The 72,089-nt window shown below is 36.7% G+C and overlaps 2 protein-coding genes across 2 annotated transcripts; both read left to right on the top strand.

The window, feature by feature from the left end:
* The first annotated feature begins 4,743 nt into the window (after nt 1-4,743).
* LOC146137321 (tonsoku-like protein) lies at nt 4,744-27,685 on the top strand. Its single transcript, XM_083393861.1, has 25 exons — nt 4,744-4,871; nt 6,334-6,429; nt 6,919-7,013; nt 8,367-8,551; nt 8,721-8,939; nt 9,582-9,753; nt 10,560-10,668; nt 10,947-11,086; nt 11,542-11,694; nt 11,940-12,065; nt 12,668-12,875; nt 14,284-14,420; nt 15,167-15,239; nt 16,663-16,826; nt 17,252-17,704; nt 18,240-18,571; nt 18,955-19,184; nt 20,794-20,894; nt 21,233-21,439; nt 21,921-22,083; nt 22,599-22,643; nt 23,225-23,378; nt 24,696-24,791; nt 25,003-25,053; nt 27,549-27,685. The coding sequence occupies exons 1-24, from the start codon at nt 4,841-4,843 to the stop codon at nt 25,049-25,051; spliced, it is 3,738 nt and encodes a 1,245-aa protein (XP_083249987.1). The 5' UTR covers nt 4,744-4,840; the 3' UTR covers nt 25,052-25,053; nt 27,549-27,685.
* A 12,588-nt stretch (nt 27,686-40,273) lies between these two features.
* Nucleotides 40,274-49,815, top strand: LOC146137322 (adenosine kinase-like). Its single transcript, XM_083393186.1, has 10 exons — nt 40,274-40,533; nt 42,493-42,567; nt 42,991-43,123; nt 44,388-44,557; nt 44,986-45,091; nt 45,849-45,939; nt 46,866-46,945; nt 47,749-47,899; nt 48,252-48,341; nt 48,833-49,815. The coding sequence occupies exons 1-10, from the start codon at nt 40,343-40,345 to the stop codon at nt 48,958-48,960; spliced, it is 1,215 nt and encodes a 404-aa protein (XP_083249312.1). The 5' UTR covers nt 40,274-40,342; the 3' UTR covers nt 48,961-49,815.
* The last annotated feature ends 22,274 nt before the right edge of the window (nt 49,816-72,089 follow it).

Consider the following 72,089-nt stretch of genomic DNA (forward strand, 5'->3'; position numbering starts at 1 on the left):
TGTCCTCTGTAACATGTAATTCACACATTTTCGTACCTATAGTCAAAAGTTGCCTAATAGAAGGTATAGTTTGATTTCAGTTTTAATTCTATCGAAGTTTCGGGCATCCCTAAATATGACTATACGCACATGGATTAAAATTCAAACTGGCGTAACACAGCTTTATTTTTCACTTTGACTAACGGTATAAGCGAAAAACGTTAAACCCTTTTCGAAATGCAGAAGGCTTTTTTTAAATGATTAGCGAAAATGGATATGCTTAAGTTGTTCCGCTAACTACGTAACAATGCAACCGAGCTAAAGAGGTTAAAAGAAACCCCGTTTTAAAATAACTTAATTCGTTTACTCTTTTTTTAATGTTGTATTAAATTATACGCGAATGCTGACATTTAGCCTACAACGGGTGGTCTTCGTTACATATACGTAGTCTAACATAATACTAACACTAAGATTAAGAGCGTCACATACCAGCCAAATCCTGCATATCGCAAACCTAGCTTAACAGTATTGACAGACATACTATTGCCTTGATCTTCTATTGCAAACTAGGACGGGTAGCATTAGAAGCCTGTAAAAGAACTTTGTCTTATGCGCGTTAGTATTTCTACGGCCTCGCATCGCTCGCTTAAATCGTCCTTTAAGCGCGATCGTCGGGAAATAAAGGCGAGTTTTCCCACAGAAGTTGGTCGGCCAAGCACCAGGCGTATGAGCGGCAGTCCGTCAAACGTACGCCAACGTGTTACTTATTTTTATTTTTTGATTAAAATAGAGAAAACAAGTCTTTTTTTGCCATTTCGCCAAATAGTTACACCATGTTTTCAGAGTTAAATTTTTATATGGTGGGGATTAGGTTTAATGTTTATAAAAAGAGAAAAAAATAAAGTTGAAAGGCGGTAATTGATTTTAAAATAAGGGGGAAAATAATTGATGGTAGCCCAATTATCGACAACCTGAAAAATAGAAGGTGGGACTACAATTGTTGGGTGCTACGGTCTCATCACAATGTATGCCAACGTGCCTTGTGTGAGCCGTTCTATTTATTATTATATCTATACTTATTCTGAGATCCAGCTAAAAAAAGTCTTGGTACGTTTATCTGTGGGCATCCTCTCATGACTGTCCAGTGTATAAACGGCTAATAAAATACCCTCACTTAGGTCGTCTTGGCAGTTGAGCTCGACTCTAGCGTCGTTGAATGCAGAAAGCACTGTGCTCTGATTGGTCTGCGGATTCTTCACAGCATCCATTGAACATTGCAGATATTGAAGACACGTCTTTCCTCCGCAAGTGCTCGCCCCCGCTGATCAAACGCAAAACACTTAGTTATATGATAATCAAAAACAGATCCTCTGGTAATTGTAGTTGTTAACCAACGTTGTGAAAACCTATTCCAGGGGTCGGCAACCTACGGCCCCCCGATGAAATTCATCCGGCCCGCCGCTTCTTGGACAAATTAGACGCGAGTTCATTTCACATACTTTTTCACTATTTTAACTACGTAAGTGCGAAAAATTTTCGCGCTTAGCGCGAATAATCTTTCTTCGTCCGGTTTGTTTACGTTTTGATGGGGTCTTTTCAACGAGATCAGCGCTTCTTTACCTTTGCGCCGTGAAAGGCCGCCAAGTACCTCACGGAAAACGTATTCAAAATGTTGGACATATATTTTTTAACATTTTTTTATTTACGGCAATGTAATAAAACTTGCAAGACATTTAAAAGAAATGCCGGTATCCGAAAAAAATCGCACTCGCTTCGCTCGCAAATTGTGCCTTGTCTTTAAAAGGTTAACAAACACTAAGTTATAGATTAACTTTAAATGTTATCGCGTTTCCTCTAAAGTATTTTATTACACTTTTTATACCAAACAAACTTTCTTTTCGCACTTTATGCCAACACTTTACTGCCTCCTAAAATGTAGTTAAACACGTTTTTAATTGCAAAAAGGATCCGAGTCCCGCCTGATTCACAGTTGTTCTAACATGAAAATAACACAATTCTTAGTTATTATTTTGTGCGGCCCGCAGAGCTCTTTCTGAGTTTGGTTTTGGCCCGCGACTAGCAAAAGTTGCCGACCCCTGACCTATTCAAATCGCTTTCAAACGTTTTTTGACGCTGGCAATTTTCGTTTTGGAGAAAAGTTAGGGTTTCCTTTAGATCCGCTTTTCCCTACAAAAAAAACAAAAAACAAACAAACAATCTAACTTACCTAAATAGTTTGCTTCAAAGAATTTTAGTAAAATAAACAAAGTCGTAATTTTGTTCCCTGAAAACATTTCTTTAATTTGACAAATACAATTATGCCCTACAGAGCTTATAGTTTGTCAGCCGTTTTAAATAATGTAGTCGAGAAACAAACCGTAGGCCTATACGTATTACTACACATCTCTTATAACGAAAGACCAGCAAGCCACATCTGCTTATTTTTCCAGAAACTGTTGCATCTTACATTTAAGCGTTACATAGCAAAACTGGCTTAACAGGTAAATTAGCGTCTCTCTTGTTTAACAAGTAAATTCGCGTCTCTCTTATCGTGTTAGTATAGTGTAAGGCTAATCTGCAACACAAAATCTCAAAACAAGGCGGGATGGATACCAATAGACCTTGCTTGACGTCCATTAACACCTGTGGGACATTTCCGAGATCAGGTCCCCAGTGCTCCCTCTAAGAAAATTTTCTAATGAGCAAATATTTTTTAATGTGCGCAAGAATATTTTACGTCACAAAGCGTGTCGTCATGAAACAATGTGCAACTCGGATCTGGTTTAAATACGATCAAGAATATGGTAAAACAGCGGTAGCGCAAAAATATCGTATTATTTGGCATTAATTAAAAAAAAATAGGATACCTTAAGCACAAAATCGAGATTCGTGAAGTACCCGCCCATTGGCACTTATGCAGATGACTTTGCCAATTTGTGTGGGTCATTGACCTCACAGCTATATCTGCACAGAAATCACTTAAAAATTGCGGTTGTGTTAATATTTACATCCCTAAAAATGCATTTCGGTATCATGAGCCTGAATTATTGTCAAATACTCCACTGCTGTGTTCAGAATCCTTCTAAACTCTATTTTTTTTCTATCAGCTTTGTATTCCTGTTTAGACATTAAATTCTACGTGAGATCAAAAAAACATGCATGGATGATGAAAAACGATTAGACCAGTGATTCTCAACCGCCGGTCCGCGTCAACTTTCCTGCCGGTCCGCAAATATATTAAAATTTGATATCTCAATTGCAAAATTCAAGATGTTGAAGGCTTATCCATCAAATTTAAAACTTCGCCAGCCCCTTGATTTGCAGCATTGTGACGTGAATAGAGTTAATGGTATTCTTTGGACTTTATTGTACGTCACAATGCTACAACTCGTTTAAGTCTTAAACTTTAAGACCAGTTGTATGTGAAAGCTAAGAAGAGTTTTAGTTGCGTAATTAAATTTTGGGTTGATTTTTGATTGAAAGTCCACCGGTCCACAAAATTTGTTTTGAAATTTTACCGGTCCGTATGCTAAAAAGGTTGAGAAACACTGGATTAAACAAACCAATTTACAGCAAAACATGTATCACGTCACAATAGTCAATGCGAAATGCTCAAACAGTTGTGGGTAAAATGTAAATATCTTTTAGTTTATGATTTAAGAATGAGGTAACAGCGCATTGTCTGGTGTGGCTGCACAATTGAGCAGATGTGCACTGCCTACGAGCAGTGCTTTTCAACCTTTGTGTTGAGTGGAATCCTATGGAAACATTCCACTGGTTAGACTAAGAGGAACCCCAGTGCAATAATTTGCTTGTCTTATGCATGCATGCGAAAAAATAATTTAGAAATTGCGGAACGCCTGAACTGTACTAGTGGAACCCTGGTTGAAAACCACTGCCTTAGACGGAACTCTGCAGGTGCCTTGTACACTGCTTCCCACCCGGTGTTCTGTAAGACGACGCTAGGTGTGTGCGCGAAGTCGGTTGTCGGTTGAAAACAACTTCCGTCTTCCAATTCCGACTCTAGAATCTGACTTCAGCGTAGAAAAGGTGGGGTTTAGGGGTAGGTAAACTTTTTTAGGCTATAGCCTGATATGCTGGTCATTTAGGTCTTATTACGACAGATTTAGGCTTTATCCGATTTAGATGGTACCGTTATCACGACTATTAGATGTATTAGTCCTTTTTTTGTCCTATTCCAAAATGTGTTTTATTCCGACGTTGATGTTGTTCTTTTTTTGGCCTTATGGTTGGAGTCCGACACACTGCTGAACATAAAATTTTATGTCAAATTTATCCTGTCAAACTTTTTATTCTCCAACAACACCAATTTTGCCTCGCTTTAACATTTGGCCGCATCTATGACCGTTACTTCTTCAACCGTGGCCGGCCAACTTTTTCTCACGCAACTTACACTCTCGCTCAGACTGACGTTCTCATGGCATCATACTTGTGTCAAATTCAAATTTATGATAATTGATCCTAAAAGGGTGTGTGTTGGACTGCTCAGGTTAAGTTGTTGTTATAACTTTTAGGAGGTCTGTAAAGGTAAAGGACATAAATAATAAAATACAATTTTATAAATGGCAGTACTTTTCTACAAATAACATTCTTAAACAAAAATGTAAACCTTTTAGTGTCTACCCTTTACCAATAATAAAAATTTGCGATTGGCGGGAAAATTTAAAACCAAATAGGGTATTCCCGAAATCCTATTGAAATAATCGTCGAAATTTACAAATTTAAGTTAAATAGCAATAAGGTAACGTGTATTTGCTGTGTCTAGTGGCGGAATTAAATTATTGTTGATATTTAGGGCTTATGACTAGTTCGAATTGACTGTTCTACTCTTTTATATATAATGGAGAAAGTTCACTGGAAAGAAATTAAACGTAAGTATTAAGATTATTGACGCTCTTTTACTTATGTACGTGAAAATTAATAAAAAAAAACTTTCTTCAAATGCCGCATACCACAACGAATGTTGTTTGGGTTAGAGTGCGGGTTAGCGTTTGGTTGAGGGTGGGTCAAGTTATTATTAATAATAAACATAATATCACTTGACCCACCCTCACCCAAACGCTAACCCGCACCCTAACCCAAACAATATGCGTTGTGGTATGCGGTATTATTTTGTTTGTTTTTTTTGCATAACTTTTCACGTACATAAGTAAAAGAGCGCCAGATTATTATTTTACCTTGTAATTAATTACCTTTGATCCACTGTGGAAAGTATGGCAAGTGCACCCGCGAGATTTTTTCAACCTTTCAAAAGTGCACCCCAAAGGCCCAAATATGTAAAACGCTTGTGCGGAATAGGTTTACAGCGCAATGTATGCAATACAGAGTGCATCGGAAAATCAGAATGTGCACCCGAGGTGCACTTTTTTTTCCTTAGTTGCACCCGGTCACCCGGATATTTTTGGCCGTGCACCCGCGAGATCTTGTCGAGATCTGCCATACTTTCCAGCAGTGCCTTTGATAAATAGTTAAAAATAGCACTTTGCTTTAAACCCTATGCTTGAATGTACAGCAGATCTTAACTACATCTTACAGTTGAAATTCCCCCCAAATTGGCAGATATTTGTATAAATATTCCATGGAATCGATTTGAACTACTTTGTAAGCCGGGTAAATAGCCCCAGAAGGTGCCTATAGGCTATTTGACCAGATCACTCTTTTACGCTTGCACCCATTAGCGGTTATATGTCAATTTGAACTATTTTGGTGTTATTTAGCCTCTTCCTAATTTGGGGTGTAAGTTGATCTGCTTAAATACCCAGTTGCGAGCTGGTCTAGAATCCTACCACAACGCGTGTTATTTGGATTAGAGTGCGGGTTAGCGTTTGGGTTAGGGTGGGTCGAGTATTATTATTAAATACTGAGTATGTACACAAACGCTTTAAATCCCACCCTAACCCAAATATTGTGTGTTGATTTAATACCTGTGGTAGGATTCTAAACCAGAACCCCCAGGTGTACCAAAAATTACACTACAACCCCATGTGACACTATGGATGGCAAGTGCACTCAATATTTTTGTAACAAACTAAAACTGCACCCCTAGAAAAAATGAATTCACCCTTTTTTCCCATATGTTATAATGGCGGGGTGAACTTTTGACCTTAGTTGAACCCAGTCTACCTAATTTTTTTTTAAGATCTGCCATACTTTTCAGATGGGCCCATATGTAACATATAGGAAAATCTGGGTGCAAAAAGAACTGGTGAGTTCACTTGCCATACTTTCCACAACTTGGTTTAATCATTGACCACCAAGAGCAGTTAAATGCCACTCTCCTCGATTTTTAAGGTGTTTATTTTGATGTGGAAATACAATATATTGTTTCTGCAGGTTTATTGAAATTGCGACTCAAAGCCCAAGAAACTAAAAACCTGAAGGATGAAGCAGATCTGTGCAACGCTTTGGGAAATGAATACTTTCAAGCAGGTTCTAGATTATACATGCTGTATTTGTTTTTCTGCTCATTTATATGTTTCTATTTGGTGTATCATTTTATGCAAGTTCCAGAAAAGGCCTAATAGTTTCATTTAATGATTTACTTGCAGCCTCAGCCTCGACCAAAACCATGCACTTTGCATTCAGCCAGGAAACGTAGGGCTAACACGCAAAAGTTAAGTTGCATTAACAGGTTTTTATAGTGATATACTTACTTCTGGTAAATTTTATATAAGCAACTTTATTACAGCCAGGCAATTTCAAGCTGCTTAAACATCTCCCCAGTCAACATTCAAAATTGTTGATCGTTTAGTAAAGTAACATTTAATAAATTAATACAGTTAAATAAACACTTACCTTGAGGTTCCACAGTATTTAAGGAAAGTTTGACTCCCTGTCAATTCACCAAACTAAACCTCAACACCCAAGCCCGCATTTACTTTTGAACTGTCAGCATCAACCTACTTTAAACATTTTCAGGTGATTTTGAGGAGGCTCTAATCAAACACAAGGAAGAGTTGTCACTTTGCAAAGCACTAGGTGATAAAGTGGCTGAGGGAGTTGCTAACCGGAAGGTATTTCAAATTCTATATATTTGCTATATCTATTTATTGGCAGTGAAATGTGTAAAACAGAGAGGCCTTAATAATGTTTCATTATAAAATGATGGCTTAGCGGGGTATCGTATTGTCAGACGAGTAAAATATCTTACAAAAAATTTTGACAGTAAAACTAACAATATTGTTGCATTCATAGAAGGTTTATTGCTCATAGACATACAAGTAAAGTAGAATGAAAGAACAAATAACACGCACGGTAATATAGGGTGCAGAATGCAATCACCATTTCAACGTAACCCAATAATTACTGCGCCTTAGGGACGCTAGCCAAATAGCAACGTGAGAAACGGGTGTACAAGGCGTGCATGCTGCATGGCAGTAGATTCATAGAGTGCGACAACGAAAATACACATACTAAATTGATACAGTGGTCGAACTCCATGACAAATATTATACGTAATTGACTAGTATTTTTATTTTGACTAACCACTATTGTAGAAAATCCTAAATTATTTGCCCATCATTCTTGTTGATCCGGTTCAAATTTTCTTGCTACATATTTAGAACATTTGTTCCAAGACTTTTTGTGTCGGATTCTGACTTTGTGGTTGCTGCAATTTAATGTGTTAAATTTTTCGGATTAAGTTTATCTCAGGATGAAAGTTGTGGTAGATAGCAGAAATTTCAAATTTATTGGGTCTCTCAAAGTTGTAAAATGTATTCAATTTATATAAACCGTTTTTTTGTTTTTTTTGCATGTTTAAAAAAATGTACTTCTGTTCTATAACTGAATTACAAAGTTACTGTAAATTCTAATTTTAACTCAAATAATCCCAAAACCTTAATTCAGAAATGAGTTTGATAATTATTATTATAATATAAGTGTTTTAAGCATAATGGCAGGAAGTTGTAGTTATGTGTTAAACATTTATCATAGCCAAAACAGAAGAGGAAGCATATTTTACATGCTTCAAATAATTCTTCATTCATTTTCAACATCTGATGCTTCCTACTTCTCTATGGGCTTTGGTGTCATTCTAAGAATAACTTTATTTATGCAATTTGTGTAAAGATTGAAAATCAACATAATTTTTTTATTAGTTTGCTTTATTTTTATCGATTAGCATATTTTTTATCCGCCTATAAAGATAATTTGCAGATTCTAAATTTTTAGTTGGAAGTAAATTAAAGCAATTAATGCTCCCAACTATAGAAACTCAGAATAAAAACAATTGTGTCTGCTTTGATTTACTTTTCAGTCACATTAACTGAAGATGATACAAGTTAGTTTTAAAACGTCTTAATCAAGAAGTTGTCGATCTACTCGACCCTTTTTTTTTACAATTCATTATTCAGCTAATTTTTTAGATTGGTGATGTCTATGTCGAAATGGGCAATTTTGAGCTTGCTATTCGACACCACCGAAGACATTTGGATAATGCCGATGGTAGCACTGTTGAAATGCAACGTGCAAACACTTCACTCGGCAAAACCTACCTCGACCAAGCTGCCATGCTGCCCACTGCAAAAGAAAGACAAATTGCATTAAAAAGGTGTCATTTTCCATTCTTTTTATCTCCATGATTCAGAAAAATCTAATTGGCAACAATTGTAACAAGAAACATTTATATGTGTTGAAAGTGTAATAGCCATTATATGGCCCGAAGTAATTTTTAGAGGTAATTTTTTTTTTGTATCTGTGCTAATATAAGGCTATTTTAGATCGATTAGCTTTCTCAACTCCAGCATTGAGCTTACTGATGAGCTACAAGAGTTAGGCGAAGTGTCGGAAAAAGAAATAAATGGAATGCGCATCAGGAGTTTCATCAACCTGGGATTGTGCCATCATCAACTTTTGTCCCACCCCATAGAAAAAAACAATATGGCCGCTTCTTGTGCACAAGGCAAAGATTACTTCCAGAGAGCAATTTGTCTCGCTGAGTAAGTTTGTGTCTTTTCTGTCTTTTTTTAATAATAAGAGTGGATAAAATACCTTATGATTTAGCTCAGGGTGTCCGACTCTGACTAACGGTGGATTCATTGTGTCCAGAGTCCGGCTATGACTCTACATCCTGCATTGCACCTATTTACATATATAACTAAAATAACGTCCCAAGGATATACAGCTATCCACTCATATTCACTTGTATCATATAATTTACCCACACACAATACATGGTTGGACAATATTCCACCATTTACTATGACACATTTACAATTACAGTTTGCAGTCTAATCGGTTTTGAAATTTTGTACTGCGCATGCGCCTGTCCGACTCTCGACTCTGGCAGTTTTACATAATCTTACTCGAGTCCCGAGTCTAATTCCAGCAAAACAAACCGATTTCCTTGAGTCCAGAGTCCGACACGTTCATGAGGCCTTACACGCTAAATAAATTTACACGCCACTTCTAAATTTAATATTTCACCAATTTAAAACTATTTTATTTATCCATCTAAAAGAAGCAAACTTTATTCCATGATGTATATAAATTTAATATTTTTTTTCCTGTGAGGAAATGTATGCCTTCGATTATTACCATAGCTATTTTCTGGCTATTAACAATGAATACTCATGTTGTAGAAAAAGCAATGCAAAGGAAGAACTGTACATCACAAACCGGGCATTGTTCGACGTTAGTGTCCAGCAGGGGGAACACAGCGCTGCCCTCAGGAACGCCGAGTCTGCTTTAAGGCTTGCTGAGTCATCGGGTGACAAGGACAGGGTTTTTGAGTCGCTCAATCTTTGCTGTCAGGCAAGTGTTTTTAACCACTAGCATACAACAAACTGTTTTTCTAAAGACCAGATAACTGCAAGAATAAAAGATAAGGAGTCAGGTATATTTTGTGTCAAACTTTGATAATTTGATTATTGTTAAACAAAGAAATATAAATGACTTTTCCAAAAACATATACTACTTTTTTGTCATTATTTGACATTTTCGGACAACTAAAGTTTTTGAAGTGTTTTTGAAAGAAATAAACGCAAGCAACTAGCAGACGTGGGAAAGACTTAAAAAGTTCCACCTTCTACAGCTGGGGTCACTAAAGTTTTTTTTTTCGTAAGGACTAGATAAATATAAGAATTAATGATCAGGGGAAAATTTTTGTGCCAGACTTTGTTAAAAGAAATATAAATTACTATTCACAAAACATAAGGTATCCTTTTTTAAAATAAATGTTTTTTTAAACATTTTTGATAGAAATAAGCTCAAACCAGTTTTATAATGACTCAAAAGTGAAATATATGACTTGACTTAAGTTGACTCCCACTTTTTCCAAATGACCTGACTTGTGACTTCAGTCACTTGATCAAATGACTTACATTGATATTAAGTGTTTTAAGACATTTTTTCTTAAAAATGGTTATTTACATCAATTTTCAGATAAAACTGCTTGGTATTTGGTCTGCTTTTGGTGTTTGCTTTGCGAAATATTGCTTAATAAATTAAATTTACTAATTTTATGAGATTAACATTTGTTTTTATTGCTAATGACCAATTCTGGTTTGTTACTAACGACTTTTTTTTATTAAACATGACTTGGACTTTTGTTTTTAAAGGTTAATTTGTTGCTGGAAAATTTGGAAGCCGCCAAAAAGTGTCTCAAGAAAATGTATCGGATGAAAGTTCAGCTTGACAAGGAGCCAGTGGAACAGAAGCTTAAGACAGGTGATTTTAGAAGTTGTTGTATTTACTAGTGACAAAAATCTGTCACAGGTATGTCTGACAAAATTGTTCATTAGTCTTAAGGTATGCATCAAGTAAAATTGATTTATAGATGTTGATTTCTCTGGTTAAAAATTAAAATAAATGCTTAGTAATATTAAGTATTATTTTATGTGTCATTTCAACATTTCTAACTGGTCGGTGATGTTATTCACGCGGTTATTTTTTGAAAAGGTGGCTAATCTGTTTTGTTCGCCACGCAATGTATTTATCGATTGTAGTTTTAAAATTACTACAAATCCGCGACGAATTGGATTCTGATATTGAAGTGGATCGATGTTTCAAGTTGCATGAAGCGATGGCAGATTTATTTTGCAAGCTGGAATGCTACACTCCTGCAATTAACCATTACAAGATACAGGTTTAACTTGATGAATACTTGATTGTTTAGTTTTTTCAGAAATTTTTTCCCAATTTTTGTGTGTGTTTTTTAATTGAATGGACACACACATGTACAGGCTTAAATTTTTAATTAAAAAAAAAAATATGTTAAGTTTTTTTAATTTTAAAAGTTTATATAATTTATTTGTACTGCAATGAATACTGAGTGTATATAGTGAAAAAACGTTTAATTCAGAATCCATTCACATATGTTACTTATTGCACAACTTATATATTTAAAAAAATATTTATTTCAATTAAAGCAAACATAGGAGTGTCAGTAAGTTCCTGTTTTACTGAAATATTAAAACATTAAAGTAATTGATTCCTACTCAATGGTAAAGTTTTTTTTTACGTAAACCAAATAAAACCAACATCAAAATAAATGCTATTTTTTTTTTCTTTGAGGTTTGAGCCAAATGTTTTGAATTGAAGGAGGATCTTTTGACCAAGTTATCCCTGTGCACCCCGAAACACACAAGCACCGTGCTATTCTCGATAGCTACAACGCTTATGGATGTGAACGAGTTCGACCAGGCTGTGCAGTACTTCATGAAGGAAATGAACAACACAGACGATAAAACTGAGGTTAAATGGAGCTGTTTTCAATTTTGATACAAGATACTAGGGATGTCCGATAATATCGGATCGGACCAATACCTGATACCAAGTGATAGTATCGGTTATCGTCCGATACTATCACATTATCATAAGAATATTAGCCTGGATTTGCGTAGTTTTGGCGTCCTACTGTTAATATATGTTTTAGTGTATTTATTTGTAATCTGTCTAAATTATAGCTATTCAAAAATCAAAGGTATATGTTTTTACAGCACTGCAAAACGTGGAGCCACGTGGCAGAATGCTACGAGCGTAAAGGTGAAGGTTACGACAAGGTCATGCAGTGCTACGACAGCGCCCTCAAGTGTGCAGAAGACGCGCAAAACCTACTCATGAAAGTGATTCCCCTCTTTCATAACCTGTCCGAATCGTTACGTAAAACAAGAAAATTGCTTACCATAAAAAAATATGCCTTGGCAAGTACGACTCCAGAAGGTCTTGGTCACAGAAAACACATTGTGTATATGGACGCAGTTGTTAATCAGATCAATAATAATAGATAAACACACATATGTATTCAACAACTGTGATCTAGCCCTTATGAAGCTGCTTTTTGACAAACGATTACAGCTCACATACAATGCATTTTCATATGGTTGTTGTATGTTGCTAGTTGTTTTTCAAGTCTGTTTCACTTGCATCATTGATTGACAGACTCGGTAAGTCTCCGATGGCTATTAATTGAGCATTCAACATGTATTTTGCAAATAAATAAATTGTGTTCCAGCCAAGATTTGTTTGTTAAAGGCACCAAAAATCAATTAAAAAAAATAATTTTTTCAGAAAAATTAAATTTTATTTCTGTAAAAAAATATTCATTTAGCAAAACTAGTGCTGAAATCTCGAAATGTTAACTGGCAACTCGCATCAGGCCAGCATAAGTCGCACTGCGAGTCATAAAAACACTTTCAGTCGATTCCAAACATATTTTGCTTCTTAGCTCAAGACACTCGATTCGATCGAAGCGACGCAGCGCTCATTCGACAAAATCACCGAAGCGGATGAGACGAGGAGGCTCAAGTGCGACCTTGAACTTGACCTTGGGGTCATGGCTGACGAGGCTGAGGATTCGGAGGAAACTTGCCAGAACAGCTGTCCGCTAGATGACAGTGAAGAGCTGCTGCGGGCCGAACTGGAAATGTCCGACGGTCAGTGGGTTTTTGCTTTACAACTGTATATTACACCAGTGGCAGACTTGGACAACTAGATTTATTTTAGCTTTTTAAAATTAGATTAGAATTAGAATTAAAGCATTTCAGTTTTTCCAAATTAGGTTAGTATTAGAATTAGAATTACCGAATTTTTCAAAACCAAAATTTAAATTAGAATTTGAACTAGAATTACATTTAATTATTCACAATAAATTTAATTTAAATTGTAATTTTTCTTATAAAAATATTACTGTTAAATATTTGAGTGCTAATTTTGATACGGTACATCATAGCCTATGCTTTTAGATTGTTAAAAATCATCTACCAGTCGATCCGACCAAAGACTATTAACAAAGAGACTAAAAATAGTATAGTACGGTGGCCCTATGACGCAACAAAGAGCAAACGTAAAAAAAAACTCTTAGCAACACCATTTTAAAAATACGGTACAGTGAATGTACTGCTATCACGTGGCCTATACAACTACATGACTTTCTGGAACTGAAAATATTCAAAATAACTCGTCTCCCACTAAAATTCGCCAAAAGCCCACATTTGGGCCTCGGCCCGCAGTTTGCCGACCACTGTTCTATACGAATGATGCTTTATACTTTATTCCGTTACCCAAAAATTTGGAAAATTATCGCGATTTGATCTCAAACCAAATGAAGACATTGTGTACTACGCTCGGGGAAATTGTACCCTTCAATGTTTTTTTTTTCTGGTCATTAGGCCGAATTTGCTTGAGCCATTTTTCACTGACTATTTTCAATTATTTTACTGTTTAAATTAGAATACGCAAATTATGGCTAAGATTCCTACATTTTTTTTACCGTCTAACCTTCTATCGGGAGATATGTTTTTTTTCTTTGATTTGCTCCGGAAAAAAATTGTTTTATACTTGGAGCTTGGTTACCCGTTGGTTGAAATGAATTCACTTTATGCAGAGTCTATAAAACGTTGCTTGGTTACAGAAACCACTGCGTTACCATAACGTCATCAACGCAATAAAAAAATAAAAAAAAATATCCTTGTTGAGTGGAATTATTGGTATCGCTGATTTAAAATTTGTGATAAATAAATTCCGTAAATATTTAACATCTTAAATTTTTACCTAAAAATTTTTTTTTACAAAATTCTGACCTATTAAAAAACTTTGATTCTTAAAACAACGGTCACTTCTTTTTAATGTTTTTCTGACGACCGATGAAGCACAAATCAGGGTTTATGCAAAACTCTTCAAAATGCTTAGTTAATTATTTTTTACGACAAACCACTATGGACGAAATTTTTAACTTTTTTTGCCAAGTCAAAAAATAATCGCATTACAGGTTGCTTAGTTGGTAAAATGCGCAGTAAAATGTTCCCTTAGCCACGAAAGTTAAATTTCAATTCACTTCAGGAGACGACTCTGATTCGGGGGAAGTCCCGCGGCGGAGAAAGCGCGCTAACTTTTCGCGCAAGAACGAGAAAGGGGAAACCCCCCTACACAGGGCTTGCATCGAGGGTCAAGTCAAGAGGGTGAAGCTACTCGTCGAACAGGTGGATAACGAGCCCTTTGGGGCGATTTTACCCCTAAGGCAGGGCTTCTTAAATTTTTTTTACCGTTGACCCCTAATTTTCTTTTGCTTCGCTTGGACCACGGTTGGTGGGAAATTTACAAAAATGACGCCATAAATTGACGTCACAATACAAACAGACTTCAGAAATATGCCGATGACCGGGGGGCAGGGGGTCTAAGTGCATTTACTTCAACAACTTTTTATTTATTATTAAACTCGTTTTCTTTAAAGAATTAGTTACTTTTTAAATATACACTAATATTTCCATTAGGCCTGCATGGAACCCCTAAAATTAGTTCACGGAACCCCAAGGGGTCCATGGAGCCCAGTTTAGGAACCCCTGCCCTAAGGTGTGTACTTTGATAAACCCACGGCTGAAGTTGTCGCGCCGCCAAATGTTAAAAATGTCTGCAAGAAAGATTTTTAATAAAGAACTACATCATTTTCTACCCAACTATTTATTATAGTAAACTAATTTTCTGATTGTTACTTATTCTTTTAAAGTTTTCACGGCCACCCTTGTTAGGACATTTTAATTATATATTCTTTCAGGGCCACCAATGAGTATTTTTAGTCAGCAACGCGGAGCATTAGAAATGTCACCCCAGTGTGCCGGGTTCCCCAGTTGGAAAGCACAAATTTATAGAGTCACCCAACACATAAATTGTTTTTCAGCGACAGACTTTGTTTAATTTTGTTGAACCATCTGATTCGTAATTGTTGCAGGGTCACCCTATAAATCCACGTGACTTCAGCCAATGGACTCCTTTACACGAAGCTTGCAACTACGGACACACAGGTTAGAATAACCGCCTTAATATATGGCCTTAACGACCCTAAACTTACGTGTTCCTATGCTGAATTTCCTTGTATTCGAGGCATGTTGATCTGGCTTGAGTGTTTAAAAAGGCCTTGTCTAAAGTAAATCAAGCATTAACTTAGAATGCGTTAACACAGTGGTCGGCAACCGCCGGTCCGCGAGGAGTTCGTTACCGGTCCGTAGCAGTTTACCAGATTAAAACTTTAATTTAAACCCAAACCGTACGTAAAATGCTAAAAAACTAAGATATAAATCAAAAACAATTAAATTTAGTTTTCTATTCAAAACACATTAACTTTCGTTTAAACATACTCCATGGTTGATTGGTTTGATAAAAAAACCTCATTGATAAAAAATGTCAACTAGTATTAAGTACTCGTGAGGTTCAAAACAAACCGGTGTGCTGTTGCCATATGAGATGCATTGAAAAACGATTTATTATTTTGATGTTCAGGCAGGAAAGTTTGAGAAACAAACGTATGCATTTTAATAATTTCATTAAAAAAAAAGGTTGTAATACATTACCTTTACTGAACATTTGTTGTTTTTTAAAGCCGGTCCGCGAAAAATTATTGGTTTTAAATCGGCCGCAGGGCCGAAAAGGTTGTAGAACTCTGCGTTAACCAATAAATCTTATCTAGAATTAGATCGGTAAGAAATGTTGCGGATAAAAGTTCTATATTTTATACACAATTTTTTCCTAATTTTTAAGCCAAACTTTATGGTAATTGGACTTTTTTTACAGCATATTACTTCTTTGAATCATTGCTACTCTCACATCTTTAATATTTCTTACCATAGGCGCCCTGAGATTTGTTTTTCAAACCCGTAACTTTTTTAACTTTTTTGGGGATAATGTATTTTATGCCGGCTATCATCATATGAAAGATTCTGTCAATTGCATTGCGCCTTTTTTTATAAAGGTAACTAAGCTTTGTAAAACTAACGCAAATTTTGGCCAGATAACCTAAAACATGCAAATGTCAAAACACCATCCCAAATTGAGACCCACTTTCAAGAAAATGCAAGGATTTTGACAATGATTTGAGTTATTTACTCGCTTAATAGCAAAAGGTAGTGTATAGCCTTCAAATTGCTGAGAATCCACTACCCAATGTAAACTGTGATAGCATTCCACTGTTTAATGGTGAAAATAACGAGCCAAATAGACGTAAAAAGCGACATGCTTTATTGTTCAAACGTTTCCGAAATTATTTTCACCATTAAACTTATGAACAGATGCGTATATAGTATTCCACTGTTGTTTATTCATTACTTGATTATAATATAACTTTTGAAAACTAGTAAATTAAATCCACGTTCTTCTCAAGGATAACGATTGTTAAAATGATAAGAACAACAACTCGAAAACTTGTTCAAGAAAAAGCAACTGTATATCCAGAAATCGTCGATCTGCTTCTTACGCACGGTGCTGACGTCAACGCGTTCGGGGGCCAGCAAAGTGACGCAATAACCCCCATTCATGACGCAGCTACGAACGGGCACTTCGACATCGTCTGGTCGCTGCTGAAGCATAAGGCCGATCCAACGTTGAGGGACTCTGCGGTTTGTGGAAAAAATGTTAAAGCTGTTATTGGTGGTAAAATGTTAGGTTGGCGGGCGACAGCCAATTCTGCTGTTTCAGTTTTCTGTTAAATTTGGCAATTTTGCATAACGGTAGACTCGCATACTGACGAACTTTATTTTTTTTCGCCGTGTTAAATAGGAATATAAGGCTATCAATGTTAAGTTTGTAAAAAACAACAAAAAATTTACATTTTTTCAATGGAACTAAGTTATTTCTTCTTGAAAATATTAAAATCGTCAAAAAATGAGTTTTACTAAATTAAAAAAATATATATTAAACGTATTTGGTTAAAAATTTTAGGAAAACTTGGTAAGCCAACGGAGCCTTAGCGTAGAGAAAATACAACAAAGTGAGAAAAATAAGTTTTTTTAGTTGTTTACTGTTTTCTTTTTGTTTCACTCAGGGTCGAACGGCTCTTGACACCTTAATCGCTTACTACCACCGAGTAAAAGACGATATGGACCCTTCAACAAAACGCGAGTACAGAGAGTTATTCGCCGAGTTGAAGCGAGTAGAATCCGAGGGTCCACATCAACTCGTCAAACCGCGAAATCCAGATGATTTGGAGGACACTCTGGCCAAACTAGCGGCTGAGGACTCTTACCCTGAAGAAAGCGAGTCTTTCCCGCCCTCCAGCGGGAGTTTGATCGCCTCCCAGTCGCAGCTAGATGACTCGCTACCCGTTTTGTCGCAGAAAGCGAGTAGGAAACGAAGTAGTGTGCCGGACTCGGTAAACGAGTACAGAGACTCGATTGCTGGTTTGGGAGGAGCCAAGAGTTTGTCGGCTATCAACCAATCACAGCCGCGGAACGCTAAAAGGGCGGCGCCTAAGTCGTCGCTGATGCGTGACGACGAGGTCAGTATTGGTGGTTTTATTATATTACGAATGAATGATCATTTATCTTGAAGTATGGAAATATAATTGGGACAACTTGTTTCTCAAAAATTGGCGATTAGTTTTTCTTGTCAAATCCCGTTTTTTCATATTTTTCAACTAATTTTCTCGTTAGATAATTTGCAATTGTAGTATGTCAATATTTGTCAATCCTAGCAATTTAATTTATATTTATAGTAATAAAAATCACTGTCGTATTCTTTGTAAATCAAAAGATAATTTGTTAAACTTCCTCGTGAAGTAACTGTACTTCGTAATGTTGTACTTTTTTTGTTTGTGAAATATTTTGTTTTAATTGCACCATAACTTGTGATAAGGGAGTTGAGACTTGTGTTGTAAATTCTCGTTTATTTGTAATTTTTTTGCCTTTTATATTTTTATCATTGTTGTAAAAGCAAAATACTCCAGCGTGTTTACTCCTATGCAGCTATAACTTGACAACCACAACGCTTTGCCTTTTTTACTTGCTTTACTATGCTCCAAAAACAATTCTCAGGTCGGCGACGACTTCTTGATAATCGACGATGACGACACAGACCACGCCCCCTTCCGCCAGCCAATCAAGAGAGTGCGCAAGATGGAGGTTACCAAAGTTCAAAGCTCTTCGAGTGCCGGGAGAAAAGGCTGGAAGAAGAAATCGACAAAAATGACCGATTTTTGCCCGAAATCGACCTTGATTGCACCCGCGTTTGACCCCGTTGACCTTGAACCGTCCTTGACCCCTGCGACCCCGCCCCAGCCGACCCCGGGAAACCCCCCGGTTGGTAATTCGCTGAGAGTGAAGGTCAAACTGAAGGACACGCTATTTCTAGTAGCTGTGCCTGGAATGTGAGTTTTTACCATTTTACGAAAAACATTTTTTTTCTTTTGAATTGCTATTAACAGGTTATTGTTAATCTGCTTTTGGGGGCTCTGTTTGGGGTTAGTGTTGGGTAATGGGTTGGATTGGAATTATTAGGGGAGTTAGTGATGTATTTAGGGGTGGGTTTTGGTTAGGTAAAGTGTTGTTTAGGCCTGATTCTAGCTTTAGGTCTTATTCCGACGAATTTAGGACTTCTTCCGATTTAGATGGTACTGATACAATTAGGTATTAGTCTATTTTTATTTCGAAGTGTGTTTTATTCTGGCATTGGTGTTATTCTAATTTCGACCTTATGGCTGGAGCCCACTGTACTACCACCTTTTTTGATACCCATTTTGATATTGACCAGGGACAAGAAGGTTTCTTGGCTCACAGAAAGGGCCGCGACCCTTTACGAGAAAATGCTCCTTCTGCGGCCAAACCTTGCCCTTTTCACCCCCGACGGCGCCCGATTGCTCCCTGACGACCTGGTGTCTGACGTCATCAGCAACAATGACGTAGTGGTTGCTAGGGAAGACACAATGAACGCTCAGCCCTTCTCGCAACGCTACGCGGAGGTGTGCCGAAATAGTGGCCTCAGTAAGTAGGAGTTTGGTATAACGAAGTGAAATATTTATACACAGAGATACGTCTACAACAGCTGTGATTTGTGATCTAGCCATTCTAAAGTCGTCCTTTTGCACAACGATAAAGACTTAGATATCGTAGTTAGGGATGTTCAAAGTAGAATCCCAAGGTATTCTAGAATAATAGGTTTCGAATCTAGAATAACGAATCCAGAATAGCGAATCCTAGTATATTTTATTAAATTATTTAACCTCGATTTTTCTTGGGGGGGAGGGATTAATCCTAATATACCCTACTTGAAGCAGTTGTGTAAACTGTAACACATGTCCAAGTTGTTGAAAACTTTATATTATGCCAAATGCCAATAAGTACAATGCAAAACTGTCACTGCACAATGAACTATTTAGCAATTCGGCCCTGTTTTTTAAAACATTGTTGGGTCTTAGAGCTTCTTTTTTGACTAACATCATCTGTTATGCAGTCAAATAATGTAGGCTACTGCAAATAATACAAAGTTACTGTTGGCATAACGAATACTTGACAATTACACTGTGCATAACTGCATAACCTCGCTGAATATTGGCCTAAAGTTAACCTTGAGTAACCCTATAGCGCATTTTGTTGACGGCCAGCACGTTTTACAATGTAATGTATTTCTTTTCCAACTTAACGCATTGAGGGAAATTGCGAACTCCGCTCCTGCCATTACACGTTAGTCGCTCGCCCGATAACGCTTGATTGACACTTAATTATTAGACGAAGGTTATTGCGAGACGCGTAGGCTAATTGGTCGCCCGAAAAAACGCTGACTCTGCACTACACGGCTGCATTTAAAGCAAGCGCGTGTCGCCGCAGCGACAGGCCTTTATCGAAACTTGCCACTCGTGTGTACAATCTGGCGCAACCATCGGTAAAACATCAAAATTATATCGGTTCCAATTACCCGAAATAAACGGCAGAATTGGATTCGAATCCCATCTGGATACGAATCCATGGATTTGATATTCTACTTTGAACATCCCTAATCGTAGTATGCCGGCAGGCTTTAGAGGAAATAGTCAAAATCATTAGCTACATCCAGGTTTATCCGAGGTCACTGGGTCTTGTAGTAGTTCTGACGCACCAGAAATATAATATGCCACATTATGCCACGCATATAGCCTGTTTAAAAAAAGGAAAAATTGTGTTTAAAAAATGTCAAATTTAACATGTGCTTAAACTTGATAGGATTTTATCTTTTTTGTGAAGTTGCACATTACGCCTCGAAATTATGCAGTTTTTTAAAAATAATTTTTTTGCTGAAGCCTGACTAATTTCGGTTAGGCCCCTGGAGGCTTCCAACAAACTATAATACGTGTGTATAGTGCCGCTATGATAGGTTAAAAAACTAGTTTAGTGACTGTATCTTCGAAAATGCTACAGTGCTATTATTTTGACTCTGGTGATTTTTTTTCTTAGTTGTACTGGTTTAGATGGTGCGTCCTTTTCTGGTGCATTGATAAAACAAATTAAATTTAGAAAAAAGCAAAATATGTGTCGTAATTCTACGTGTTGTTTATACGCAGTCGTACAATAATCACAATTCTTCAGTTGCCTTTAATTATTACCTTATTTGTTTCAGGGATGAACCCAATGTTATTTTCGGCGTGCGTTGAATGCGAAAGATCAGGAATCCTCAAAATCTCCAACATGGCGTTTGATGTGGAAGCACTTCGACCGATGGTAGCCGCTCCTAAGTAGCACGGTTTTGTTTTTATTTCCAACCCAAAAACATGAACCATGTCAGTAAAGTTTTTATATCTGCACAGGAAATAGTAAAATATTTTTAAATTTAAAAGGACATGGTAAATAAATGACTTTAGCGTAAAATAATTAACCTGTAATTTTGGTGACACTGTTAAAAACAATATATTTGTAAAGTTAAACACATTTAAGTCCTTTTCACTATTAGCTTATCATTTTAAGTGAAAACCTTTTTATATTTTAATAAATTCCAAAATTTTTAAACATTTGACTCAAAACTAAAACCAAACGAAATTCTGCGTTCTGATTGGCTGCAGCTCGCCACGATCAACCAATCAGAGCTCAGCAAACTCCAGTTGCCTGGCAACCGCCTTGGCGACGACGGACTCCAGTTGCTATGCGACGCCCTTCAGCAAACGATGACGTCACAGCCGTGTGACGCAACGCTCGTCGAAATTGACGTCACTTGTAACGACATCACTGACGTGGGACTGAAGAAGCTAGCTCGCTGCGGTGCAATTAGGGTGAAACATTAGTCTCTATTTTTTATTATTTTTATTTTTTAAAACATTGACGAATTATTTTGTTACTATAAGTTTGAAAATTGTTATTTCACTGCTTTTTAAATAAAATGTTCTAAATGCAAAAATTGAATAAAAAATAAAAAATTTGTCCAGAATTGGAAAAATTACAAAACCATTGTTTGCAAAAATTGTTTTATGAAAAAAGGTAGAAAATTATAGTTGCGTCTCATATTACAAAAAACTTTCTAAATATATGTTTCTCATTAATAATAATTACACCTCGATTCTAGAAATAATGAATTGGATATTTCAAAATCGCTCTGCACCCTCATACCAAAATATTTTTTTTTTGCACCTCCAAAATCTCCCACTTTTTAAAAATATATTTATCATTAGTAATAATTACACCTTAATTATAGAAAAGTAAATATGATATTTCAAAATCGCTCTGCACCCCCCCAATTTTTTTTTGCACCCCCAGAATCTGACGCACCTGAATCTCTCCTACAACCCGATCAGGGGAGGCGGCGGGCTGCGCCACCTACTGGCCACCTGCACCAGATTGAACTCCCTCAATATGTGTCATTGTTACGTCACTGATGCGATTTTAAAGGATGCAGATTTTACTTCCGCATTGCGAGATGGTAGGTGCTGGTTGACCTTGGTAGGTGCTGGTTGACCTTGGTAGGTGCTGGTTGACCTTGGTAGGTGCTGGTTGACCTTGGTAGGTGCTGGTTGACCTTGGTAGGTGCTGGTTGACCTTGGTAGGTGCTGGTTTACCTTGGTAGGTGCTGGTTGACCTTGGTAGGTGCTGGTTGACCTTGGTAGGTGCTGGTTTACCTTGGTAGGTGCTGGGTGACCTTGGTAGGTGCTGGTTGACCTTGGTAGGTGCTGGTTGACCTTGGTAGGTGCTGATTGACCTTGGTAGGTGCTGGTTGACCTTGGTAGGTGCTGGTTGACCTTGGTAGGTGCTGGTTGACCTTGGTAGGTGCTGATTGACCTTGAATTAGATATGTTCAATGCTTGGTATTTTATTCCTATACCGATTCCCGATATTTTGCATGTAAAGTATCGCGATCCGATACCAAATGACGTCATTGTCATGGTTAAATATGCCAAATTAATCGAATTGAAAAGTGTAAAAGTAATGATTTTGCAGGTAGTTGCCGGATATTTGCATTTGCTCTAGAAAACCTTTTTGACTTGATTTAAAACAAAATTCCAAGAATTAACTTTTCAAAGAGAAAAACTCTACGTTGGGTCAACGAGCCATTTTTTAACGTATTGCAATTTAATTTGTTATCGCATCGGCAGCGATACCACCTGAGTGTCGGACGAGTACTGATACTACCATTTGACATTTCGTATAACCCGAACATCGTTAAGGAAAAAATATATTTTTGAAAGGTCCGTTCAACGCAAATGTATTATTATAGCTTTGATTTTGATTTCCTTGTAATGAAAGCGATTGTTATTTTTAAAATATTGAGTAACTAACCTACCACCTAATTTTTTTTTTTTTTGAGTAACTAACTTACCACTTTTTTTGTTTGATTAACAAACTTACCATTCCTTTTTTTTCAAGTTACTAATTAACAAACTTACCATTTCATTTTTTGAATTTATTGATTGACAAACTTACAGTTTCAATTATTTTATTTTATTAATTAACAAACTTAACATTTCAATTTTTTGAATTTATTGAATAAAAAACTTACAAGGGTCCTCTTTCCATGCTTTTCCGTTTTTCGCCTTGACGAACCTCAGTTTTAAATATCCCATTCCCAGGCCTCCGTCACCTTCGAAGTTTAGACATCTCCGAGAATGACCTTGGCTCGTCAGGCGTGACCACGTGGCTGGACGCACTCGACCGTGACGGCGTGGATGCGCTCAACCTTAGCGCGGTGGCGGGAAGTTCGAACAACGCCAACCTCGTCTGGTAACAATCGCCCATTATAACGCGTGTACCGCAAGACGGCTTTAAAATGATGAATGTCCATGTTTCGTTTTGACGACCGGAAACAGTCAACCCCCCCCCCCCCCCCAAAAAAAATGAAATACTCGTTGTCATTTTTTGGACATGTGGTGTTGAAAATTGTGGACCTGTGGTGTTTATTACTTTTTTTAATTCGTAAACCGCTACACGATTGTTTGGACAAAAAGTCCCGCGATTCGATCCGAGACGATACCTGACACTTTGATTACTTTGCTCAAACGAGCAAAATATAGAAATTCCAAGCATTTCACGTTTTTTTTCAGATTATTTGGCTCTTATTTGCTTTAGCTTAAAGGAGTGTAGTTGCATTCAGTTGGTGACCTATGCTGTTTTTTGATAAATCTACTTCAGGATTTAAATCTCTGTGAAATTAACTTGTTACCGGATGGGCACCGATACCACCCTATTGTCAAGTACCGAAATTGAAAACTTTGGTATTGTGTATCGGCTCCGACCCGATATTATGGGACATCCCTAATCATTGCACACTTTTATAGTTGAAGGTGTATTTTGTTTCTTGTTTAGTTTCATGACTTTTTTATGTCTGCTTTCCTTAGTTATTTTTAATCTAGTTTTTTCTCGAGGTAACAGCTATAAAGTAGCACATTTAACTCGCCTTATAGTTAAAACGGCAGAATATATCTAAAAATATTCACTTGCCAGACGAAATACGCGGCTTTACCCAGTCTTTATAGGGTATTTAGAAGTTTTACCGTAAAAATGTACAGCGTAAAAGGCGTGATAATTCTGCGAGGTATAGCCTTAAGTGAATGTTCCAATATACCGTTATCATTCTATATTTTAAGAGTTAAACATGTATTTATTCGTCAAACTAGGGAGCCTATACATGAAACAACATAAATACATTTGGAAGAGGGCGCCAAAGCGTTTTCTTCAATTAAACCCTTTTCGTAAAAAAAATTTCTATTAAATTTTCCACCGATATTTCAAATAGGCCTTAACTGACCTCTAGAAGTATCCCACGGACCCCAGTTTAAGAACCACGGGCCCAAACATTTAGGACGTATATTTGCAAAAAAAAAGAAACATTAGACACCATGTTGTTACAAATGAGGCCACCTGACAATATGTCTTCAAACAAATAGCACTCAATACACTAATTGATCCACATTATAACTTCAATTCAAATAATGGCACTTAAAATCCATCAGATCTTCTCATGTGTTAAGACACTACTGACAAAAATCGGGAACTGTTCCCCCACACTTAAGTTACAGTTAGGCGTGTTTTTATTTCCAGCCACGTGGAAAGATTTGTGCGCAGGGGAGAAGGAAAATTGTCTTTGGTCGATATCAGTGGAAACCATTTGCGTTCGAAACACGTGGACGCATTGAGGTAAATAGCTGGTAAGACACCATGCTTGCTTGTGCATACAAACAAAATATTGGGGGTATAACTGGAAGTAATGTGCATCTGACCACAGTGTATTACTGCGCATAATTACATTATTCACTCCCCCCCTGGACTGTAGATTGCTGAAATAAAGTGTTGTGTGTTTTATTAGGATGGTGTTTACTAACTGTTAAAATCATACTTTTGTCTACAGGCCTCTTCTGCCATTCATAAAAACGCTCAAGATATCTGATGAGTATTGAAGGTAAGGATGCTTTTTACTTGTAAATATAAGATGATTGCTATGATAGTATAAGCCGGTCAAATGTGAACCTTTAACTGTATTAAAGAAAAGCGAATGCGTTAAAGAGTGTTCTTCGTAAAAATAGTATCCCGTTAGTTTTCGTTGAGAGTTGAAAAGACACGTATTTAGTCGTCAAAATAAAATGTTCATTTGACGTTATATTGCGTCACTATAGGTTGGTAGTTACGGAGGTAAAATGTATATTCGCCAATCACCTATGTCCTAAACTACCCTTACAGCACTACAATGTGTAGAAATTCACGCGCTGTATGCAATACGATCAATCTACGTATATGCAAAACCTCTACACGCGCCATTTATGACGCTTTCCACCGGAAAGACGCGATAGGCGACACATGTGTCGCGTGTGCCTCGTAAAAATACACGAAAAAATGCACACCGCCTCAATTTACTCAATATAATTATTTCAACACTTTAAAACGTCGTTAAGCATCCCGCAAACTTTGTTTGTAAAAAAACTGTGCGGATATAGGTGCTATAGCTGTGACTGAAAGCTCTCGTATAGCGAACACTTTTTTTTCAGTTTGACAGACTTAAAGTGATATAGTGGTGGTCTACTAATCGTAAATTCACGTGTTGGTACGTGAATTAAATCTCTTGTAATTTTAGTCTTATTTAAGGTGCACTGTAATAGTTTCGCTCGTACCTAAATTAAAACGGGGTTCTGATAAAACGCGAACACAGAAATGTGCAATCCTTGTCTGGGTGGTTATAGATATATCTTTTGTCACGTTATTTTTTTATTTTCTATGTTAGAGCATATGCTGCGTTAAATTACAGCAAACAACATTAAGAAGAAATTGAGGGTATTAGCGAATTAAAAAAAATCTTATCGTCTACAATCAATTGATAATAAATATTTATCCTAATAGCAACGTAATACCGTTTTAATATAGCATATAATATTTCAATCAAACATTTCGACATTTAAAAGGATAATGTTGCTTTTTCTATCAAGCGTTTAAAGGCAGCATTTACCTGATTTCCCCTAAAAATTTCACTACAGCTGTAGAGTCACAATTACTCATTGTTACGACACAGTTGCGTATTGTTGCATATAACATGACATCGCGCGTTACACAATAACAACAAAAACGTGGCCTCCTCGTCAAAACCTCGTCTTAGTTTTGATTATTATATCGATCAAACCTGGACGCCATTGGAGTAGGAAGATTGTACGTCAGTGTTTATTTAGAATATTTACCGAGGTGCAGTTTGCTAGTAGAATTAAGGCCTACAATAACTCAACTTAAGTGTATTTTTAAGGTGTTTTAGGAAACTGAAATAGCCTGTAATTTTTTTAATCTTTGTTTCAGCGGTTTCTGATAAAATAGCTTACTTCTGTAAGTACAGCAGAGAATTACCAGTTGGTACTTAGACGGAATTTATTATTACCAGTTATCAAAGACAAATCTTTAGAAGAAAATTTTGATATGCCAAACGCAAGTTTTCGGGTTGTGTATATAATATTGCGTGTCAGAATTTTTTACGCATATAAACACATCATAAAATCATAATTGTTTCTTTAATTTTCAATGTTCGCTAGACTTTCTAAGCTAAAAATATAGATCTTAAATTAATGCTTTCAATCTAATGAAATTGTTGTAAAACACAGTTGCGTATCTCGATATCAAGTTATATCGTTAACCCGTCTTGATTATTCCACGGTCTTACTGTTTTATTCGTTTTATTGCCAATAAAGCCATCTGAGGGGTGCCAATTTTCTAATTGCCCTGGGCGGTAATTTAGCCGCGACATTTTGTTTAATATTTCTGTGTCAACAACACTTTGTAAGAACGTTGCTGTACGAAGACAATTCTTGCCGTTCAGCAGGTAACTAGAACTTTCATATTATGTAAAATGATACCTTTTTGAGCATATTCGAGGATATTTTAAATAGACGTTTTCGTAAAAAACAGGTCAGTCGGCGGCCACATAACTTCGTTTAAGACAACCGGTAATCATTTGCATTCAGTTAACTGTAAACATAAAGCGTTGTAAACAAGTCAGTTTAAAATAACTTGAGTGCAAGTCATGTCATTTGAGAAATAACTTAAGCTAAAGTCAAGTCTTTTGAAATATATAACAAGTTAATTCCCAGTCCAAGTCATCAGTTACCCCAAGTCAAGTCCCATACTAGTAAAAACACTTAATTTTTACCAAAGGTATTTGACAAAATGACGAAATAATGTCAAAGTTAAGTCATTTGTCCAATAGACTAAAGTTAAGTCAGTTAAAATGAGTAACTTAAGTAAAGTCACTTAAATGTACTTGAGTAAAGTCAAGTAATTTGGGTCAAAATACTCAATTTAAGTTGAGTCATATGATATCAGTGACTAAGTCAAGTTACTTAAGTGCACCTAAGTCAAGTCGTTGACTTAAGTCGTTAGAACACTATAAAACACACAAATGTTTTATTTGACAATCTCTCGCAGGAAATAAAGAAAGAGAGAAATATGGTTTTCAATTACCTTTTAACCCACGAGGCGAGAACCGACTGCAAGAATTTGGCACGGGACCAAGGACACTATGAGACTTGTAAGCTGAAGATCGACTTCAACCTGGGAGTGATTGAGAGCGTCCTAAGATTCCTGCCTCTCACTTCCTTCCAGGAAGTCCTCGAGTTCTGTTTCCAGGATGAATGCTGCCTCCTGCTCTTCCAGCACAGCTTTGTCTTCCGATCCGAGTACGTTCGTCGTCTTGTGCTGCTTCGCTGGATCCCGGAGGATTACAACATCCGTGTGATCCAGGAATACGAGCTCGCATCGGCGGATGTTCGGCGCGTGGTGAATCCCTTCCTAGTGGTCGACTGTAGTGTGAGCAACTTCACGGAAGAACAATTGGATGCTCTTTTGGTGGAAGAGGAACACAGGCAGCGACTCTTGTTCTCCGAAGCTGCTTGCTAGGTGTTGAGCGTTTTGTCGCAGTATTTACGTCTATTTTAAGTTTTTCCTGTTTTTTTCTTTTGGTTTTGCTGGTAATTTACGTCTTTGCTGTTTTTGTGCACGTTTTTGAACTATATTACATTATTTACGCCAATTTCAAGTTTCGTTATATATTTATTTCTGACATGAACAAACGTAACTTACAATTATCTCTTTTTGTTTTTGTTTTAAGAGATTTAGTCTGGGTACATACATCTTGCTACACTCTGGTTTTGTTTATTAACTTAATTTAAAACAACAAATCTAATCTATTACAGGCAGCGACTCTTGTTTTCCGAAGCTACTTGCTATAGGTGTTGAGCCTTTTTTGAAGTATTTACGCTTGTTCTGAAATTTGCGCTGGTTATTTACATATGTGATTGGTTTTGCTTGTAATTTACGTCTTTTCTATTATTTTGCACGTATTTGAACTATATTTACCCCAATTTCCGGTTCTCCGCGTTTTTTTATATCATTATTTCTTAAATGACCAGACGTAACTTAGAATTTTTTTTTACATTTTGCTACACTTGGTTTTCTAATTTAATTTAAAATAACAAATCAATGACGAGCACATTTTTAGCAGATGTTCTTCTCGAAACAATTTTGATAAACTCGTGTTTTTTTAAATTCAAAGTTAAAACGTTTTTTTTTTTTAGTTTCGACTTGCGATTTAAATTTCCGCGTATATCGCTGTTTCTTCAAACTTCATTCTTAAGGTATAAATTCGGCCTTACAAATTTAGTAAACTTATCGAGATCTCTTACTTTACTTTGAGATATTGGTTTGTAAATAATTTAGATTGATGATTTTTTTGCTGCAGTAATATTTTTAAACTCTTGTTGCGAACACAATATAAGACCTAGGTTACTGCAACGATATCTAAAGCGCAATCTACTATATAAATGATGAAGTTGGTCAGCCGGTTGGTCGACCGATCACACATGTTCGCCGCTCGGTCGCTGACATGAAACAAAAGAGACAGATAGGCCAGTGCTGCGGAGTCGGTTAAAACTAGCCCCAGTCCGACTCCGGTCAAAAAAATAACCCCGAGTCCGACTCCGGTCAAATGTGCGATTTCGTCGAGTCCCGAGTCCGGCGCTGACTCTACAGCCTGTATTTCACCAATTTACGTAACTAAAATAACGTTGATATTAAGTAATCCACTTATAGGGGTGTCGTGTAACTCATTCACTCACAACACATGGTTGGAAAATATTCTACCATATGCTATCGACCTTTACAATTTCCCGTTGGCGGCCATATCAGTTTTAAAATTTGGCACTGCGCACGTCGGACTCTGGTAGGTTTACGTGGTCTTACTCGAGTCCGACTCCGCAGCCCTGGATAGAGCACGACGTCGCTCATGCCTTCTTAAGCGAGATAACTTCTTTCACGAAGGCCGCATCCTACTTTAGTTATGGAAAGTATTTGCTCGACCCATTTTATATACAATACGGAACTTTACTTTCGCTTACAATTTAGATTACACATTTATTTACACTCACAAGGAAATGGTACACCATAATATGCGGTATAATACCAGTCCGCCTTCGGTCGTTATGCTATCGACGTCTGGGCGATCTAGTTTAACCGGCCGCGGTGGACCACCCCTGTTTTGGCACCGGATTATTTGCCCCTGTTTGGGGTTCGGGGTGGTTGATGGTCGGGTTTAAAATTGGGTTAGTTTTGAAATTATTAGGGAACTTATTGATTTAAGGTTAGGTAAAAGGTTGTATAGGCCCTAATCTTGCAATCTAGATATTGTTTTAAATTGGACGTTATTCTACTATATTAGGTATTTATTAGTCCTGTTTTAGTCTAATTTCGAACTGTGTTTTGTCCCGACGTTGATGATGTTCTAATTTCGGTCTTATTACTGAACTCTCTTATGTTTTTCTACCGTATTACCTTCCACATTGCAACTTCTACTTTTTTTTATCACTATATAACTGGAAAAGTGCATATTTCGTTAAACCTCTTCTTGAAAACTTATGTTCTCTTTAGAATAATTCCGTTCCAATAAAACCAATTTAATCCTTTTTCCGCCTTGCGTCTAAATTAGCCCTTTTCCGTTATAAATATTACCTATGTTCCGTTTTAATTACTTAGAAGTTATATGCTGCGAAAAAACACACACAATAACTTGGCAATAACATGCTTGTTTATTGAACAAAACTATTTCCTCGTGGCAGAGCGACAACTGGTACTTTAGAATGTAAATCAAAAGCAATACACTCGCCCAGCACTCGCTGGATTTCAATCTTTCGTTGATTTTGTTAACTTAAAGTTTTCCAACCTATAGTGTCGTAATTGATAGGTTCTACTTCTTCTGTTTCTTGGCCGCTGTTCACGTACGAATGCGGGATCTCTTTGCTGCCATTACACGGCAGGTAAGCGTAATCTGGGTTGTCGCTAGAGGTCGGTAAGATGTATTGGTCTGTCTCCAGGGGATGTGGTTCGTGATAGGTGATTATGATTTCCTTGCTACCCGAACTGAAAAGAGAAATATTTCAGTCATTTTTAAACCACAAAACCATATTTATAAAATTATACATGTATATATTTTGCCACGCTGTAGCGGCCCAAAGTACCACAAAAAGATAAAAAAAAAATATGCTCTAAAGGGCCGGTAAGTTCATTTTTAAATTGCGTATATTTAGGTGAATGTTTAAAAACATTTGACTACCATAAATCGGCCTTCGGTAAAACCAACGTTCCTATTAGTCCTGATCAAAATATTCCAACAAATTTCTAACGCAAATGTTTGCAAGACCGCAACAATGATGTGGGAATATAAATAATTCCGTTAAAAAAAAACTCGATTGTTTTAACTAATTGGTAAGAGTTAAAGTCAACCTAAAACTCACAAAGCGGTGTTCGGTTGCACGTATCCAGGTTCACCTTCATCTACAGAGCGCCGACGCCTCATGTCGGCGTAAGAACCGCCAGGAACTTTACTGGAATCAAAACCAGCCTGCTGCTGTGAGGCTAAAGCAGACTGGTGCTGCTGAGAGGCTAAATTGGCCATCAGACCACGTGGCAGTGATCCCGTTTGTAGAGGCTGCTGAGAGGTTAAAGCAGACTGGTGCTGCTGAGAGGCTAAATTGGCCATCAGACCACGTGGCAGTGATCCCGTTTGTAGAGGCTGCTGAGAGGTTAAGCCAGTGTTCTTCTGTTGTGAGGCTAAACTAGCTAGCAAATTACGCGGGAGTGAACCGGTCTGTAAAACTTGCTGCTGTTGAGAAGACACATCATGAAACATACCGCGAGGCAGTGAGCCTGTTTGCTGGCCAGACCCAATGGAGTACTGATCTTGTGGTAGAGGTTCACCCTGTTTGGGTGGGGGGGTTGTCAGGTAGGTGTAGTGGTGCTCGGGGTCTTCGTTATCCACACAACGAGTCGTATCTTTAAAGTCCTCGTATTCCACAAGAGGAAGGCTTCTTGATCCTGAGCGGGAGGGAAGAAACGTGGCTCCCCTGGAAAAATCTAAATTTACTTAAAGCCTGTGGTTTTAACTTACATATTCCTACAACAAAACAGTTCTTATATTTAACTTAATAACGTAAGGATCTCCATAGATTAAATTAAAACTTTGTTGATAAACGTTTGCCCAAAGTGTATTTTTAGCAATCTCTTAACATTTTCTTGGCATTGCAAGGTAAACAACTGTTGAAAACAAGTTAAGTTAATTTAGTGAACTCACCTTAATGTGTTTCTTTCACCCGTTGTTGATCCTACGACAGCATGCAAAAGTTATTTACGATTAATGTCGAAAATAGGATTAACAACATTTTATTGTAAATTTTACTAACGGTTGAATTTCATCCACACAATGTTTAATATCTAAACAGTTAAGCTGCATCTTAAAATCAAGAAATCAGTCCAATTTTTTAATAAAATGTTAAATTTACCTTTGTAGAAGTTTGAACCTCACATAGGCCTAACACTAAGAAGGCTTCGGATCTAATACCAAGTCTATTTTGACATCAGAGTCCTGATGTTAATCGAATGTAAAAAATGTTAGCGCCTATTAGCATTTAACCCTATAGCCTACTCACGCAAATCTCTTTCTTTCCTCAGCCTGAGTACGTAGCAAGTTAGGCAGCCAGCAATCAGGAACAAGAGTAGGGAACCCGCCAACGAAGTTCCTATTATGATCTCGTAACTTTTCAAGGTGAAGCCTTGCTGGACCAGGGCAAAGCCGATTTTGAAACTTGGAAAGTACCGGCTCTGCACGGCTACAGTATAGTTGCCGAAATTTTGCTTCGATACCTTAAAGGTTCGGTTAACAAAACATATCTCAAAAGTTTAGTTTACATTTTTACGTAGCTTGCAAAAACTAAATATATAAAGCACATAGAAAGGTAAAAGACAATTGGGTCAACCAATCAGTTGTCTTCTAAAACAGTTGTGCTTTCCTGACTTTACAAATGAACTATATAAATTGGGAAACAAAACAAAAACCGTCCACGTTTCGGAAAACGAAACGAAATGCTAACTTAAAATTTTTCATAATATTTTTATTTTGTTTATTGCTAATACCCTATCTTTATTTCAAAAACAACTTGATTATGGTTTGCCTATATAACTTTTACCACACAGACATCTGTTTATTTCAATAAACTACTCACTTTTCTGAATTGCACAACCACCACACGATGTCCATTTGCTGTATTTGTATCAAGAAAAAATGTCTTCACTTCGGTTCCTGAAGTGCAAATTACTATAGTGTGTAAACAATTAGTCACTTTGAAAAATAACTTAAGTCCAAGTCAACTCTTTCAAAAAATAACAAGTCGCAGATTAAATTGTCAGTTGTTGAAGTCAATTCCCAGTCAGTCATTAGAGAATGTAAAATCAAAGTCAAGGCATTAACATAAAAATAAAACGTTAAAGATTTAAAATATCTATATAAGCAATTGTCTTCATTAAAATATACAAGAACGGAACGCAGGCAAATTGTTTTTACCTAAAAAACTTAAGCGAAATACTTTTCTTTTTTGAAAATATTTAATGAAAACACTTAACTTCAATCCAAACTATTTGACACCATCAATTAAGTCAAGTCCAAAAGACTGAAGAAGTCAAGTCAAATAATTTTTTCAAAGTGACTTAATTAGGTCAAGTCATTTGATATCAGCAAGGTCGTTACAAGTACCAGGGCTGCGGATTAGGAGTCGGACTCGGGCCTCGACAGAGTCGGTTTGTTCTGCGGACTCGGGACTCGAGTAAGACCGCGTAAAACTACCCGAGTCCGACATGCGCATGCGCAGTATCAAATTTTAAAACTGTTAAGGCGGCAAAATGTAAGTTGTAAAAGTGTAATAGCAAATTTGAAATATTTTTAAACCCTGTAATGCGGGTGGATCAATTATGACACCAATATGAGTGGATTGCAGAAAATCGACCTTAATTTAGTTGCGTAAATGGGTAAAATACAGGCTGTAGAGTCAGAGCTGGACTCGGGACTCGACAAAATCTTACATTTGGCCGGAGTCCGACTCGGGTTGTTTTTAACCGACTCCGCAGCCCTGGTTACAACACTACAAAGATCCTAAACACTGGCTCACTCTAAACATAAATAATATTTTGAAACCACCCCTTAACACCTTTTTCCAAGCATGTCACAAAAATAAATCAAATACTTTTTCCAGTCTTTTATCTCCGTGAATCTAAATTTGTGGTCAGTCAGTATAAAACGGTTTATTTGGCGATTTAAAACTTTTTTCTTTTTTTTTTAAATGTGTTCCATTTATTACCGTTATACCCTTTATATAATTGGTCAAAAGAGTTAACAGGAATCCTTTCAAGTCATTCTCAGTGGTAGCGGCACTAAAAAGGTTAAGAACCAATATTTTATGTACAACTTGTATAACCGTCGGAGTTTGTTATTTACCAAACAACTAAATTCCTCAAAAGGTGCAAATCAAGCGGTGTCGCGCATTGCTAACCTTGATTTGGTGACATGGTCATAATTGTGACGTCATCTCTGGTCAGGTTTGGTGACGTCACGTTCAGTGGGATAACAACGGTCTTCATGGCGTCAATTTGCCCGCTGAAAGTGTAGAATGCTGACGTGGCCTTTGGTGCTGGCGATGTAACCGTGACAGCGACTGTTGTTTCTAAAAATGACAAACTCAATCAGATATGTCCGATACTTTGCAGCATATCGTCGTCCGATACCCGATATTTTTGGCATATGTACGCCGAGCCGATGCCTAATGACGTCATTGTTCCACTAATATAAGCAAATCTATTTAAACTGAAATGTTAAACGTAATGTTTTTCGGATAGTTGAGCTTAAATGCTTTAGTGCTTGGAAACTTGGGTAACCTACGGAGCATAATGGTTGGAGGTTTTAGTAAGACGTAGTAAGAATATTAAAGCCCATACAGAAGTATAAGTAGAATTTTGAACGTTTCGAATAACTCTTTATTCATTGTCAACATTGGTAACCTTCATTGATCAAAATTTAGGCATAAAAAGTAGCTTTGCACACACCATTTTATTTAGTTTTTGTGTGAGTTTTGGAATTCAAACGTACACTTTGGGCCCAAAATTTGCAGGGGTATCCGTATCGGAATAAAATACGTTTTGGAGAGCCGAGTAACGACGAACTAACATATTTTTGCCAACCTGTAACTGTGCTTTGTGTGGCAGGAGCTGTGTCCACTTTTTGTCCGACCTCGAAAATCACCGAAACACTGCTCAGCAGAACCATTCGGTCTGTTTTCGGGTCCCCTATGTTGTCTGCATCACAAACGCCATAAAGTTACGTCAATTAAGAAACGCGACGATAATGTCTTATTCTGAAAGTTATTTTAACTAGTGATGACCGATATAGTTAAATTTTATTCTGATGCTATTCCGCATGTTATACACAAAATGTATCTCGATCGGACCCGTTACACAACGGCGTCATTACTCAGTGTTGTAATGACTCGGGTGGGGTAATGGTAGGGGTGAAAATTCTTAGGGGAGTTAGTGATGTATTTAGGGTGGGGTTCGGGTAGTGTTGTAATGACTTAAGTCATTGACTTGAATTAAGTGCACTTAAGTCACTGTTTTCAAATGACTTGACTTGACTTAAGTCATTTGGGAAAAATGACTTGACTTGACTTAAGTCTTTTGGCCAGAATGACTTGACTTGACTTAAGCCATGTTATTAAATATCTCGGGATTAAATTAAGTGTTTTTTATTAAAATGTATCCCAAGTTTTGCACATTAAACATTGATATTGTTGTATATTGCCTTTGTGTTATTTTTTAGTTAAATTTTCACCCCTTATCGAATGAGTTTACCAATTTTAATGGTTTAACAATTTACTCTTATGTCAATGACATGACTTGAAATTGACTTGCTCTCATAATGACTTGACTGGGACTTGACTTGGGCAACCGATGACTTGGACTGGGATTTGACTTGTTATTCTTTGCAAAATACTTGAATTGGCTTAAGTTATTTCTCAAATGACTTGACTGGGACTCAAGTTATTTCAAAATGACTTGTTTACAACACTGTCATTACTTCGCTCAAACAGGTAAAATTAAATCATAACGTTCAGGTATTAAAAAATAGAGCTCCACCAGGCAACATATCGCTAGATAGAAATCGCTCTTCTGCTGTAAACAGAGTTATAAAGTGACGTTTCGGCAGCAGACACCAGCTGACTTCACCAGGGTTAATAATTAAAACGAGAAAGCGTTACCCAGCTTATTTACTAAGTGAATAAAATGAAAATTACTTCGTTTTTGCCGGAAGAGCGATTGCTATCTGTTCAAATGTGTTTTTAGGCCAAGCTTTTCGTTAGCGGTAGGAAGTTTAGTTACCTACAGTTGTTGCTCTTCTATGTTTCGTTAATTTTACCGTGGTAGAAATTGCTGCGATTCGTCGCAAAGCTTGGCTGAATTTTTATAAATATCGGAACAACACCGGCAACCGGCACCGATAGTTCCATATGGCAGAAGGTATCAGGTCCGATCCGATATTGTCGGGCATCCCTAGTTACAACAAACCTTATATAACCTACTATACCAACCTCCCATACAATGTCCAAGATAGCAGACATTGTCCAGCGTAAGCAAGAAAGCGATTGCAATTGAAAAGCAAACCCTGTAAGAAATACTTGCGATTTTCATTTCACCGCGATATGTTTTACACTCGTGCTGTTTAGAACCTATTTATCTTCTGTTTAGCGTTTACAGTGGCACTCAAAGTTTTTTTCAAACCGTTGTTCGCTAAAAAATCAAAAACAAGCTTTTACACAACCATTCAAATTATAATTTAATCCAAGTATCCAAATAATAGACAAGGTAATAGACCTAGCTGAACGTTATAAACTTGGGTTATCTAAAGATTAGTGTGCAATGCATTTAGGTCTTGCGTTCTTGGAAAAATATGTTTGTAATCCAAATATAGGTTATTTTTTAATATTACAAAAACGTTCTGCGGCACACTACACACAGTTTGAGACTCACTGGTAGCTTTTCTGTTTCATACAACCACTGTGTGCGACTGTGGTTACAATAAGGCGTCAGTCAAAAGTTTTGCATTGTAAACTATGAGTCTTAAAGGCAAAGCGTATACGTGCTTCCTCTTGTCTATTAAACATTTGCATTGAAATGCGCAATGTTGAGTTAAATTTATACAGTGATTGAATTTTAAGTAATAAATAAATCGCAGGTAAAGGCAAAAGTATCCCTTTCTAAAATGTCCCGTTTCAAAATTTATCCGTCACTAATCGCTTTTCAGTAATACAATCGTGCTGAAAATCAATAAAGATTTTTTCTAAATGATTACCAGCCAATTATGCCCGAGATTTGGCTTGTAAATTAGCATTTGTTCGCCAAAGACCAAAATGACGTGTTCAACACGTAAATTAAATTATGTAGGCCTAGGTCAATAACTGGTTTTATCAACATAAAAGTTCGTTACCCAAATGCAAATTATTTTACACATTACAGATTAAAGTGATACAATGGAAACGAACGTGCATTAATGTTATAAATATTTAGCCTTCGAACTTCGGGTTCTTCGGTGCTTAACTGGGTTCTTATGCCAAATCAATTTTGTGTGCAATATTACTGAGACATCGCTGTGACTTCAAGGATCTAGTATACCACAGTGTTGCCTGTATTTCAACCGAGTAGGTCAAAATTGTGCAAAGATAGTGAAAAACTGTCTTGCAAATGTCAACAGTTTTCAACAAAATTCATATGATGTGATCGACGGTCTTTGAAAATGTCTTTATACGTCTATCGTACTACGATTTAAAAAAATTGTAATAATTTACTGTTTTTTATAATATTAGTTTGGTTAACCCAGAGTTTAAAATAGCGTAATATATAGAACTGCTATCAACAATGAATTCGCAACTGTTGTAATGTATTTACTAATATCTATTTAGGGACTACAAAATTGGGTTATTTCCCTTTACGACCTATATAAACGAAAGGTTTCAATTTTTCGGTCTCAGTCGTAGGATTAGTCTTGTACTGCTGTTTGCCCACTCCACGTGCAAAATATCGTCAAAATGCCAGAGATAAGGTAAGTCCTTAGTTCCATCAATTTTACTCAATTTAAAAGGTTTTTCTCAACAAGTATAACATTAAAAATTTACAAATTGCTTTGTATTTGGTTGTTTTTTATTTCCTTGTAGAATTATACCATGAACGTACGTTTTAAATTACAAAAAATGGCAGCTAAAGTCATTTTTTAGCCATTACAGTAGAATTTCGGTATGTTTGGTTTGTTTTTTTCGTTCCACAGTTATTGCTCGTTCAAAAATGTCATACAATGCACTGTAGTCTGCAAATGTGCATCCTATTTTTTCTAATCTGCAATCTGCATCTAGCATTCTATGGCAGGTGCACAACCAATATTTTTTTTTAAAAAATTTGTGTGCGCACTTGAATTAATATATTGCTCACCTAAATTTGGAAGAAATACCAATTTTTGGTAAGATGCTAAACTCAGGTGTGTAAAAACATTATTGTACACCTGCATACCCTTGATCTTGTTGTGAATTGAAATGAAATGAAGACTGGGTCTACATTCTGTGACAGGTGCACTAAATTTATTTTTAATGCCATATGGTACATTTCGATCCATATATCGAACACTTCATATGCATATGTGTGTTAACAACTGTGATCTCACCCTTCTGAAGCTGCTTTTTGACTAACAGATACGATTATGGCTTACGTTACATTGCTACACCAAAAGCGTCCCCCGTCCAGTCCCGGTATGACTGTGGTTGTGAGTTCGAACAACTGTAGGCTGGTTGTCGTTTTTGGCCTGCCTTGCTTGTATCATTAATCGACAGTTATGGATTTGGTGTACTACAGGTTGAAATGATAGGATTCTGAGACCTAGTTGTACATAAACCTGGGGTCCCGACTGCATTCCAGTTTGTGCCCGCCAGAGATTTTCGACCATCTTTTTTGGGGTGAAATCCTACACCAAAATTTTTCTGTGTTATATTTAAACCAGAAATGTTTTTTTTCACATTTAATGCAAAATGACTTCATTGGTGTGTTTTTGGGTAAAAAATTCACACCAAAGATTTTTAGCGTTAAGGTACTGAAATGGAATTGGGCCTTTGGAACTTGTGATTCGATACAGGTCGCGTCGTGCCAAACCTAATGTCTGCCTAAATTTACTCATTTGTCACTTAAGATCTCAACAAAAAGGGCCAAAAAACTCAGGATAAGAATACAAAGATGTATTTCCTAAGTTGTGTGTCAGTTTATTTCCACACACAAACGCCAATTTCTATTTGATTTATAAAGTGGCTCTAATTCCAACAGCTTCAAAGCATTTCCTTTTGATTGTATATTAGCCACTATTATCTTTAAAAGGTGAATAAGGTTGTTGTGCATTTTTAAACACTGTTATGATTCGGAAATTATTTTAATAAATCTTCATCTAGGTATAAGTTAAATCCATTACTATGTTTTATGTGGAAAGTAGTATTAAGTTTGTATCAAAGTTCTTTTTTTGCTATTTGTGTTTTAACTATACCAGGACTAAATATGTTATTGTTTTTTCACTTTAAGCATTTTGATCTATCAAGCAGTATTCATATTATGTAACATAAAAATTAATACTAGGGACGTTATTGATTCAAGAAAAACATAACAATTTTTTTACAAATAATTAAAATTCTGCATTACTAATATATTGATTTCTGTTGTTTAGTAAAAACTTTGGCCAAGTAGACACAGTTTCATAAACTTTTATTGTTTAAACTTCTAATTGAAAATCATGAAACCAAATACATAAAATTACATATCCAGAAAATATTATTATTCATAGAGGAAAACTTCCGGTCAATGTTTATAGGACACTTTTTCATTAACTTTGAGTGTTACTTATTGAACCAGTATTATTAAATGCTTGTAATGAACACAAACAATTTTTTTGGATTAGGCAAAATATTTTTGTTTATCTATACACATGTAAAACACTTGCAATTATTGAAAGAAGTTGCCCTAGATCAGTGGTTCATAACCCTTTTTCTTGCTGCACCCCTTCCATAATTGCTTAAATAACATTACTTTTGTAATTTTATATTGATACAAGAAACTGATAACACAATGTGAGTTATTTTTACATTTAACTGAGCAAAGCATTTTTTTACAGTAATGCATTTTCTGTGTTGTTTCACAACCCCTGACCCCTTTGGAACAGTTTTGCACCCCTGGTTAAAAAACCCTGCAATAGATTATGGGATTATCTGCACTAATCTTCTCCTAATTGACTCCTTCAAACCACAAACATCTTTGGAAAGTTGACAAGCAACATCTAACGATGTGTATAGACTTAAAGTGCCTGGGGGCATTTTCTTGTGCAGCGTGTAACACTTAACAGATCTGAGACTGTCTTTGTGAGCTATATTCAGGAACAACAAGTTGCAGTTTGTAGCAAAGCAAATTTATGGCAGTGTAGTTATTTAAAATGTACTTATCTATATTTATTGAGTGGTTGTTGAGGGAATATGAACATATTCCACCAGGGGATGTGAATTCAACCACAGTTAGTGTAATTTAGGTATAAAATTCACAGTCTTAAATACTGAATTTTCAAATTATTTTAAAACATAATGCTTTTTGTCTATATAAAGTAAGCCAATGTCACTCAGTTTGTAAAAAATGTTTCAAACAAAATCATTAGTAAATGAAAGTAAAGAAAGTTACTAACAAACCAGATTTTCATAAATCTGTAGTGTGATTGTTTCAAGCAAAAAATTATGATGTAAAAAAACCAACATTGAGATAAATCTGCACCAAAAAAATCAGTCATGGGCGCGGTAATTAGTTCGTCAGACGAAGAACAATTGGAAGAAGTAGACGACAACTTTTCTTCGTCGAGCAGCGAATCCAGCAGTTCAAGTAGTGACGGGGACAACTTTTTGTTTGGTAGTAGCGATGACATCACTAGCGAAGAGGATGATGAAGATGATGTTTCGAAAGCGCCGGTTGAAATTGTATTGTAAGTTTTTTGTGGTGCAAGCAGAATGAGCTGCTTTAGCTTTTTGGCTATAGATAAGTAAAGCGCTGGCCCTTAAAACGAGGGCCGATGGCTGTCATAGAGCCGATTCCAAGAAGCCGCTAAGGTGCCTGTCCTTCACTGATATTGAGTATATTCACAAATTTCAGTACACATGATAGCGAAACACAGTGATTTCAGCCGCTAATACAAAGTAGACAACCACCTGTCGAAATTCTATTGTAAGTTTTTTCAGCATCAAAAATCCCCTGCTTTAGCGTTGGGGTTGCTATGGGTAAGTAGGCGTTAGCCGGTAGGGCGACGACCAATGGCTGCCCTAGTCTCTTCCACGTTCCTTGTCACAACTGGCTCCAAGGAGCAGGCTGCTAAAATACCTGTCCTTAAACTTCTTGAACTCTAGACAGAGTTCACTCGGCTGATATTGCTCATTGAGTATGTTTATAAATTTAAAAACACCAGATAGCAAGACTCAAATATAAAGCTATGAAACCGCTGTTTGAAATTCTATTGTAATTTTTTTCTGTTGCAAGAAAAATCCCCTGCTTTAGCGATTTGGGGTGCTATGGCTAAGTAAAGCTGGCCCTTGGACGAGAGCTGATGACTGCCTAGTCTTTTACACATTCCTTGTTATGCCTGACTCTAAGGAACAGACCAAGAAAAATACCTTTCCTGAACTTCTTGAACTCCAGGCAGAGTCACTATAGTCAGTTGATATTGCTCGTTGAGTAAATACATAACATAACAAAACACAGTGATTCAAACTGCGATTATAAAGCTGTAACAAGTAGAACAGCATGGAGCAGAATCCACTGTGAAGCGCTGATACCACTTGCTCTCTGGGTGTTGGTCACGCGTCAGTTGACACTGGTCATGTGTATTGTGCGTCAAATTGTGGCAACTCAGTAACGGTACACCTGCTTATTTTGGACCGAAAAGCCATTTATGCCAGTTAACAGAGTTTCTAATTTTGTTTTTTTAAACTTTGCAGAAAAGCTGCAGCTGGCTGAAATCATGTCCATTTTTTTAAAACCATTCAGTTTAAAATTCCTTCTATACAAGTTTCACAGTTGTACACATACATGGATAAATCGTTAATATATAAAAAAAAACTAGAGGTTTAAGGGGAAATTTCCTAGAACCAAATAGCCAATTTTTCCAGCGACAAAGAAGCTTTATTTAGGCTTGGGTTGGTTGTTGCTACAAGAGAACTTGCTTGAATAGCCAGAGGTCTGCGCTGGGAGATCACGTTTCTTGTGATAATGACCTTAGCGTTCGTTGTCCAGCCACTGACCACTGAGTGGCCACCTCATGTTGGCAATTCATTCACTTAACTTTGGTCTGAAAGATATTTCTCAAATCAATACGTATACGTAGAGCATTTAGTAGGAGTGCTGCGTTCTTTTATGGAAGCGAGCACGCCAGCAGTATTTTTTTTTAATTTTATCTTTACCTTTAGAACAGATATCAAAAGATTATTTGCTATGCAAATCTGGCTTGTAATGTTTTGTGAATTGCAATGCCGCTGAGAAGCTCAACACAGTGAATTGATAGTATCGAAACATTTAAAGAAACAACACTTGCTGGTCTCTGATGCCTAAAATGTTTTTAAATGAAAAAAATTTTAATTTTGATTATATCCAGTCTCAAATATTGGTAAAGGAGTCGTGGCTTAGTAAAGTTTGATTACCAGCATAAATAAATCCCGATTTTCTAAAAATAATTCAACTAAGCTGGCAACTGTTTTCATCCTAAATCTGTTAGCTGGATTTTAAAATAATAAACCAAAAATTGATTTTATTTTCTGCTACAACACAAATAGTCTAGTTTGCGCATATGAAACAGTCTCTTGCACAATACTTTTATCTACCTATTAAGGTATTTTGCATAAAGTTGTATATTGTCTTATAGTTTGAAATAGCAAATTTTTTTGTTTATTTGCAGTGAAGGAATTCTTTTTGGGATGGGAAACCCCCTCCTTGATATTTCTGCCACTGTCGGAAAGGGATATTTGGAAAAGTAAGTAGAACAACAATTTTTTGCAAACTGAAAAAAAAAAATTAAACCTCTTTTTACAAACTAAAAATCAACCTTAGTTGTCGGGCATGTTTGTTTTGTTTAAACGCAGTTAGCATAGCTAAGTGTAGTGTAACTTAGGTATAAATTTTACAGCTCTATTCAAATGATGAATTTTCAAATTATTTTAAATCATTTTTTTGTATATAAAGTAAGCAATGTCACTCAGTTCATAAAATATGTCACAAACAAAATTATGGGTAAATAGCGAAAATACAGAAAGTTACTAACAAACCAGATTTTGTAAATGCGTAGCGTGATTATTTCTAGGATAAAGTTAGGTTCTAAAAAACACAATCACACAACTTTGAGATAAATCTGCACAAGAAATTCAGTCATGGGCTCTGAAACTTTTTTAATGTGAAGGTACGGAATGAAGGAGAATGATGCCATCTTGGCTGAGGAAAAGCATAAGCCAATGTATGATGAGATGGTGGATATGTTTCCTGTTGATTACATTGCTGGAGGTGCCACTCAGAATTCCATCAAAGTCGCCCAGGTAAGTTCAAAGTTTATCTTGATTTAACAAGAGAAGATTTATTAACTACCATTACCCTGAGGACATCTTTTATAATCTATCTTGATTTTGCAAAGTGATAGAATGTGAGTTAAAAATCCAGATTTAAGCCAACAGAATTGTCACTGTACATTCTAAAAAGTTGTATACACTTATGGTTTCAAACATGCAGCACACAATACATTTTTAATTTTTTTTAAAGTTAACTAGTTAAAAGTTTGTCCACTGAAAAGCCCGTAAATTTTTAACACACCAATACTAATCACATTTGCATAATTTTAACACTATGTAGGTGCTATTGACAATTAACGGCCTACTAATTAATTATACCTGAAAGTTTATTACAGAACTTGGTCTATTTGTCTGTTGAAAATTGAGAATTTGGTCAAAACTAGTTCAAGGGTGTCAAACATTGTTACCCTTTACACACACTCACAAACATATGCCCTACAAAATATTTCCAATGTTTTTGCGTCCTTTTAACAAAGATGAATATCAGATTTACCCTCAATATATAAAATGGTGCCAATTTATTATGAATCAAAATTACCAAATTAAATCAGTTATATTCAATGCAACGGCTGCCCTTGCTTTTGGCAATGACAAATGAAGTAACATAGAGACAGCGATGTTGCCAATAAACTAAAAGAAGTATCAATAATAGCAAAGCATTACGTTACTTACATTAGATGATGAAGAATCAATTGGCTACTAGGCTAGCTTCAAATTAGCAGTTGATCTAAACTAAGAAAGTAGGTTACCAATATACAGCTGGCACATTTTTTCTGTCCCGTCAACTGGTGTGGACAATTTAATTGATAGCTTATTTACCCCCTAAAATGAGGAAATTTACCCCAGGTTAAGAAAGGCTGATATCGATAAGGATTTAATTTTTTTTTAGTTAAAAATAAAATCCGAAAACGTTTCAGTTTATCTACCTATATTTATTAAACTATTATTTTACATGTAACTTGGCCTGATGGGAAGCAATTTTTTTGGTAAAAAATATGAATTTTGTCTGTTTTTTTCGGAAAAAGTGCATATATATTTTCGAAGTAAAATATCGGCCAAAATATGGTCTAACTTTAATCAACCTACATATCAGCAGAAGTGAAATAATACAGATAGACTTATATATTGTTTTTTATCGGTAAATTGTTATATCAGCCTATCTCTAGTAAGATCTGACAGCTGGTACTCCTGAACTGCAAGAAAAACTATTGTTAACACTAGTTTATTTATCCAGTGGATTCTTAAAAAGCCACAAAGCACAACTTTTGTTGGTTGTATTGGTGAGGATAAGTTTGGGGAAATTCTAAAGGAAAAGGCGGAAGGGGTTGGTGTGCGGACAGCTTATTACAAGCAAAATGAGGAACCAACCGGACTCTGCTCTGTACTACTTTGCGGCCATAACAGGTTGGTTTGGTTGAAGGTTTTTAGGGGAACTATCTAGAAATTTTAAGGTGGCAAATGATTTTTTCTTATAATTTTTTTTTCTAAGTTACTTATTAAATTATCAGCAATACATTTTATATATTGTATTTTCTTTATGAACATGTTTTTAAAAAGAGATATGTTTTTTTTGTTGCTTAAATATATTGTGAAACTAACAGCAATACATTATATATATTGAATTTATAAAACATGCTTTTTATTTTTATGTTAGGCAGCAAATACTATTTGATATTTGATATTTAAGAGGGTGTTCTATGGTACATACTACAAGTAACAGCATACACATTGATGTTTTCTTTTGCCAAATTTTTTCGGATTTTTTTAAACCTTTGTGTTGCGTTGTCACTAGTACTGTTACAAAGGGTTTTCAGGAAAACGTTTTTTTGTAGATCACTTTGTGCCAACCTGGCGGCAGCTAACAAGTACAAGTTTGAACATATCAAACAACCTGAGAACTGGGCACTGGTCGAAAAAGCAAAGTATTATTATATTGCCGTAAGTGGGATTTGACAAAGTTTAAATGTACCTTACCTGAGGTACATATTATGCCCAGATCGGTAATGTAACTTAAAAAAAACTCTTATGTCGCTTAAATCAAGATGATGTCGATTTACTCAGCCTTTTTGGCTTTGCCATTCATTATGAAGCTACCTTACATGATGATTGACAATTTTTTTAATTCTTTTTTTGACAGATCTTAAGCAAAATCAGGTGTGCCTCACACCTTGAATCTATAAATGTACAAATTGATTTGTGTTTTGAAAAGAACATTCTCTATGATTTTCAAAAAGTTTTAAACTATTTTTTTAATTTATTTTTGTCGTGCTTACGGTTTTGTTTTGAAAGTGCCTTAATAAAACAACTTTTTAACATATTAGTTATTATGCTGACCATGGCTTAAAATTGTGTGTTGTTTTCGAATCATATTCCAAGCACCTTTTGTTTGTTTTTGTTGAACAATCTTTGGCTGTCTTTGATTTTTTTAAATGGTTTGGTAATCCTGCAAATACTTTACATATATTGGTTAAAACTTTTTCATTATATTTCACTAGACCACTTTTGTACAGGTTATATTTGAAACATAGCTTTATAATTTATTTTTAACTACATTACAGTTCCATGCATACTACATAGTGTACCTAAATTATTTGAAACACAGTTTAAATCGTACAGTAAATTTTTTATACAAACATATTAATTTGTGCAAAACCGCTTAATATAAACACTAATTAACTCGTATAATTTTTTGAAGGGTTTCTTTTTAACCGTCTCACCAGAAACAATTCAGGCTGTGGCAAAACACTCTTCTGAAAATGGAAAAACTTTTATGATGGGACTTGCCGGTATGTTTCTCGCGTTAATTTGTATAATATACATTACATAAGGTAAAAAAATCAGCGTGTTATAATTTGTCCAGTATAAACAACTAGTAAGTGTTGTCCTATCTGTTTAAATTTTTACGTTTGATCAAGTTGGAAAATCTCATTTAGGTCCACTAGTTTCTATTATAAATCAACTTCACACACAAGCTAGCAAATTAAAAAACAATACAGACTTGAGTGTTTTTCTGCGTATCGCTTAGAAAAGCTACTAAGCGGCTGCAGTAAAAACAAGATTTCGCCCCATGCTGTCACACCTTTACCACGTGGCGTATGAACAGAAATGCTGACGCAGCATATAAAAAAAAACTCTGCGTAAAGAATAATTAACTTCACGCCGGAAAGTTTTATCATAGGACTGCTTAAATGTCGCCTAGTCTGTACAGAGCAAACATAAGACACCGTTGTAAAGGAACGTGTTTGTCCTTGGCAAACGCAACGTTTTATCAATACACAAACGTAGGACTCTTGCGCAGCGTTCGTTAGCTACTTATCTTTCTAAATTGCTTGCTTGGCAGAAGCCTTTATTCCGTGTGATCAAGACATCTGGCACGGCCACTTTTTTATTTTAGTTGGTCGGTTCATTGCGTTTGACGGTTTCGACATTTTTGCAATTTGCCTGCATTGCCGTTTAAATTGCCAACATGTAAAACTAGCAAAAAACAAATAAATTTGACTTAACCAGGCAAGTGAACGTAATTTTAAATTAAAAACAATATGGAAAAATGTTTACAAAAACATTCGAGGTACGGTGTTGAGTATTGCTTATCGCTGAATAGTCTAAGACCAGAAACGTTCCTCATAAAATAAAAAATAAAAAAACACTTTAAACCGAATGGGCACTGTTGTCTGCGGAGTTTTTATATTTTGTTTCTTTGCGTATTTTTCAGCTCCTTTTATCAGCGAGTTCTTCATGGACCCTCTAATGGACGCCATGCCTTACGTGGACATCTTGTGTGGCAATGAGACGGTGGGTTAGCTTATCCCTGTATGTATGACGCGTACCAGAAATTTAAAAGCAGCATTGTTTTTCAAACGTTTACAACGTGCGCAGCGCTGCGGAGTTGGTTTCAAATAGTTGATACTCGGCCGACATATGCCGAGTCCTGCTCGAGCCAAATCAAAGACTTCGTCGCGTCCCGAATCCGGAGCCCTGCCCGTGCGCTATTAAATTCACGATTCAATTTTTCAAGATTTTTTTCAATCCTTGAATGCTGTAATAAAGAACGACCGGGGTTTATTTTTCCAAATTATATACAGACTTTCTAGCAGATCTTGACTAATGCGTTGTTAACGTTTTTAACTTGTGCCATCGTAACGTGTTTTAAGTGTAACCATTAAAACTGTATTGTATCCAAGTAAAATACTTTGACATAGGTGGAATTGTTGGATAAGTTATTACTCATAAACAAGGCGATTTTTTGACCTTAAAATGAAGATTTCAACCTATAAAATTAAAATTTTCAAATTATTTTTGCCAAGTCCCAAAAAAATTCCCCTACTATAAGTAAGAGTCGTCTATTGACTTATTTCCCACAAGAACCCACACAATCGTTTAGTATCATGTCTTGTATTTAAAATTGTACTCACAAAAAATGTGTTACTTATTGCTACTGTACCTACAAAATGTGTTATACACTTGCTACTTTACCTTCAGATTGAGGTACCCACTTGTTACTGTACCTTCGAAATATGGCGCGCACTTGCTACTTAACCTACAATATTGTGGAAATCAAGACCAAAGACCCAACATTGCTTATTTTTTTTTCTCAGGAAGCTGCCGTTTTCGCAAAGAAAAAGGAGTTTGGCACCGAAAAGGTCGAAGAGATTGCCAAGAAACTCGCTGGCCTTCCCAAAGTGAACAGCAACAAGCCAAGAATTGTTGTGATCACCCAGGGAGACCAATGTACTGTGGTCGCAAACGGTTAGTTGCTTAAATAGGGCGTGTTTCTGTTTCCCCAGTCCAATGTTTCTTAAGCGCGATTTTTAGTATACCGGTATTTCAATTGCTGGCATATTTTCACTATATAGGCTTCGTAGTTGCATATTATCTTGAATAGTACTGTGAAATCGATGAGCTAAGCCGAATAAAAAAGTGATACATATATATTTGTTTTATATATTAATTTTTTTCTTTTCTCACGGCGCACCTGGCAACCTTCCATGGCTCATCGGTTAAAAAGCGCTGCTCCAGTCAATTGGGTGCTTTAATTAATAGTTTTTTTTTAATTATTTTTTGATAATATCTTGTGGCTAAACTTTTGTCCCTCTTTAAGGACCCCACGATGTAACAACCTATCCAGTCATTAAGCTGGAACAAAGCAAGATTATCGACACAAACGGAGCTGGAGACGCTTTTGTTGGAGGTTTGGCCGAAAAAAAATTGTTAAATGTAGTCTTATATCCAGTACAATTGTACTTATACTCAGACAATTAGATAATTCTAGTTTTCTAATTAAATGAATTAGAGCAAAATGCGGCTAATTCTAATTCTAATCTAATTTGTGAATTGTCTGTGTGCTCTAATTCTAATTCTAATCTAATTCATATTTTACCATAAATGCTACTTTATCCAACGGCATTTTTTGTCCCTCATTTAAAACAAAGGATTTCAAACTCTTCGGTGGGAACAACTCGTATGTAATTTTTACGATATTTACCATTCACGTTCTTATTAGAACAATTTGCGATTTAAATTAAATTGATTGTGAATATAGTTGACATTTGATTTTTTTAGAAATTGGGTAATTCCAATTCTAATCTAATTAAAAAAAAACTAAAATGCTCTAATTTAAATTGGCTAAAATAAATCTAGTTGTCCAAGTCTGCCCATACTAACCAGTCAAACTGTACTTAGGTTTCTTGTCGCAACTAGTCCAAGGAAAATCTATCGAGGAATCCGTGAATTGCGGGCACTTCGCAGCAAACGTCATCATCCAACGTTCAGGGTGCACCTTTCCAGAAGAATGCAGCTACCAGCAATAAACGATTGCTATGGTCGGCCCTGACATGACAACTTGCTACCATTAGTTAAGATTCAACTCTGGAAATCGAAGCTGTGCGCTATTTTTATAAAACTAGTTTACATCTCCATTTTTTTAATTATTTGCATGCGAATCCGTTTGTATACAGATGCGCTTTCTCTTGTTTTCGAGATTTGCTTTTCTCAAATTTATTTGTTTGCCTGTATTTGTTTCTTTCGGTTCTGTTCTAAGTTGTTTTCCCAACAGAATGCGCGATTGTATCTTTCCACTCAAATCGTTTTTCAAGTTTAACAAAGTGAACGTCCTTTTGCGCAGCAATATTTAACATTCAAAAAGACAAATCGTGACTGGTTTTCCGATGGTCGTTTCAACTTATGCAAAAAAATTATATTTTGTTTAGATTTCATTAACCAGTCGCATCTTTCGTGTTACTCTATTTTTTAGCATCGGTGTCTCGTTTTGTCGGCGAAACTGCATTCATTTTCTAGGCTTGCTGAAACCGAATGTTTTCAAGTTGTTTTCTTGTGCCTTTTCAGAACTCTAAATGTGTTTCAATTGAATTGCTAAAAAATGACATGAAAAGTGAAAGCTCGTCGTAAAAATTTTAATAATAGAAAATAAATGTTTAAGGTTGCAGGGTTGCCACAAAGTGTGCAAACGATTAAAACATTTTTGTTGTTTGCAGCAGTGATTCTCAACCTGGCTTACGGCACTGACTGGGATTTTCGTGTATTTTACTGAAATGTCACTATAAATGGAAAAGGAACAATTAACACAATCAATTAAAACGTGTAGGAAAATGTCGTTTGGTATAATGGTCTCTAATCGTACACAAATAGTTGCTTACCAATTAAGAGCAAAAATCAGATGTCTTAGTCAGTTGAATGTGAATATTGGAAAGCAAGTACACCTTGTTTCTCCTGTTTAATTAAACGAAATGCACAAGTTGATTTGATTTGTTGCACCAAATAAAAGTTTAACGAATCAGCAAGTCAGTTTTACGACATTGACTAACTTGAACCAGCAGGAAGTTGAAGTTTTTCTGTTTTAAAGTGGATTAAAACAAGATTTAAAAATAAAAGGCGGTTTCCGATAAAAATTCTGTTTTTTGTAGAAGTCATCAAAAAACGCCAACTTTTTATTTATACTGGACAAGCTTTTTGCTACCTAATTCTTGATTAAGGAGGTTCTAACCGGTTTTTGTTCAAAATTCCCCCCAAAAATTGGATTTTCTAAAAATTGTTAAAAACCGGAAAACACACCAAGGCTATAGCCTTGACAATTTTTCAAATATTGCAGAAAAACTTTTTTGCTTCTAATCGCCCCAAATTCTTTATTAAACCAGTTTAAAGCGGTTCTAACCGGTTTTTGTAAAAAATTCCTTTAAATTCTCCATAAAAATTAGATTTTCTAAAAATCGAAAAATTACCATAGTAGGCTTGCCCATTTTTCAAATATTACCGAAAAACATTTTTGCTCCAAATTGCCTCAAATTCTTGATTAAACCAGTTTAAGGCGGTTCTAACCGGTTTTTGTTAAAAAAATCCTGTAAATTCCCCATAAAAATTAGATTTTCTAAAAACCGAAAAAACATCAAGGCTATAGCCTTGCCAATTTTTCAAATATTGCAGAAAAACATTTTTGCTTCTAAATACCCCAAATTCTTGATTAAACCAGTTTAAGGCGGTTCTAACCGGGTTTGTAAAAAATTCCTCTAAATTCTCCATAAAAATTAGATTTTCTAAAAATGGAATAAACATCAAGGCTATACCCTTGCCAAGTTTTCCAATTTTACCGAAAAACTTTTTTGCTCCAAATTGCCCCAAATTCTTAATTAAACCAGTTTAAGGCGGTTCTAACCGGTTTTTGTAAAAACTTCCTGTAAATTCTCCATAAAAATTGGATTTTCTAAAAATGGAAAAAACATCAAGGCTATACCTTGCCAAATTTTCCAATTTTACCGAAAAACATTTTTGCTCCAAATTGCCCCAAATTCTTAATTAAACCAGTTTAAGGCGGTTCTAACCGGTTTTTGTAAAAACTTCCTGTAAATTCTCCATAAAAATTGGCTTTTCTAAAAATGGAAAAAACATCAAGGCTATGGCCTTGCCAATTTTTCAAATATTGCAGAAAACCATTTTTGCTTCTAAATACCCCAAATTCTAGATTAAACCAGTTTAAGGCAGTTCTAACCGGTTTTTGTAAAAAATTCCTGTAAATTCCCCATAGAAATTAGATTTTCTAAAAACCGAAAAAACATCAAGGCTATAGCCTTGCCAATTTTTCAAATATTACAGAAAACCATTTTTGCTTCTAAATGCCTCAAACTCTTGATTGAACCAGTTTAAGGCGGTTCTAACCGGTTTTTGTTAAAAATTCCTGTATATTCCCCATAAAAATTAGATTTTCTAAAAATCGAAAAACATCAAGGCTATGGCCTTGCCAATTTTTCAAATATTGCAGAAAACCATTTTTGCTCCAAATTGCCTCAAATTCTTAATTAAACCAGTTTAAGGCAGTTCTAACCGGTTTTTGTAAAAAATTCCTGTATATTCCCCATAGAAATTAGATTTTCTAAAAACCGAAAAAACAGTAAGGCCATAGCCTTGCCAATTTTTCAAATATTACAGAAAACCATTTTTGCTTCTAAATACCCTAAATTCTAGATTAAACCAGTTTAAGGCGGTTCTAACCGGGTTTTGTAAAAAAATCCTGCAAATTCCCCATAAAAATTAGATTTTCTAAAAAACGAAAAAACTTCAAGGCCATATAGCCTTGCCAATTTTTCAAATATTACAGAAAACCATTTTTGCTTCTAAATGCCTCAAACTCTTGATTGAACCAGTTTAAGGCGGTTCTAACCGGTTTTTGTTAAAAATTCCTGTATATTCCCCATAAAAAGTAGATTTTCTAAAAACCGAAAAAACATCAAGGCTATAGCCTTGCCAAATTTTCCAATTTTACCGAAAAACATTTTTGCTCCAAATTGCCCCAAATTCCTAATTAAACCAGTTTAAGGCGGTTCTAACCGGTTTTTGTAAAAACTTCCTGTAAATTCCCCATAAAAATTATACTTTCTAAAAATGGAAAAAACATCAAGGCTATGGACTTGCCAAGTTTTCCAATTTTACCGAAAAACTTTTTTGCTCCAAATTGCCCCAAATTCTTGATTAAACCAGTTTAAGGCGGTTCTAACCGGGTTTGTAAAAAAATCCTCTAAATTCTCCATAAAAATTAGATTTTCTAAAAATCGTCAAAAATCGAAAAATACCAAGGCTATAGTAGGCTTGCCCATTTTTCAAATATTACCGAAAAACATTTTTGCTCCAAATTGCCTCAAATTCTTAATTAAACCAGTTTAAGGCGGTTTTAAGCGTTTTTTGTAAAAAAATCCTGTAAATTCCCCATAAAAATTAGATTTTCTAAAAACCGAAAAAACATCAAGGCCATAGCCTTGCCAATTTTTCAAATATTGCAGAAAACCATTTTTGCTTCTAAATACCCAAAATTCTTGATTAAACCAGTTTAAGGCAGTTCTAACCGGTTTTTGTAAAAAATTCTTGTAAATTCTCCATAAAAATTAGATTTTCTAAAAATGGAATAAACATCAAGGCTATAGCCTTGCCAAACTTTCCAATTTTACCGAAAAACATTTTTGCTTCTAATCGCCTCAAATTCTTGATTAAACCAGTTTAAGGCGGTTCTAATCGGTTTTTGTTAAAAATTCCTGTATATTCCCCATAAAAATTATACTTTCTAAAAATCGTTGTTTTTTAAACTAAAAAGTTTTTTGCTTCTAACTGCCAACATTTTACCAACAAAATATTACTGTTAGTTGAGGAAGGTACTCCTTAAATTATCAAAAAATGGTTTTAACTCATCAAGTATTTCCATAATAGTGTCGCTTTGTAAAAAGTACACGAAGGAGTGTAGAATTACAGTTTTTTTGTAAAATTTTCTTTGAAATCCTTTGTTTTAGACTGTCAAACATTGGTAAAGTCGTCAAAACAATTGCATTTCTAATTATATCATTGCGATGAGTTAAAAAAAAAAAAAAAAAAATTTAGTAAGTTTTAAATAGAACATACATCTCAAAAGCTACAATACAAAAAAGATAACTAAACTCATTTACTTGCTGAATGTTAGTTATTGTAAATGATCTGTATTTCATTTGAATTGTGCAAATTTTGCAGTTTCATCACATACCAAATAAACATAGGGATTTAAAGTATCTTTAGGTTGGAAATAAGGTTATTGCGATGATCGTGAACAAATCCCCCTTCCCATAAGAGGGTCTATAGGTGCTGTTACCCATGGGGCTTTAGGGAGTAGGAGTATTTTTGGGCCAACCAAAATGGATAGGGTTAGGGCCTTAAGGCTTAAAGATAGGTACATTAAACTCTCAAGCCATGAATTATAGACGATGATATTTTAACTCTTTTTTCTGGATTTTCAGGAAACACCACGGAGTACGATGATGACCACGTGACCGGTGGGCATTATAACGAACAAACCATCCGATTCCCCGCACGTTTGCGAGCCCACCTGTTGCATTATGACGTCATAAGTGACGAAGCATCTCCTGGAGACCCCATCGATGCGCACTTCGCGACTTTTACCAATGATCCACAATACCGCCAATCTTCTTGGCTCCGATGATGCCCTATACCAGTGGTTCTCAACCGGGGGTGCCGCGGCGCCCTGGTGTGCCATTTCTAATTCTCAAGGGTGCCGATAGGCATTTGAGAATTTTTAAGAATCTGATTTTTGTTTAATTGGTAAGCTTCTTATACAACTATTTGTGTACGATTAGAGACCATTATATCAAATGACATTTTTTTACATGTTTTTAGTTGATTGTGTTGCTCCAGTTCCATTTATAGTAACATTTGAGTAAAATACTTAACGAAAATTCCAGTCGGGGTGCCGCAAATCTATTTATTATTTTGGAGGGGTGGCGAAAGTCCTTAATTTTGGCCGCTATTTTTCTAGTGTGAGTAGTTTCGAAAACAAATTGTCAGTTTTTTTTTCTGCTAGCCTTGCTTTTAAACATGTTAGTAAGTAGGGGTAAATTACTTTCAAATTTCGTTTACTTAAAATTGGCCCATTTAAGACAGTTCTAAATAAGTTGCTGATGATATTTAAAAATAATATTCTTGCCAAACTTTTAGATTTTATTTAATCTTTTTTGCTCTAAATTGGCCCCAATGCCAGCTAAAATAAGTTAAAGACAGATATAACAATTTGCTTCCAAAAAATCCGGTAAATTTCACGTCAAAAACAAATTTTTAAAATAAAATAGCCTTGCCAAATTTTTAAATTTTACTCGCAAAATAAATTTTACTAAGCAAAATATCTTAAGGCAGATATTTTGAAAAATAAACATTAAATTTTAAGTTATTTCTGCCCTAATTAAATTCAATTTCAGGTTTTATTAGCCAGTTTAAGGTGGCTCAAACAGGTTTCCGGTAAATTTAAAGTGTTTTTTTTTTCAAAATATCTGCTTTAAGATACCGGATTTTTCGTTTTGGGCCAATATAAAAATTTAGATTAAAGATCGATAAAAGGCCAGGCCATTTTAAAATTTAGCTTTAAATTAATATTACAAACCTCCCAAATATTAATTTAAAAACAGTTCCCGTGTAACCTTTGTCAAATTTACTGCGGTTACAAAAGTAGTCAGTTCGCTCAACATTAACGGCCTTGTGTACATGTTAACGTCTTCTTGTGAAGTGTGTACCCTGCTCTTGTTTTGCAGTGACTTCATGGATTCTTTAATCGTGGTGGAAATCACGCTTTACTACATTTTCCCAAACTCTAAGTTGTACGTTTATGTGTAAGTTTGTTAAATTACTTGAGTTATTTAGGCGTTAGCGTTAGATATGTAATTGCCGCTAATAGCTCCACACAGTTTTTTTTAAGGTTTGGTTTGGGTGACCGCTAAGTAGTTTTAAGGGACCGCAAGTGTTTCATTTAAATACCAAAAAGTTGCAAGTCCAAAATGTGAGAAACCGCTGGAGAAATGTTGGGGACCGTTTCGGTCCCCCAAAACACCTTAAAATAAACACTGGCTCCACATTCTCCCGGTTCCCCAAATAGTTGGTACGCAAAATATTTGAAATCGTACCACGAGTTAATTGTATTTCACTCATTGTCTTTTGTGTATAGAAACTGTCTCCTTCGTGTATTGTGCCAAAGTTTTTAAAAACTGCGTGTGATTGTTTTGTGGCTGAAATAGGAGAAGCGTTTAACTTCTGGAATTTCGCATCAAATAGCGTTCTTCGCATAACCGGGGCGCGTCCAACAAACATTAGGCTTGCACAAAACAACAAGGTTAATCTTTTGTCTTTTTTAAGTTTCTATTCAAGTTTGGTTCTTATATTTTTTTCCCTATTCAAATGATATAACGTTTTGGAGATTTTATAGTAGCCGCTGCTAAATTCGTGTTTTTGCAAAATCAAAGCAGAAATTCACAAGACCATGAAACTCAGTTATTTAATGCAACTGTACAAATAGAAAGAACGAAAAATAAAAAGTAAAACGTTTGAACCTCATGGGCTACTGGGCCGAACTAATTAGGAAGTGGCCACCGCGGCAATTTCAATTTCGTTGGAAGGTTTGGCCGAGTTGGCGGCAACGCGGTTCTTGCATCTGGCGCACAATTTGTCAAAAACACTTGAGTAAAGCAAAGGGTTCATGGCGCTGTTAATGGGAAGCAAAATGCCGGCACTGACAATGTAAACGTCGTTTGAAAGTTTCACCCCGCCCACGGCCAAGAAGCCGCAAATACACAAGGGAATCCAGCATAGAAAGTCGGTGATGAGCAAGCGAGAAATTCGCCTTTGTAAGTCGGTGTTGATCTGATGCCATCTGCGTTTCGTCATTTTTTTGCTTTCGGAATAAATGACGACGTAAGAAGCGAGCATGAAAACGAACAGTACAAAGTTTACGGTTACGAGAAAAATCGAGTATTCCCAAGACGAGTCGGTTACAGACGCGAAAAGTCTAGGCATGCAAACGCTGGTCTCGCCGTAATAACCGAACGTGCCGGAAATTGGCAGAGCGGGAAAGGCGCTGTGTATGAGTTGCGTCACTTCGTGCCAAGTGGGCTTCGTCAGGTTTCTTTGAATCCTGCGAGCCAACTGGAACATTTGGCCGGTGGAAACTTTGTCGGAACGAAAAAAACGCGACGAAAACCAAACGTGCGAAACAAAGTAACCCGAACGAAAATAAAACGTGGGAATGGCGGCCAGCAGAAAACTTAAAACCCAGATAGCGATGCAAATCGAATAAACCTCTTTCAATTTAAGGGATCTGGCGTCGACCGGGTTTCGCAACGATTTGAGCCGAAACGCGGTCATTGCAGTCATTGTGAAGGCGCTGATTTGGGAGGCCGCCACCAGTATCACCCCCAGCCCGGAGCAAGTCGAACTGGTTCGCCAAGCAGCGTCAACACTGCAATAATCACCCGAAAGCTGGAGGCCTTTGACGGCGATGCCGAGCAAGTAGCAGCCCATCATGAAATCTGCCGCCGAAAGGCTCATGATGAAGACGTTTGTGTTTTGCTTGAGCGCGGTTATATTGCGCTGCGAGGCGAGCATTTCTCGTAGAGTGGTCGCAAAGACCAAGAGGTTAAACACGCACGCTACCACTCCCATTACCCAAAAGCAAGCCCGAAAAAATACGTTTGCAATCATTTCCTTTTGGCTCGAGAATATCGAGCTGCGCTTGCTGACGTCCGGGCATTCGTCGCTCCCGTCCGAGCACTGCTTGAAGCCGTCTTCTACAAACTTACTGGCGACCGAGATGGGCTTTTTGCTGCGACAGTAAAACCGCCCAGAGCAGCGAAGTTGGTCTTCGTCGGATGCGTCTTGGCAGTCGATTATTCCGTCACAAAGCTGAGTGACGTCGATGCTTGTGAGGTCGCCCTGTGAGCACGTGTAGCGTTTCGGGCAGAGCGCTGTCTCATTTATGCCGCATACAAACGGTCCCGGTAGTTCAGGAGCTCCGAGACAAACCGGCCCATATCGAGATTTGACGAGCACACAGGTGTCAGTGCAGAATGCTGGGGGATTTTTGCAACCCGAACACTCGTCAGATAAATCCCAGCATTCAGGTCTTTCGTCGCATTTAGTTGCCGTCACCAACCGGCGGGTGTCGTTAAACGCCGAGTTGTAGCAAGTCATTGTTTCCCTATGTTCAGTTACAGTTACCAAATCACTGCAATATTTAACGTTGTTGTTGACTTGGCACGTACTACTCGTGTTGCACAACACTTTCTCGATGTCCAAGCAGTCAGTTTTATCGTGGCAATGCATTCGACCCGGGGGGCAATTGTGTCTAGCTTCGCCCAAGATGGCCTCGCACACAGTTTGGTCTCCGCACAAGCATTCGTCGGAAAGGTCGTAGCAGTCAGCCACGCCGTCGCAGACTTGCCCTTGCGAAATCACCAGTCGTTTGTCCAGGCACAAAAAGCATTTCAACTCTCCCCCGACGAAGCAAAGGTCCGACTTGTCGGCGCACTGCGCAAAGTCATCGTAGAGATTGATCTGCGGCAAAACGCACAAACCCGTGCTGCTCAATCCGGAGCACTTGAAGCCGAACTCGCTTTTCGAATCGCTGCATTCCGATGTGTAGCGATCGTTGCAGAACTGCCACAAGGGCTGAACGGTCTCGGCGTTGCAGAAGTAGTGAGATTGGCAGGTGCCGCTTAGGACGCACAACCACTCGTCATCGCCCAAAACCAGGTGTTTCTGATCCGCCCAATGGTCGATCATTTTACAGCAGTTGTAGTGCTGGAAAGATAGCAGCGTGTTCTTACTGCTGTCATCCGAGCAGCGAAATATGCCCGGACCGTTTCGCACGCACGCCTCGTCTTGCCCGCCCAGGCAGTCCTTATTTCCGTCGCCTAGCTGGTTATCCTTTATGCATTGTTCTTGATCCGCGCTGCCACTGAAAGTCGGGCACTCGAGCTCGGCGTATTTGCAAGTCGTGCAGTTGGACTCGTCGCTGCGGTCGCTGCAGTGCTTGTGCCCGTCGCAAACCCACGCCCGTGAAATGCACTTGCTCCCGTCCTTGCACAGCCACTGGTCTTTGCGGCACGAAGACACGCAGTTCCACTCGTCGCTGTTATCAACGCAAGAAGCTCGCCCGTCGCAGAGCGAAGTTGTGTTGAGGCATTTACTGCCGTCCTTGCACCGCCATTCGCTTTCAAGGCACGATCCGACGCAGTCCAGCTCGTCGCTTCTATCGTCGCAGTTCGCCGCGCCGTTACACACAAGCGTCTGCAGTATGCACCGGCTTCCGTCGCCGCACAGCCACGAGTTGTTTTTGCAACTTGTGCAGTTCAACTCGTCGCTGTAGTCGACGCAGTAAGCGCGTCCGTCGCACAACCAGTTCGTTCCGATGCAAGTGTCGCCAGTCGCGCACTTCCAACGCCGATCGTCGCACTTTGCCGAACAGTTCGCCTCGTCGCTTTTATCGTCGCAGTCTTCCCTTCCGTTACAGTGCAGATTGAGGTCGATGCATTCGCTCCTGTCCTTGCAAAGCCACTGGTCTGCGCCGCAAGTGGTCACGCAGTTCAGCTCGTCGCTGGCGTCGTCGCAGTCGCTCGCATTGTCGCAAACGGAGCCCTTCGTGATGCACCGGCCGCCATCGTTACAGAGCCACTGCCCGTCCGGACATGACGTTTTGCAGTAGCTCTCGTCACTTCCGTCGTTGCAGTCGTTTCGTCCGGCGCAAACCCAGCTCTTCGGGATGCACTTTGCTCCGTCCTTGCACAGCCACTCGTCGTCCCGACACGATTTGACGCAGTCCAGCTCGTCGCTGTTGTCCTGGCAGTCCTTGCGCCCGTCGCAGAGCCATTGACGCGGGATGCAGCGGCTTCGATCCCCGCACATCCACGCTCCGGCTCTACACTGGTGGCAGTTAGTCTCGTCCTCCCCGTCGGCGCAGTCCCAGCTTCCGTCGCAGACGTGCCCCTCCGGCAGGCAGCCCTCGCGCCGATTCCACATGCCGTTGCTGCACTCTAGCGGACACTGTGACGTCACCTCTGGGCAGCAGCGCAGCGCCGCGAGAAGAACAAGCAGCGACGCGATTTTCATGCTTGTATTACTCTATACCTATTTAATTACTATGTGGGGGAATATTTACGAATATTACAAAAAGACAATTTATCTACATGAGTGTTTAACTTTTCAGAAAATACACAATCGTAGTTGTTCAGAAAAACAATAATGTACAAAAGATTAATTTGATGCACAATGAATGTAAAAGCCTATATACGAAAGTTTTAAGGTGGCATTTATAAACGTTGAGAATGAATTTGGAATTGATGACTGTAGGTTATAGTTAAACGTAAATTGAATTTTAAAGCCAATAGAGAAGTGAGTCGCATTTTGTGATCGTTTTAAATTGACGTGTTTTATCAATTGCTATCCATTGATACATGGGCTTTGATATTCATTCGACGTCCAACTATAACGTCCAGCCATTGCCTATGTAAAAGCACCTAAAAATAAAATGTACTCCACTACAACATACCAATAGACAGAAATCGTTCAATAAAGATAGACACACATATTTGTTCAACAACTGTGATCTAGCCCTTCTAACGCTGCCTTTTGACTATGATTACGGCTTACGTATCATTAGTACACCGATAGCCATCGCAGACCAACTGAATCTTTCAATGATGCAAGCAAGGATATCTAGAAAACAACTAGCTTGTGGTGAGGTTTTAACTCACGACCTCCGGTACATAGTCCCATAGGCTTAGAGAGGAGCATGTCGAAAAACAACAAATGACTTATTAGGACTTACGTCATTTTTAAATTTACAACACTAAAATTTTGCTATTTATTTAGGGGATTTCGCACACACACTTACATTAGTTGATATGTGGCAACGGTCCCCTTTAAAAAAATCTTCTGAACAAAACCAAGGCTTGAACTTAATTAAGTGTTTTTGGTTGAAATTTATCTTAAATTTCGCATATTAAACAATTTAATTGCTGTATATTGCGTTTGTGCTATTTTTTAGTTGAGTTGTATGATCATATTCTGAAAAATCTACCATTTTTAATAGTTTACTGTTACGTCAATGACATGACTTGAAATGTGGCCCTCATATTGACTGGGACTTGACTTGGTTTTTCTTAAATGACTTGACTCTGACTTAATTCATTTTAAGATGACTTGTTTACAACACTGTCTAAAACTCTTTATCATATCTTTGCTTCACCAGGGTCGGCATAAAAATGTTTAAATATGACATCATAAATTGACGTCTTAAAACGGGTATTTTTCGCTCAAATGAACATAAAATAGAAATAAAGTCTAAATACGAGAAAAAAGGTGTCAACGCGCTTTTGTTTTTACTGAACTCAGTTTATTAAACAAATTGTTGCATTCTGAAATAACATACGATTTAACTAGGGTTTCGTGGACCCAATAAAAACTAGGCTACGAACCCCGCCGTTTAATAACTCCTGCTTAGGCGGTAATTTGACTGCGTAAATGATACGTTGGTGCTGCGTCTGAGCAATTGCGAACCTCAGAGGAAAGACTGGCTTTGGCTAAAGGCAATTTGAGACGCTTGCGTGCTTAAGCGTAATTAGCGATATTTTAAGCGACTAATAGCTGGAATCTAACTGTGGCATTTTCTCACGTGGACTTCTTATATCCGAAGGTGGCCATTAGAGCAAGTGCGTCCGGCTTATATTGCCACTTTGCCAATCTGAGCTTAAAACCAGTTACATAACACTTCATAACGATTGACTGTAACCCTAACTGGTAAATTTTAGATCTTGAAGTCAATAATTGCTGTAATACTGGATAATTTTTGTTTATATGTTTATTGTTGCATAAGAACTAATTAAATGAGATAACTTTAAACTCTTACTGGTAAAATTAACATACTTTAATATTGGTAGAAATGCAAGATAGCTTTTTTGAGTTTTATGTATCTACAAAACCGTGCTGTAATGACTGAAGTAAATGATTTGACTTATTGCTCATAATCGTACGAGTTAAATTTTTTCATAGTTAAACGTTTTCCTTTCATGACAAGAAATAACTTGAAAGTTACTTTCTCTAGGTATGATTCGGACTGACACTTACTTTTTATTTATTCAAAAAAGACTTGACTGGGACTTAATCCATTTCAAAATTACTTGTTTACAACACGGCTACAAAATCAGAAGCAGCTTTCGCTTAAACATCGGTTTTATTACGTTGTATAACTACTTTAACTGACAGAAACGTAGCTCGAGTGAAAAAATCTGATTTGTTTCTGATAACAAGAAATATTGCCAATATATATTGAGAAATCTGGCAGGTGACCTGACTGTTTACAAGCAAGTTTAATTCAAATGAGTGAAACCGCGCAGGCAAATTGCCCAAAAGCAGCATTTTCTTTAGTTATTATAACACCTTCCCAGTAAAGACTAACTGTAACATTTTATGTGACGTCATAATCAGGAACTATTCTTTATTTTATTTTTTAGTCCTATGTTTGATATTTTGGCTAGAAATTCGCCGAACAGATACCGTTATTTTATTACAAAGATGAATGAAGAAAGTTATAGACATGGCTGAGATTCCTTATTAAATACAATTGCAGCCTACCAAAGTGTGTTTACACTTCCGTTTTCACTTAGTCATCCCCTTTTGACACAAACATTTTTAAACACAAGTAGTTACCAATCTAGTGAAAACAAAAGAACGATTGAGCTAAAGTAATTGAATTATGTCTAAAATACCCCTATATATTTCTCATTTTGACATAATTTTAACAATTTTTTTAACTTTTGTGACAATTGATGTTTAATAGTTAACTATCCTAACGAAATATAGCCCGGTTCAGGTTTTATAATGTATTTTCAGGCTGTAGGTCCGCCGAAATTCGCTTAATAATGAAAACCAAACACAGCATCTGGGTGACATGATATTACATTTACTGTGTACAAGCTCTCTCTAAAATGCAAAATACCACTTTAAAACACACATTCGTCCTGACCCAAATAGCGAAAATAATAAATTAAATCTGTGGTACCTAAAGTCGAATATAGAACAAACTGGAATACAATGCAAATTTCCATTAGGGACATTCCCTAAAACCCGCTAGGAAACCTGTACAGCACCCTAAACATCGCAACATACAACCTCGAACACAAACTAGCCAAGAATATGTGTAAAGTATGGTATCTTAAACCAGATTTCGACTAAACCGATCTCTTTACTAAACCTACATAGAATCACCCAAAAATGCAAATTACTACGTCAGAACACAACTTATTCTGAACAAAATCATTCCAGTTTCACTGTAATATTCGGTGCTTAAAGCTAAGTCATAGTACTTTCTGAATTAAATTAATTCCCGTAGCCAACACACATAGGCGTAGCCAGGGAGGGCTGGGGGCCATAGCCCCCCCAAAATTTATAAACATTTTACTCTTAATAACTTGTTTTCTTTAGCATTTATGTTTTTGCTCTTTGACTGTTTTTTGAATATTGCGTTAACACCCAGTCAGTTGCTGCTCGAAACGGTTTGCTAGCATTGTTATTTGTTACGGCAGTTAGTACAATGACAAAAGCTAAACAAAAAATTCCAACTTTTTAGCCCCCCCAAAAAAAACTTTTCGGCTGGCTACGCCACTGCCAACACAGTATCCCATCGAAAATGTAAGAAATACCTCGAAAGACAAATCCGACCTGATCAAATTGCTCGAGTGTGTTTCAAGCGTGTTCTGGTGAACGAAGGTACGTTTGTCGTTTTGTGTTTGACAACAGCGCCTCGGGACAGAGCTGGAACTGATAAGAAGAAGTGAGATCAGCTAAAACGTTAAACGCCTAAACACGAAGATTAAAACTTTTTTTAAACAAACTACTTCACCTTAAGGTAATCGCGTTTCAAGGTTTTCAACCATTTAGCATTCTTAAAACAAACCCAACCATTTCGCTCCTTAATAAATTCCTCAAAGGTCCGTTCAACACATTTTAGCTTTTTTGGAGTAAAATAAATGTTTTTTTATTTCTTGTCAAGGTTGTCTCGTATAATTTAAGAATTAAAAAAAAAATAACTTCGACAATTGCAAGGAAAGCGAATTTTATACAACTTGTGATTTGCGATTAAACTTAACCCTCTGTTAATATAAAAGCTTATTAGGATACTCCTTTTCGGTGTTCTTACCAAAACCGAAATCTTCAATATAAAAAGAGGGACCTAACTGAATGACGGCATTTATCATATTGTATAACTTCGAACAATTGTGTACGATCTTACATTACCGTACTGGGGATGTTATAAGCACTTAGCTGGTCGTTTATTTGACGTTGTTTTCCACAGTGAAGGCTACGATTCTGGTAACTTTTCGTATACAATAGCGCTATCGTTCAGTAAGTATAAAACTAACTTTATATCGGTGTCATAAACAACTAAAAATTGTAATTATAAAAACGAGAGAAAAAACAATTACTTTCATGCCGTTTAACCAATATTACTGCACTAAGAATGAAACGATTTTGTTTATTTACATGGGCCTGATATCTATGGTGGAGATTTTAATTCAACCCTGTGTAGTATTTTAAAAATCAAAATCGAAATCGAAAATGCCGGGCGGCAGTAACCCCCCTTAAGGCCTCTATAAAGCTGAATAGCGGCCCTTTGTTGTAGTCGCATCATTAATAATTTCGCAATCTATTGTTGGTAGCATTGTCCTTCAGATCCCCGTGGTTTCGACGTACTCTATCAAAGGCGAGTAACAAACATTTCAATTTCATTTTTTTTTCGAATTATACGTAGGACCAATGTTTTATAGCCACTTTTGGGTGTTTAAGTGTTGATAAACACGTAACAGTATAGGTAAAAAGTCTAAAGTCATGGTCCGAAAACAATTTTCTTAACACTTTAATAGTTGTATAATTTGCATTCCAATAATCAAAAAACATATACAATCGAATGGCTGATGTTACTTCTATTAGCAGTTAGAGGTAGTATATCAGGGGTGTTTAAATGATTTCTGCCATGATCCGCCACAGCCAAACCTGACAACATGATGATCCACCAAATACGAATAGTAAACATGTTGGTCACGCTTTAATTTTTATGATGCTTTATTTATGTAAATGTACTCTACAACATATTGAAAATTTTCGCACTTGCGTATAGTTAAAATAGTCAAAAAGTAAGTATTTTATTTTTTCAAGGCTACATTAGAAGATCCGCACAAAACGTTGAAAAGATCCGGAACCGGATCGCGATCAGCCATTCGAGCATGACCGTAGTATATCATTGTTGTCCGAAATGATCTCCTTAAAATTTTCCAATGCCTACTAAGGATATATGCACCCACTGGTTAAGAACAACTGCTTAATAAACAATCAAGTAGCGTAAATGCCTCTTTGTCCATAATAATATATAGAACATCGTGGTCCGACTATTTTTTTTCGCAGACCTTCAGAAGCAGTCAGTTTTATATGGCGGGCCAATGTATAGCAAGGGAGAATTTTTAGGGGGCATAAAAAATCGTAAATCGTCAATAGTTACGTCATAATGTAATGTCATCACAAGTTAAATTACGAAACATGCTGTTCTCGTGAGAAGTGGTGGACGCGTATGAAAACAAAAACTCGTCTAATTTGTTTTAGTTGGCAAAATGTTTACACGGATTGTGTACATATTACTGTACCACTGTCCACTATGTTATTCCCCACTTATTAATTCCAGCACCAAAATCATGTAAAACGTTCGTGCAAAAAGGCATGCTTTGCGTTTATCTGGCTTTAAAAGTGGGATAGGTGCTAGTGCTACTCACGATTTATAGGCCATTTTGCAATACTGATTTGCGTTAATTGCCTGAACTAAATAATTTGACCGAACTCGCATTTTGCATATAGAGTCCAAGTTTGCATGGCGCTTGGCAAATAATAAATTTGCAGGAGCGAAATAAAAATAAAGCAAATAGAGCAATGAGGGATTTCATTGTTGGCCGAAAAAAAATAGTTTGTTTGAATTTATCACTAACCAATACAAATGAAATCGCAGGCCACTAAAATAGTGCTATTTGTCCTGCGAGCCCGTAATTAGACCACACTGCTATACGGCAGAATGGCCACTTATGTTCATATATTTCTCCACTGCTGGCGCTCTTGAGCAAATTTCGTTACAAACGTAAATGGCCCTACAGGGAAGAACCCAATTACGTAAAATAAGCGGAAGTGCAGCGGGCACCTGTCTACTCACTAGTTTTACACTCGCGCTTAAACCTTTAAATTTGCGGTTTGTAAACCCAATCGCTTTGGAGTTTTACATATGTAGTTTTATTGCAAAACATAGTCCTCCTAGATGTTGAAAATGAATAAAAAGTTATTCGAAACGTTCAAGATGATACCTACTTCTTTAAGGGCTTTGATATTTCTATTACGTCTTACTACAACCTCCAACCATTATGCTCCATAGTCCTCCTAGAAGCGCGATTTTGCCCTAATATTTAAATAAAAAGTATGGTAAAGTTAAAAAATAGACTTCAAGTGTTTTTAAAGGGTTATATTTTTTAATATACATACAATATAGTATTATAACTAGGGATGAGAGTAGAATAATTTTAATTCCGAAAAGCGTGAAAGATTTTAAGAGATGACGTCACAAAGTTACTAACAGGACATCTAAAACAGTCACCTTCGGAAACCTAATGTTATCGTTTGCAATGATTCACAATCTTTGTAAATGGCCGTATTTGTCTAATTCTAAATAGAGGAATCAGGTGGAACTGTATAAAGACAAATTGTATTGGGTTGTCGACAAGAATTAGGCCAACCGTGCTTCATCAGGTTAAAGTGTAAGTGAAAACAATTAAAATGCATGTAAAAGCACAAGCGCAAGTAAAAGGCTATAAGAATTAAACTTAAATGATTCACAAATAAGCGACAAAAAAAATAAGCGAACCAAAATCTTTGTTGAAATATATTGAAGGATATAGCGGAAATTGGAGTAAATAAGAAAAATTGCCTGGTAAAAAATAAGTTTACTAAATTACTACCTTTTTTACCGTAAAGCTGTTTTTGACCATTTCGGTCTACTTTTACGACTGGATGATTCATCGGCAAAAAACGAAAAGGCGGCATCAATGCAATTTAATCAACTTCACGAAATTTTACTTGTCAGCATTTTTAGTTTTAATTGCGGAGTAGCACAAAGATAAAACGCCTTAAAATCTAATTTATTGTTTCGCACAAATTGTTCTTAACTGCCTATATGACGCAACACTTGAAAATGTATAAATCTGTACAGCAAAGTAGGTAATCGACTTGAAAAATATTGTCTTTAGTTTAAAGTAAAATTCTAAAATCAACCCTATAATAAAGTTAAGTATTGCTAAATGTAAAACAGAATTAGTGCTTTTTATCGCTCAAAAAAGGTTGATCCAACCAACTTTAAAGTAATCACCAAGCAAAATGCTTTTCTGGACAACATTTTATGAAAGACATGACAACTCATTATCACCCAAAGCAACAAGGGTTCTGAGTGTAATAATAATTAGATTAATTATTTAAAGACATCTCAAATTATATTTGTTGGGGCGCATTCGCTAAATTAAAATGCAGAGAGAATCGCTCAAATTGTCTTGTCAGCTTGCAATTTAATAAAATCAGCTGCGTAGTAAAAGTGGCTAAACATCTCAATATATACCGGTAGTTAAAGTAAGTTATGTGAAATATTCAATGCATTTTTTACACCAATTTTTAACCCTTTCTACACCAACATATTTTTTTAAATACATTAAAAGATATAGCGGGATTTTGTGACTGCCTATGACTTAACACTTTAAAATATATAAAAATAAATACCTCACGCACACCTTTTTTAATATGTACTGTACAGCAACGTAAGTAATCGACTTGCAAAAGTTGTCTTTTAAAAGCTTAAAATAAAATAAGGTCATGCTATGTTTATGACAACTCTTCATCACCCAACACAGGAAGGGTTCTCGATGTGTGATAATAATTATCAATTAATTATTTAAAGACATCTCAAATTATATTTGTTTTGGCGTATTTGCTAAATTAAAATGCGGAGATATTTGCTTAAATTGTCTTGTCAGCTTGCATTTTAATAAAATCAGCTGAAAAGTGGCTAAAAATCTCAATAAATAGTTAAAGTTAAGTTATGGGAAACATTTATTGCATTTTTGGCACCAATTTGCAACCCCCATTCGTCAACCAATCAGATACGACTATTTTTGCCAGATATAGCTATGAAAACCTATTTTCCATAACAGTATATTGCTTAACCTTTTTAGTGTTATTACGCCATTTTACACATTCATGTTATCACTCAAAAAAATTCTTTTAAAGCAATTATGGCCTGCAATCAATTAATCAATGAACACTAAAATGGCCCCATAATTTGCCAAATAAAAAATTAAATATTAAAAACAAGTTGAAAGCTAAATACGTTCTTAAAGCTAAGATAGCATCTCGTCACATCAATTATAATTGAACTTAAATAAATCCGAAATGGTTTATCATAGTTTTATAATACAAATGTGTATATTATTTTCAAGTTATAAATAACTATACGCATAAATAAATAATTTTCTACAAATCTACCTTCGCAATTCACTCATCTACATATTATATACCTACATCATAAATAACTGTAGCGTCTACTTCCGCACCCATATTACATATACATTTTACAACAGCGAACAACGCCGAACACGTACAAATCTCACCGAAGCGTTACGAAGTGACACTGTAATTAGAACAGTATATCCAGGCTAGTGATTGTTGGCACAATGAAAACAATCGCCGTAACAATGAACAACAATTACGACTGTTAAGATTACTATTACTAAGTAAGTTTTACCAATGATAAACACCTGTCTTTCTGGAATGACGAAAAGCACTGAGACTTTTGCCATTCATTCGTGGGCTTATTGCATTACACTGCACTTTGATGACGTGTGTTATCCGATTTTGAATTTCACAGCATAATGTTGTTTGAGCTAAACGCTGATAAAACATCACGCGTCAATCGTTCTATATGCGCTTTAATTGCAATTTAAAAGTTTTTGCAATTACAATATTTTGGAAAATAACTTCTAGGAAAATTCAAAGTTGTAACGGTCGTAATTCAAACTTTCCTGAATGCGCTGTAATTTCCGTTTCTGTAGTATCTTATTACGCCTTTTGCTAAACAATCATTGTGTTCACAGTTACCAAACTGTTTCAAATTCTCGTATTGGCTTTGATTTAAACAAAAAAAAAAAAAAAACTGATTTTGCTGCGAATGACAAAGCATGTTCCCTGTAATAGCGGAGCTCGTTATTTAAATATTACCGAGAACAGTGGCTTGTCGTGACGGTATCCCAGTCCCGGATATTTATAGCCACGCACTCTTTTGACAATGGATCGTTGGAAATATGGCGCAATTCCTGTTGTATGTATATAAACGATGTACACGTTACAACAGCGAAACATGATGCACGTTAAAAGACAATGAAGGCATGCCATTACAAGAGTTAACCCTAAACTCACTTCCACCGGTAACCTTTTGAATTAATTATTTTGTAGGGGCTAAAACAGGGGTTAGCCTTATAGGTACAAACTCGTGACCCCGGAGTACAATTAAACATTAGGTGATGCACGAACTTTCTCTATTCTGCTCGGAAGGTATACAGTGTCCGACTGTTCGTGTTTTACCTAATTACAGAAAATATCAAAATATACCAAAAGGCAGAGCACGGTTGAGGACATCAGGCTATTGGCCCGTGATAATGCAATTCTTGCACATCCATCCACTTCAACTTTTGCCGTTAGTGATCGTTTTGTTTAGTATCACGACCTCGCAATGACGCAATATGGCGATTGTAGTGACACAGATATATGGCCATTGTAGTGACATAGAACTTTTGAAACTATATAAGCGACAGTACTTTAATTCCCAATTTAGACTGTTGCAATGACTTAAGTCAATCTTAAGTATACTTAGGTTCCTGTTTGTAAATAACTTGACTTGACTCGACTTTAATCATTTAGAACAAATAACTTGATTTTACTTAAGTCTTTCAGTCATTTTAGAATGTTGTGTTTACAAACACTTCAAATTTAACGTGATAAACATAGTTGTATTACGCGCGCATTGTGTTTATGTACCCAATCAGTGAAGTATCTTTTCAAAGTGAAAGTTTTGTCAATTTAAACCAAATAAATGTGTTTTTTTCGCGCTTTTTGCGCTATTAGACTTTCCTGTAGTTCACAAATACTAAGCTACTGTATTTGTCCGCATATGATACGCACATAACATTGTGAGCAAATTGATGACAATCGTGGTCGTGGACACCCTGATATAGTGCATTGTGGTTCGCCGGTTGATAATCGCTTGGTGTAAATAAACCCTAGAATGCCATGACGTGTTATGCATCTACATAACGTAGTTTTAGTATTTCAATGGTAAACGTCACCAGATGGTCCATAGTTGTTGAAAGAAGGGGCTATGATTCATTATATTTTTTGTATTTCATGTACCACATGGTAATAGCACTTTGAATAATTGTCTTATATGCTTTTAACTTTCGTCCAATTTCATTTAAAGTGAATTTGAAATCTGTATATTGCAGGTTGCGCTTCTCAACAATCATCTGCGATGTTGAACTGCTGGTGATATACAGAGAGGACTTTGACGCTATTGTGAGGAAACGGATCGTTAAACAGAGGGAAGAAGTTATCGAGTTCTGCAAAAACGCGATAACCATTTTGTGGTTCATCGTTGATCCTTTGCTGCTGTGTTCGCATTGTAGCAACAAATAAACTTTTATCTTAGGTATGTCCGATAACATCAGGTTGGAACCGATGCAAAGTGGTAGTATCGGTACTTTTCCGATACTATAGGGTTGTATCGGTGCTGATCCGATACCAAATTAACTTGAGGATCACAGCCATGTTCTGCTATCCAATGGAAAACTTCACAACTTTAAAAAGGGTGAATTTCTGAGAAAATGTAACAATAACAAATCTAAAAACGTCAATTTTATAAATCTCACTATATAAGTTAAACAATTTTAAATGTTTTATTTCTTCAATAGTAGGTCGATAAAACTCCCAACATGGCTTTATATCGGGCCTGCGATCACCTTACAATTCTCCTGTTATTTATCGAAAAAGTTTGATGACCCCTGAATTCTAAGGAGGCTACTCCGTGCAAAAGTTGCACAATGGAAATGTCAACAATATTCCGCCATTCGAAATTACAGAGAACGCCGCGCATTCAACCCCGTTAAATCAACAGAGTGAGTTTGCGCAGAAATGGGAAAGCGGGAAAGCTGTAAAAAGTCATTAAAGAATGGTAACGACGCTTTACGATTCGGTTAAAGTGCGTTAACCTTCCGTTGGAAAAGTTCCGTACAAAAAGATAGCCGAACAATTTGCGATTCAGACCTGATTTTTGCCTTTAGTAGGTCGCACCTTTATCACAAGTCTGGCTCCAACTAATGGCGGTCAATATTCTAATATTTAGAAACCAAGTCGAATTTGAGAGAGCTTATATAGAGTTTTAAGTGGAGACGGAATTAATGCCGATTTAAAGGTTAAATCTGTCACGTATAATGTAAACAAACTTCGAGTAACCAAAAGTAAGTTTAAACACAAAAATTTGATGTTTAAATGTTCGTGCAATTAAGATGACTTGTATAGAATAGATTGTGGCAGTAGAAGCAGCTTATACTGTTAGAAAATGTTGTAAACAAGTCATTTGGAAATGACAAAGTCTCAGTCAAGGCTTATAAAAAATGTCAAGTCAAGTTCCGGGCCAAGTCGTCAGTAGCCCAAGTCAAGTCACAGTCAAGTCTTTATAAAAGCAAGCCAACCTAAAGCCAAGTCATTGACATACAAATAAACTATATGCCTAAAATAGCGAAAGGGCTGCCGAGTCGGACTCAAGCTTTGGAACTCAATGGAGTTGGTTTGCATTACTGAAGTAGGTCTAGGGCAGGGATGTCCAACCTGCGGCCCGCCTGATATTTACGTGCGGCCCACCACTAATTCTCACTTTCAGTAGCCTTTATTAAAAACAATTGTTTCGACCATCATCAAAACGTGAAGATCGCGCAGTATTTGATGTAGGCCTACTCTTGTGTTTTTTCTGGGACTATAATGGAGTCTAATGTCGCATTTCAATATCCGTCGAACATTTTGTGCACCCATCATTGCTAAGCAAGATGGGTGTTTTTCTAAATGTGTGTTTTTGCGGACCGTTTTAAGGAAATATGTCAGCCCAAACACGTGAAAACTCAAATTTTTGCATATTTGCGCATAAGTTCACTCTCGAAGAGCGGTTGTTTATAAGTTAGGTTGTTTTATGAGGTCCTAATATGACGTAACTTATGACGTCACCCCTTTAATTTGAGAGGTTTTGCGGCCCATCGAAATTTTTAAAGTGGCAACGCGGCCCATTCTGCTAAAAGGTTGGACATCCTTGGCCTAGGGACTCCAGTAAAACTACTAGGGCGCAGCCGACGTGCGCACGCGCAGTACCGAATTTCGCGACTAAAAAGCTCGCAAAATGAAAAATGATCCAACCATGTATTGTTGGTGGATGAATTATATGACAGCTCCGCACCAAGGTAGGTGTCTGGTTGGCACCCAAAACCCAGAGGGTTGTATGCCTGAAAATCCACCATATTTTTTCCGAAATCGAAAAAATCGCGCATTTAGCCGGAGCCGGACTCCGGGTATTTTTAACCGACTTCGCAGCCCTGAATATAGCGTTGTCAAGTGGCTTACCAAAACGTATACCAACCAGAAATAAGTTATTTTTAATTCGTCTGAATACAATCGAAGGTACTTTCCGTATGGCTTGGCAGTTATATTTTAATTGACAGCTGTTTTTGTGTGGTGAAAACATATCTTACCTTGTCAATTTTAAAGTTCCGGTTATTGACCTTAATAAAGGGTTTCTGTTTTCCCTTATATTTCAAAGTTAGAAAAGTATCAAAGAACTCCCAAAGACCCTTTTTAATATACCATATATTAGCGATGTTAGAACTGGGAAATTAAATGAAAATCAAACTGGAAATACCCCTATTTTTTACGTTTAGCCAAGAAACTGCTTCCCTTTATATGAATCACTTAT

The sequence above is a fragment of the Ascidiella aspersa genome, chromosome 7 (genome assembly GCF_963924565.1).
Source record: "Ascidiella aspersa chromosome 7, kaAscAspe10.2, whole genome shotgun sequence".
Classification (NCBI taxonomy): domain Eukaryota; kingdom Metazoa; phylum Chordata; class Ascidiacea; order Phlebobranchia; family Ascidiidae; genus Ascidiella; species Ascidiella aspersa.

What these genes read in the sequence shown, in the direction of transcription:
- LOC146137321 (XM_083393861.1), top strand. Translation starts at nt 4,841, where the DNA reads ATGGAGAAAGTTCACTGGAAAGAAATTAAAC. An exon ending in AGAGCAATTTGTCTCGCTGA is followed by an intron (nt 8,940 to 9,581) that starts GTAAGTTTGTGT and finishes CTCATGTTGTAG; the next exon opens with AAAAAGCAATGCAAAGGAAG. An exon ending in CTCGCTGCGGTGCAATTAGG is followed by an intron (nt 21,440 to 21,920) that starts GTGAAACATTAG and finishes TTGCACCCCCAG; the next exon opens with AATCTGACGCACCTGAATCT.
- LOC146137322 (XM_083393186.1), top strand. Translation starts at nt 40,343, where the DNA reads ATGGGCGCGGTAATTAGTTCGTCAGACGAAGAACAATTGGAAGAAGTA. An exon ending in GCGCCGGTTGAAATTGTATT is followed by an intron (nt 40,534 to 42,492) that starts GTAAGTTTTTTG and finishes GTTTATTTGCAG; the next exon opens with TGAAGGAATTCTTTTTGGGA. An exon ending in ATGTACTGTGGTCGCAAACG is followed by an intron (nt 47,900 to 48,251) that starts GTTAGTTGCTTA and finishes TCCCTCTTTAAG; the next exon opens with GACCCCACGATGTAACAACC.